Source organism: Protopterus annectens, chromosome 5.part0, assembly GCF_019279795.1.
Source record: "Protopterus annectens isolate FY-2018-M chromosome 5.part0, PAN1.0, whole genome shotgun sequence".
Taxonomy (NCBI): Eukaryota; Metazoa; Chordata; order Ceratodontiformes; family Protopteridae; genus Protopterus; species Protopterus annectens.
Window position 1 is genome coordinate 1,346,630,174 of NC_056735.1, and position 72,089 is coordinate 1,346,702,262.

The following is a 72,089-nucleotide window of genomic DNA, read 5'->3' on the forward strand; positions in this document are numbered from 1 at the left end:
ACCATACAGGGATAACAAATGTAAATTAGCTGAGAGGCTGGGGTGCAAAGCCATACCCATACATGTGACATCAAGGCCAGCCACTTGTTTGGCTGTGGGGGGATGCCTATTTGTACAAGACGTATAGTGTGTGGGGCCCCTCTACCCCATTAGCAGTGCATGTGGACATATGTATTTGTTAATCTGCCATTGCTATCTACAAATGTATGGCCATATATACCTATACAGATTTATATATCTGCTAATATATATATATATATATATATATATATATATATATATATATATATATATATATATATAAAACTATGTCCGTATACACCTACATAGATATATATCTGTGTACACATATGTAATGTACTGTGTATATGTAGACACATATATGTGTCGATTTAGGCATATGCATGCATATATGTGCATATATATTGATAAATATGCATATAGTTTTAGAAATTTATATATATATATATATATATATATATATATATATATATATATATATATATATACATATTTAGATATGTTGTATCTGTTTATATATTAATATAGGTACACACACATACATCTAGATGTTGGTATACATTCTCTGTATTGTTGCATGACTGGAGTGGATGATATGTTTCTGCAAACATCAAATCTCTTTGTATCTGTCATGGCTTAGTGGTAAATCACTGTCTATGGTGTGCAGGGTCCTTGGTTTGAGCCTTGCAAGAGCTGTTTATTTTGTTGCTGGGCAGAACACGGCACATTGGATACACAGTGATTAAGGCACTTTAAAGCAGTTGTAAGCAGGTTCATGCGGGTTTGCACGGAGCTAAGCAATGCCGACACAGGTTAAGAAATTCAGCAGCTAACTGTGTATAAGAAACTGTAACCAGACTTTAGCAGTCCTTACCTCCGCACAAACCCATGTACAACTGCTTTAAAGTGTCTTAATCACTCTGCATCCATCGGCCCTTTTTCTGCCTAGCAACAAAATAAACAACCTCTGCTAGGCTCGAACCCAAGACCATGCACACCATAGCCCAAGTGATTTACCTCTAAGCCATCTCAGATATACATAACCCTGCTCTATTCACAAACATATCATCCAGCCTGTCATACAACAGTACAGAAAATGTATTCCAACATGTAGATGTATGTGTGTGTGAAAATATATTAATGTCTAAACAGATACAACATATTGAGATATATATATATATATATATACACACACACACACACACACACACACACACATATATGTAGGCAGATATATATATATATCTATATAGATATATACAGATATACATCTGTAGAGAAAGTGGGAACATAGCAGAAACAGATATGTCCACATGCTCCATTAATGGGGTTGACAGGCACAAACATATGCCATGCACGAATAGGTATCCCTCCCCCACAGCCAAACATGTCTGCCCTGCAATACACTACCAACTGTTGCAGATCCCATAATCAGGACCTTACATGGTGCGTGCTATAACAGCTTAATGCTGTAGTATGATATGGAACTCTGGTAGGGGTTCTATTCTCACACATGGGAGTTGTGGATGCTTTTGTGTCTGTTCCTATGCTTGTGTAGAGAGCAATGCATGTTTGGCTAGTCACACTCACTACAATTCCTTCGCTCTACTTTGGCAGTCCTGCTGATGTCATTCACTGTGAAATAAACCTTTGGGGAAAGAGTACTCCAGTAATCTCTGTGGTGCATTCTGTAATGGCATAGTGCTGTACTGTAATAACTAGTTAGATAGGGGTTCTAATCCCAGATGTGACAGGTGTGTGTGTCATAATGTGCTGATGTATGTAATTCATGTCCTGTGTGGAGGTGGTTGTGAGTGTGTAACAACTGGACCCAATGTTTTGTGTGTTTATAAAATTTCTTATATGGTGCCCCTAGCAGAAATCACAATATACGCCATGCAGGGATAACAGATGTGATATCAGTACATAGTCAGTCACGGTTTCGAAACCCGGGACTGGTAGGTGTGTGACACAAACATGCTCACCTTTTACTCCACCAACCCACCCTGACTTATCTTTGTCTCTGTCTGCCTCTCTCACTCCCTCTCCGGTGGATGTGGAGACTTACACCTGCTTTGCTTAGGCAGTGGCATGTGTATTGTCAGTGATGCTCATGATCAGCTGATGGCATCTGCACAGATTACAGCCCTCCTCTAGCTGATTGCATGTGGAACAGCTGTGTTAACATTCTCATAACCAGTTGCATGGAAACACACTCCAATATCTAGGAACATCTTGTTGGAGTTGGGCCTTTTCATTCCTTATGAGCAGGAACTAGATTTGTTGTTTGGCAAACAGCATCGCAGATGGATTGGGGACTTAGCTCTGACAACATACACTGTGAAAACAGGCTGACACACAGGAGAGGGATGTGCCTGTCCTGACTACAGGCTAAGTGCTGCTATACTGCAGTTGGGATACTATTGGTTTAACAGGGTGTGTGTGGATATGGCTGTCCTACATGTTTTAATACTTGTCATGTCATTGCTATGTTTATGAGGAATCCCCATATGTAGGGTCATCTGCAGACTGGGCAGTGTGTGGTGCTTTGTGTTCCTTGTGTTACCCACAGAGCACCTATCTCTCAACTGCAAAAGGTAGTGTGAGGATTGCAGTCAGTAGATGGTGACAGCTGGGAGAGCTAATGACGTCATATCCCCTCATAGGACATATGTTGCATCAAACTCTGTTATGATTAGGAAATGTATGAGGTCATCACAGCGACATGTCAATATTGGGCCTGTGTTTGTGCCTCCAGTTACAACCCTGTCAACCTTTGTACATATGTCATGCAGTAAGGAGTGCATATGTTCTGTGCACCATATTCAGTGACAGCATATCTGATAAGCCAGTGAGATAGACTGCTACACATGTTATGTATAGTAGGGGTTATATTTGAGGACATAGCCTGGGCATTCTGTGGTTGCGTGTACAGTACTGAGGTATGTGTAAGTCTGGTAATTGTCGACAGTGTGTGTATAGTGCATATGTACCTTGGCCTGTGTAGAGACTGTGGTAGATGTCATTGTTCTTGGTCCTGTTCTATCTGATGTTACATGCTGCTCCACTGTATGTCACCCTATCAGCTTACATGTTTGTAGGGGCAAACACACACATGTCCCAAACCACAGACAGCCATCGGACCACACTGTGTAGCAGCCCAGTATATGTAGGGTTCTTGTGTGAGTGGCTCATATGAGGATGGTGTATGTCAGATAGTCCATATACTGTGATAGTACGCTAACTTACCATATGTGGCTGTGGCTGTGTTCACATCAGATAGTCCATATTCTGTGATAGTATGCTACCTTATCATATGTGGCTGTGGCTGTATTCACATTGGTTGTGGTTATGCACTTTCACACAGGTGTCTGTTACTCTGTGATGTGACATGGCTGTACAGCCTGCTATCTATGCAGGTACATGTGTATTCCCACATAGGAGATGTAGCACAGTGTTGAGTCAGTCTGCCTATAGCCTGCACTGTGCTTTGTTACATGCCTAACAGCTTACTGTACTTATCCAGTGAGATGTCATGTCCAGATACTTACCAGATGTACTGCTGCCTGGCCACCATGACAGTCATGTATGTCAGACAAAGCAGTGGGATGCTGTGCAGATGTATGTCAGCAACTAGTGGATAGTATGTGGCCATGGCACCTCTGTACCAGTGGTTATTATGTGTCAGGACAGAGAGGGGCATATGAATGCATAACCTATGGGGTAAATATATACCGGTATGTACGTGTTATACCCATGTACATGGCTGATAACATCCGCATTGACAGGCCTAGTCCACATGTCTTGCATAAAGGGGTTCTGTGTATACCCCTGGACTGACCCGAGTGTGTCAGACTGTCCACATATATTGGGCCATATCGCAGCTGTAGTCCACAGGGGTGTTACTGTGCTAGCAGTGGTGCTGTACTATGATGACCATAGGATGTCTGTAAGTAGCCAATGGCGCACATGTTAACAGCAGATGTGGCCTCCTTCACACACCATTTCTGTGAAGACAATCCCTAATACAGTAGCAATAGTCTAACATACCTGCACTACATAAGTGACATCCCTATGCACTGAGAGGTTGGGACTATTGGGGCTGAGGTAGGCCTCCACACCATGTGCAGGACATATGTTGAACATATATGTATAAATAAGTATACATATATCCATGTAGATATGTACACATATACATATCTTGCTTACCGTATGACAACAGTTTTACACATATGTGCCTGTGTTCCAGCCTCTGTCCTCCACCTACACACCAGGCTTTGCACATATGACATGCTGTTGGGTTGTTATGTAGTGGGCTGTGTGTATGTCATGCTGTCATTCCTGCCATCACTTCACTGCTGTTGTGTCCCCCACACATACTGGGGGGTTGGGGCCATATATGTGTGGGTTTCACTTACACAATACATGTGTGCCCTAATGCACTCCAGAGGCCAGTGTATGTTACAGTGGTATATGGCCCAGTATTAGTGAGTGTAGAGGGGGTGCACCATGACTAACCTACACTGTTACAGCATGTGTGGGTATCTGGGATAGGCTGCATTAAGGTATCTGGATGTACTCTACCATACAATCCACCTTGGTTAAATGCAGGCCTACTGCCTCCTGCCATACGGGATGTTCTGTTTGTCAGTGTGATTGTGATGGTGTCAGGTATGCCTTGTTATGTAACAGAAGCATCCCATTCTGTCAACTGGGGTCTGTACCCCTAGGGATTGGGTACAGAGTGTAGATAGAGGCTGCTGACCTATACATCTGCATTACGTACTGGTAATTGTCTGGTATGCTGTGGCCATGTCAGTCATTACTAATGTACTATTTGGAGGCCTCGGCCTGGAAAGCAACATATGTCAACCTTTCTAGACTACTGTCTCAGTATAACTGCTTCACAGTTGCATTACACTGCTCATATAGATGTCAGTGTCTAAACAGCTACATGACATAGCATATACAACTGTCATAGTACACAAATAAAGCTTTCACATTCATTTATGCACACCTGTGTGTAGGGTTATACCCTTTGATATCTCTGTGGGTATATGTTGCAGGCTATGAATGTCATTCGTATGGGTGCCTCATACAGTTTTCAGTTGGTAAGGTGGTGACTGTAGGGATACTGGCTGCTCCATATTGTGTGCACGTACTACATATGTATATTACTGTACAAATCTCTGTGTGTTTCTGTGTAGTTACATATCTCTCTCTCTCTCTCTATATATATATATATATATATATATATATATATATATACCTGTATCTGCATATATGTGTGTGTGTATATGTATCCTAGGGATGGCCATGTCATGTCTGTTCCTGGTTATGGGATCTGCAACACTTGGTACTGTATTACAGGGGGGTTGTGCTTGGCTAGGAGGATATACCTATACAAACCAGACGTATATTGTGTGGGGCCTCTCAACCCCATTAACATTGCATGAGGACATATATGTTTTGTTATTTCCCATTATCTACAGATGTATGTCCGTATATACCTATGTGTGTATATCTAGCTATATATATATATATATATATATATATATATATATATATATATATATCCCTGTATTGTACTAGCAGGGGTTAATTTTTAAACAAAGACAACAAATGTATTGTATAGAAAAGCTCATTGGCTACAATGTGATTTGAATTACATTGATAAAGGCTTTGTACCGTTTTGTTAACTGACTCTGAAGAAGCCCTTATTGGGTGAAAGCGCTCAGTCAGTTCAGTTGCAATAGATGTTCTTATTATGTTTCTACTGCTTGTTCCATTAAAGCCATGGACTATACCGCCTGCAGGTAACCACCGTCATCCTGACTTCCAAAGCTATAACTCCCCTCTCACTCAGATGTCAGGATACTGGTGGTATAAGGCAGATGTTAGATAACACCATATTCAGGTTTTTCTTGACCTACCTTGGAGAAGAAGCTTGGCCAAGGCACCAGGGTATAGGTGGAGCCAAGAAAAAGAAGGGGGTTAGTTCCATGACCAGAAGGCCCAACCATAAAACCCCAATTTTTCTCATAAGTTCATAGGTGTTTACTAGACTAATGACCATAAGGGCCTTTTTAAGCCTAGCCATGAATCCCAAATCATTTCTGACAAGTTCTGATACCCTTGATAAGTGTAAACATGGGCCTGGGAGATGAGCCATTTACAGGTTACCTGCATCCATTAGAGATATAGATTCCAAACCAGGGATGAGTTTCTAGTTTCCCTTCCAGTTGTCCAGGTTGCATGATTTAAGTCTTTAGAATGGGTAATTCTGGTGCTACTTGTTTTGTGGATATGCAGGAGATCCATCAGAGGGGGTCTGACCATGCCCTGTATGCCAGGCATAGATCTCCCCTCAAAAGCTTGTAGGAGACAGAATACAGGGATAGGGCCCTGAGGCAGACTGCATAGGACATATTACTTCCTCCCTGTATTCTTTTAGTGAGGAGCCTCTGTGGACATTACAATTGTTGGATATGCCTGGTTAGGTACATACCAAAGGGGGCACTGTACTAAATGATAGGTCTGATGAATGCCGAATACAGTAGAACAATGACTTCCTTGGACTTAAATGCCATACCTTTGTATATAAGTTGCACAGCATATAATGATTTGCTCACCACTGTAGACACATGATGGTCAAAGGCTAGATTACTCTCTATGTGTGTCCCTAAGCCCCTGACTACTGGATCAACTCTAAGGGGTGTGTTGTTAATATTATAGTTACCAGAGATGGATGACTTCCCAAAGGATAACATTATGCATTTCTTGGCATTTAGTTTTAGTGCATGGCTCTGACACCAGTTGTTTGGCTGTGTCAGACCCCCCGGAGAACATTTGTGTCAGTGTGAGATTCAATGACAGCTCCTAAGTTGCAATCATCTACAAATTTAGTCAGCCAGAGACCACTGATGTTGGCTTTGACTTCTGAGAAGTAAATGCCAAAAGGATCAGTCCAAGGACGGATCCCTGATGGACTCTACTTGTGACTGGCCTCTTTGTAGAGGTGGACTCCCTAATTCTAATTTCTGAGTCTTGTCTGTGAGCCAGTTGGTTATCCACTGGGTGACATACAGGTTTGTACCTAACCTCTTGAGTTTGTCAACAATGCCTGAGTGGGGTATTGTGTCAAATGCCTTGGCCAGGTTAATATAGGCAGCGTAAACAATTTTGCCCCCATCCATTGTTTTTGTGACCTTCTTAAAAAAGTCCACCAGGTTGAGTAGGCATGATCTGCCCTTCACGAAACCAAACTGGATTGGGTCCAGTGTCTGGAGGTTTACTATATCTCTATTGATCATCTCCATAATAATTCTTTCCATGGCTTTACATACAAGACTAGTGAGACTTATGGGTCTGTAGTTGGCCCACCTTTGTGTAGAGGGATGCATTTTCTAGGGATTCTCTCTAGGAATTATTAAGTTCAAGGAGGATGAGGGTCTATAATGGAGATGAGAGAGATGATAAGGATCAAAGAAGTGAAGACCACCCAATCCAACACCAGGATACCCAAAATGGGTGAGATAGAGGGGGTGGCAGGTGAGCATGGACTGCAGAAGTGACTATAGTCAAATTCAATTACAGTAAGTTTCCAACACAACTGTAATATGTTCAATGCACTGCTCACTGTTGCAGTCATAATCAGTGAAAAGACTCCCATGCCACTGGGTCAGTGGGTGCCTGACCTTGAGGCTGTTCATTAAGAAAGCAGACCCTGTAGTATAGTAGTATGCAGTCCTGTGTTGTAATACTTTGAAAAGGTGTGGGCTGATGACCAAGCAGCCAGTTCCAAAACTGATTGGGAGATAATCCCCTGAAGAATATTGTGGTGGCTGCTGCAGATCTAGTTAAATTGGTTATTGCATGTCCTGGCACTGACTTTCAAAATGTAGAGTAACAAAAGTATTCAGTGTACAAGCTATTTAGAAAGAATCTGTCCACAGGCTTTCCGTCCCTTCGTTTTATAATGACACAGCTGACCTGTTTTTAATATCTCCTTAGTTTTGTCCAAACAGGTTCTCAATTGTCTATACACAACAAAAGCATGTTGTACTCTCTCCCTCTTGCTTTGAGGATTAGGGAAAAACAAAGGAGGTTGAATGGCTTAGTTCAAAGATAGTTACTACTTTAGCATGGATGAAACATTGTTGCAAAGGTTCATAGGTATATCCTAGGCTAATGACCATCAGGGCATTCTAAGCTTAGCCATGCAACCCAACACAATTTTATTCCCTGGTAACGTGTATCCTTGTATAAAATCAGGAATGGCTCCCTGCACATCAGTGCTTGAATTTCTAAGATCCTACTTGCAGATGTCACAGCCACCAAGAACATATCCAGGATAAGTACATGAAGGAGGCCAAAACAGCTAATTCAAAAAGGCCCATTGCTAGTGTCTGCAAAGTACAGTTAAGGTTACATGGTGGGGTAATGTCCCTCCTCTTGAGTTTTCTATGATGCAAGGCTTCTTTAAAATTGTTTTCATTGACAATTGAGCATACAAAGGAAGATGTAAATGTAGAAAGGTGAAGACAGCAATGGCATGAACCTTTAAATACGTATAGGATAGGCCCGTTTTGTAGAGGACTGGCAGGTAATTCAGGATCACTCACACTGTGGCTGCATATTGGTCCTGGCTCCTGTATAGGCTCCAGAGTTAGAATTGTTTCCATATTGCTAGGTACAATATCCCTGTGTTTGGTTTCTTAGCTTCCCTCATATTTGCCACATTCTCTGTAAACATGTGCCTAGAGATAGCTATCAGCTTTAATGTGCTCATGTTGGGATGAATCAAGGGCATTTTTTCCTGTGTCAAGAGATCCACACACTAAGGAATTTTTGGATCTGTCATTGCTAGGCTTAGCAGGAGGCAGAATGGTCTATTCCTGCCACACCCCATATGTTGGTCAGATACAGAAAGACTCCTCTGTTCTGCATCCATTTGTGTGTGTCTGCCAGCTACCTGCTTGGCTTTCAGCCTGTCTGCCAACACAGTGTCCTGTGATGAAATGTGGTTACCATTAGGATCAGCCCCAACCTTCATGGCAATCTGCCATGCCTGCATTGCCTATCTGAGTTTGATGCTAAACACTAGGCCCCCCTGCTTTTTTTTTTAAAGAACAAGCATTTTTATTAAATTAGCATTCATGACATAGGCAATCATACATTTATATAAATGAAAACAAACCATACTGACATATTTTCAGTTGCAAATATTATACACCACTTACACTCTATCCAGTCATTGTCAGTCAAACATTACAAAGCTCATTCAATTCTTGCCTTCCCTTAAAAATCATTCCTCCTCCAAAACATTATTCTGCATGTATTGGTCCTACAATTCCCATTTTCTATGTAATTTGCTCCTACCATTTTCTAAAGATTATACTGCCCATTGTTTTATCTTTGTTACTATATTTACTACTTCTTGTACAGTTGGTTTAGACTTTTCATTTCAATTTTCTAGTAAATGTTTTTTGGCAGCCACCAGAATTAAACTTAGCAAGGCCTTACTATGTCTAGGCAATTCTGATTCTGCATCACAGCTCAAAAAATCATTTCCTTAGTTACACCAATTTCCTCTCCAGGTATTTCTGATAGATTAGTCTGCCAACTCATTACACTCCCAAAAAACATGTTCCCAATTACCTCTTTTATCCCCATCATACCTCCAACATTTGCAATCTACCTGAGGAAAAATCCTTTGGAGTCCGCTTGGGATATTAATGAAAACACTTCCAAGCAAAGATCCTTAATCTTCTAGACTTTATTGCACGTTTTGGGAGACATACATATATCCCCCAATTGTTTCTTTGTGAATTGCTTATCCACTCTCTCTTCCCAATCCTTTCTAACTTCCTCTGACATATTCCTATAGTTATCATTCAATATTTTATATATCCTACTAATTATCTTTTTTTTTAACAGCAGCTTCTGTTCTAGACTCTACTAAAAACTCTACCCGTGCTGGTCTTTCACTTAGGATCCTCCTAATTCTTTCTCTTTGTTTATACTCTGATATCAACCTGAAAGGGAAGGCAATCCCTAGCCTGCAGTCTATTGGAAGGATCAGCTTATCCCACTTTACTCCTGCCCACTTCCCCTCCCAGATAAGATCCTTCAACTCTTTATTAATTGCTATCCACAACTTCAACTCTGGTTGATAGAAATATGCCTGACCTGTGTATAAAACTAAAGGGACTAAAAACATTTTCACTGGTTGCATCTTGCTATCCATATCCATAAAACAAAGCTTCTAATTTCTTAGTTTTTATATTATCTTTTGTTTAGTTTCTTCCCACATATCACTAGCTGCCATAACAGAATCCTTCTTAACCCATACTTCTAAGTACTTCATTTTATCATGTCCCCATAAATATGGATATTGCTGAATCAGTTCACCCTGCTACTTATTCTATGCCAGATAACAGTGCAGTCCATGAGAATTTGGAGGGTCCCCTGTACCTAGATCTGTTTGAAAGCTGTTTATGTTTAGGAGACTGCCATTACTTTTGCATTTTTTTCTTTCTCATGCTTTTGTCCCAAGTACCCAGGACTTCCAGAGATCTGCTTCTCTGGTTGGGTCTGAGGAGTATGAAGTGCGTTTTGGTCCCTTGGGCGATTATAAAATGTGGTCCTAATCTGAATCGTACCTGCATCTCCCACCATAAAAGTTTCCTCTTTATGAAGGTTAGAATGGGAATAAGGTTTTTGTTGACACATTGTGTTCCTGAAGTGGCACAACAATCTCTTAACCTGTAATCTTGCTAGTGGGACTACAACGACACATGATGCCATGTGCCCGAGAATGCTGAGGAATTCTCTTGCTGGGATACTGTTTTTCCCCAGAGCTGACTGAATGGCAAGGGGCAGAGGGAATACATCGTCTTCTGGGAGAAAGGATCTCCTCTTTTCTTGGTCCACTACATCTTACCATAAAATGGATCACTGTTGTAGTACTCCTTACTTCTGAAACAGGTTCCTTCTTCCTGGTGCATTACATGCTCACCATAGAGCACATCCCAGCATGCTGGTATAAGTGAGACACACTCCCTATGCCATCGTCAGGGATTTCTTTCCCCCAATTTAGCCAAATTCCAAGGAACAGACCAAAAGGAAGAGCACTAGGCAGATCCCTGGGAACTAGGTGGATCCCGTAAAGCTGAAGTGGATTACACTAATGATCTTCTCCTTAATAGCTAACTAAAGGAGTTGTATGAGGAAAGGCAATATTATCCTTGCAGGCAGAAAGTGAAAGGTGGAGTTGGGGAATGTACCACCCAGACTATATGTGTATATGGGTGCAAGACAATACTTCAACATTGATCTATTCTAACATCTACTGTTATAGTAAGTTACCTAGACAGTTGCACTACATTAGACTACTGTTGCAGTATTCCTTACTCACAGGACAACTCCCAAACCTTAAGCAGTCTGGGAGATAGAAAGACAGGTGCAGACATTGCTGAAAATGCCTTCCAAGGAAGCTTTGGCAAAACCAGTCCTGACAATAGAAAGAGTACTTAACTTTTAATAGTTAGTAAAAATGTGGATAGATAACCTTGTAGCATTTTCCAAGACAGATTGGGAGTCTATTCCCTGCATAAAAGCCACAGTCGGGACAGCAGCCTCAGTTTCTGTGGAATTTAACTGTGCTCGTCAGCTGTTTGCCTTTGCTCATGTAGCTGAATTGGACACAGAGAGAAAGAGACACTTACAGACTGCTTGCTTAAAAATTGGTTGGCACCTTTTCTTTTCTGCTAGAGAGATGAACAACTAGTCTATCTTCCTGAAATCTTTTGTGTTGTCCAGTTAAACTCTCAATTGCCTATGCAGGATCCCACCACACACACCTTTTATGAATGTGGAAATAAGGGTGGATGGCGAATCATCTGGCTGAGAATAAATTCTGATATTACCTTAGGCAAGAATGTAGGATTATTCATAACTCTCACTCTGTGGAAGACCAGAAGGGGTGGAATAAACAGAAGGGCCTGGAGTTATCACAGTGTCCTAGCTGAGGTAAATGCTGCCAGTAAAGCTATTGTGCAGGCAAGAACTTTAGTGGAGATTAGACTTTTGGCTTAAAGGGAACTTGATTCAGCCTTTCCAGTATGTAACTGAGATGCTAAGGAGTGGCAGTCTTTTTCTTCATGGCCTTATCTGAAGGACACCCCAATGAACTAACCAGGGGTAGGCTTCCTATGTTGGACCCAAAGGCAGGCAGAAATGGAAGACAGATAAATCTTGATAGAAGTATATGTCAGCCCTGACTTAAGTAGCTCACTGACGGGTTGCAGGACCAGGGGCACCCTCTACAAGGTAAGTACTAGCCCTTGCCCTAGCACCAAAAAACTCTTCCACTTGGGGACACAATATCTCCTTATGTTAGGTGTTCTAGCTTTTTAATAATGTTAAGCACATTCTAAGTGTACTAATACCTAAAGGGCATTAGAATTGTATCACCATGATGAGCACTGTAGGGTCCACAGACTGGGATGTACGAGTACCCTCTTGGCACTATGTCAGAAGGCCTATTTTGCAGGGTGGCAAGTGATACTGTCCTCCTGCCATTTCCCTGTTCAAAGAGAACCAGTGCTACCTGGACTAAAATGGAGTTATTAAAAGCATTCTGGGTCTGTCCTTTCTCACCTTTTGAATTACTCTGGGAATATGAAGAAAGGGAAGGAAAGCATAAACATACCACCCAGTCCATGTTATGGAAAAAGCATCTGTTGTTCATGCCTCTTTACAAGGAATCCTTTAAGGCATTTGTTTTCTACTAGTGCATACATGCCCATCTGGGAAAACAATCCATTTCTGCACAATATCTAGGAAGACCCCCTAGTGTAATACTCACTTGTCAGAGTCTGCCTTCATCCTGCTACTGTATTCAATTCTGGGAATATAAACCACTTTGCAATACTGCCAGTTACCAAACTGTCATAGCTAGTCTGCAAAGATAGCAAAATTTGGTTCCTTCCTCCCCACATGGTGATGTACCAAATTACAGTGGTATTATCTATCAGTGCTGGCTGAAGGCCCTTAACCCTGAATTAGTGCAAGCATCTCCTTGATGTTGATGGGTCACTTCCTCTATAAGGGTGACAAAGTCCTTTGTACCTTGAACTCCTGTGACAATGTTCCTCAAGCAAAATCTGGTGCATCTGTGCTGATGGTGTGCTTGGGGATCTTTTAAATGAAGGGTACTCCCTGATTTAAATTAGTCTGTTTGACTTACCATCAGAGCTGCTTTGTTATAAAAGGGAGAATGAGAATTTTCTGTTCAAGGGGATGTGAGCACTGCACCACACTGACTTAATATATCACAGGAGTTTCTATACATGCACTGTAGCATGGGGAGGCTGGAGGATGTTGGGGACCTAAAGCCCCAAACCCTGAGAAGTTCCCTGGCTTTGACCAGCTTTGGTGCTTGCTGAGCTCAAGTAGCATTTTAGGTAGCTTTTCACGTTTTCGCCAGCAAGGACTGCCATCTGGGGCAATGTGTTTAGCAGAGATCCCAGAAAAACTAGTCTGAGATGGCACCAGGAGAGACTTTTAGAGGTTGAGAGTGAATCACAAGGTTGAGAGTGAATCACAAGGTTGAGAGTGAATCACAAGCAGTGCAACTGGTCACTGGTGAATGTTAAGGCCTTGAACTCTTCCTCTGTAGAGTTTGCCTGGAACAGTCTGTCAGACAGGTATGAAAAAAATGGATTCTCTACAGTCTGCAGTAAGCAACAGCCAGTGATAGACACCTGATGAAAGCTCTTGGACCACTGGTAAGCCCAAAACCCAAAGTAAATTGAAAGTACCGACACCCCAGCAACAAATATGAGGCGAGGAGCAGTTGTGTTCCTTGTGGATGGGGATGTGTGAGTAGACATATTTCAGGTCAAGAGCAACCAAATGAGGCCTTGGGTGTAAAAGAGGTGGTAGAGCTTGCAGGATTAACATCTTCCAGTTGGGTACCTTCAGGAAGACATTGAGCCTTGATAAGTCTAAAATGGGCTTCAAGCTCTCTCTTCCTAGGATCAAAGAACACTCTGGAGTAAAATACATTACTCTGTTGAAGAATTGGTACCTCCTCTATTAGGCCCTTGAGATATAAGGTCTGAGATGATGAGTGGAATCAGCTCCTCCTGTTCTTGGTGACCTGATGAATCCCTGACATTGAGCTTGGCTGGCCACTGCAGCCTGTATCTTTCTTTGATTATTCTAAGACACAGTGAATATCTGCAGTGATGTTTTTATGCAGGAAAATATATAAGGAAAGTCATCCTCCTACTTTTGCAGTGTGGAAAAGGGAAGGCCAGGATGGGAATGGAGAGGAAGGGAGCACCATATAGTCATGATTGATCTCTATTACTGTTTGGCCCTTGCGGCCCACCAAGTTTTCCTTTATTGTCACTTTGCCATATATATATATTTTTTTTAACTGAGGCCTTTTCCTTTTTGTTTGCTTTAGTCTGTTTCCTGTAAAATGGTCCAGGTTTAGAGGGGAAGTTCCTTTCATATCTAGTCATGGGTGAATAAAAAAGGCTGCCTAACCCCTTGCATAATTTGCCCCTTTCATCCATTTTCTTAAAAAAATGTCTGAGACAGGGCCTCAAAAGAGCAATTCCCTGTTAAGTGGGGCATTAACTAGTTGTGCTAGTAAGAGCTGCAAAATTATCTAGGCATTTCTTCTTATAATAGAGCCAGTGACCACAGCTGTAGATGCTGCATCTGCAGCAGCATACCCACAACTTAATGGAATATCTGGCTACTTGGGTAGCTGACTGATTGAGCTCCAAAAGTTTAGACCTAAAACTCTGATAAAGATCTGTTTGGTCTCAGACAATGAAAGCTAGTGAGCACTGGTTCGGTCCTCATCACTTTTTCTTCCTATTTCTCAGAATGGTCCATATTCAGGGTCTCAGTTCACAAACAAACCAACACTTCCATCAACTCTCCAGAAACCTCCTTGTGAACTAGCATTGAGGAGATACTGCCCTCCCCTTCACTAATTACACACCAGATGCTGACAGCTTGGACTCACAGACAGGGCCCAGACTCAAATGGACTTGACCAACATCTCCATGGCTTTGGTATGGAAGAACATGACAGAATAGCAGCTTGTAGAGTGGCCATGCCAGAGGCCTCAGCAAAACTTAACTCTGAATTCAGGTGATAGCAGGAATGTCTCACAAGGCCCAGTGTCTACAGGCCTATGGAAACAGATGGCTCCAGTTGGACTATCCGCAGTTTACCAGTGTTTCTCCTTTTGTCATTTTTCTGCATGCTTGCAGTTCAGACGGACATTCCTGGAGGGTTTGGCCAACACAATACCAGTACAAAACCAGACATCCAGGCTCTTAGAAACAGCATACTCCCAGTGAGACTTATCTTTCCTCCTTATTTCCTCAGGGTCAAACTAGCAAAGTATGGACAGGCATCCATTCCAAGCCTAGGCAGAAAGTGCAACAAATATGGAATTTTTATGCAGGATCTGTTTTCTGCCTTGTATGCAGTTGTTCCTTTTAAAAAAAACATCACCATCAAACATTAGAAAGTATCAGAAACACTATGAATAAGGACAATGATTCCCTTGTGGAGGCAGGATGAATGGTGGATAACTGATGATTTGAATAACAGGCAGCTGTAACACTGAAAGAACAAAGCTTTAAGCTAACTCTCCACTTAAACCACCAACATCCTGACAACCGGGTGAGAGGTAGCCAGACAAAGCCACTGGAGGAAGTTCAGCTCGAAGACAAGCTAGATATGGCATATCTACAGGTAAGAGATCCCATTGATTCTGACTGTAACAATGAATTGTTCAATGCATATCTTGCACTAAGCACCAGAGCACTTATGGACCTAGTGAAAATATAGCCACTGGAGAGTGATCTACTGCAGGCAGAGTCAGAATAAGGAGAAGGCCTGCTGGAAGAAGAGAAGAAAGGTGGGGCACTATATGAACAGGTTACCACCCCAATGGTGTCAGTCAGGTAAATTACGTACCCACACATGAATTGTTTCAGTAATACATTTGTGGGGACATAACATGAAGTATATAGGTAACTGTATTATAAAGGATTCTGTTATGGGCGATAAGGATATGTGGGAAGAGACTATAAACAAAAGATTATACAAAACTGAGAAACTGAAAAGTTCTTGATTATGGATATGGATAGTAAGATACAAACAGTGAAAATATTTTAATCATTTTAATCTTACGTGCAAGTCAGGCATATTTTTTATCAGTCAGAGAAGTTGTGGATGATATTAATAAAGAGTTGAAGGAATTTATTTGGGAGGGGAAGAGTTAAATGGGACACATTAATCCTTCCCATAGAACAAAATAGTTTAGGATTCCCTGACTTGAAGGGATACTTCCGAGCTCATGAACATAACATAAGCAGACGATTATAAAGCAAAGTGGAAAGGGGTGATGATGAAACATAGGAAGTTTGAGAGATGAAGATGGAGTAAGATTTTTGGATGCACGTCCTTAAGGAGAACAACAATCAAACAGACTATTATTTTCATAAAGTGGCAGAAAGTATTCTAAGACCTAAGCTAACACAGGAATGGAGAAAAGGACATTTTACCAGTAGGACTGACTGCAAGATGGAGTATATAAATAAAGCAAGAGTAGGTTGGAATTTAGTGGAACTTATGGTTGTAACTAAAGAATTGATTATTTTGAGCTGGAATACACTACAGGATCAGAATTTTCTATCCTCTTATCCACTGAAAGGCCTTACTAAATGTAATACTATTGGCTGCCACAACTAAAAAAAGGAAATCAACATCTAAACCAAGTGTAACTGAAATACTGAATATTGTAAAGGAGATACAAAAACTGTAGGTGAGATTTAAAACCAGGAAGGAGCAAATTACTTATAAATAAATGGCATTTGTGTGAACAGTACATGTAGAATAATGTTCAGGAGGAAGAGTGAGGTTTAAGGGAATGCAGGACATGAGCAATTTATGTAATGTTAGTGTGAATTAAAGTAATTTAAAGCATGTATACTGCATAAAAACAATGGAAATGTTATAGTTTGTTTCTATTACTGTATGTATGCCTATGTTACCTTTAAAAAAAATCATGTTTAATAAAGATGTTAAAAAAAAAGATGCCCAATCAGGCACACAAAGGGATGGTGGGAGGGTAAACTGTCACAGTGAAAATACTTATCTACAATCATGGGAATTCCTAGTGCAGCTGTATTATGTTCCTCAAAATATTCACTATTGCAATGATCACCGTTAGGAAGACTTCCAAAGCATAAGGAACACAAGGTTGCTGACCTCAATTTGATTACGAAAACAGCCTTGAAGGGTGGTAGTGACAAAACCAGTTCTGGCCCTGGATGCAAAACCAAGAACGCAATGCCCGCTTTTGTGAGGTATTTCTGTGGCCTTTCCAGTTGCTGTAGATATCTAGTGAGGTACATACCAAAAGGGGCATTGTACTCTATAATGGGTGTAATGAGTGATGAATAGAGGGGAACAATGACCTCTTTTTTCCTGAATAAGAAACCTTTTGTGATAAGGTGTGCCACATGAAGGATTTCCTGACTACTGTGGCGATGTGATTATCAAAGGAGAGACTACTGTCCATCCATGTCCCAAGGTCTCTTATCACACGTTCGGTGTTAAGTAGACTACCACCTATGTGGTAGCTCATGGGTACAGAGTTTTTACCAAAGGGGATGACAATGCACTTTTTGGCATTGCGCTTGAGGCCATGGCTTTGACACTAGCCATCTGTCTCCATGAGGCCCTTTTGTAGGATGTCCACATCCTTAGGAGTTTCGATTATGGATCCTAGTTTGCAGTCATCTGTGAACTTCATTAGCCAAAGACCTTCTGTGTTAACCTGTACTTCAGAAAAGTAGATACTAAACAGGAGTGGACCCAGGACTGAACCCTGTGGTACTCCACTTGTCACTGGTCTGAAGTCGGATTTGGAATTGGCTACTTTCACAGTGTGGGTTCTGTCAGTGAGCCAGTTGGCAACCCATCTTGTGACATAGGGATTTATACATAGTTTAGTGAGTTTATCTATAATTCCAGAGTGGGGGATGGTGTCAAAAGCCTTGGTGAGATCTAGATAGGCTGTGTGAACCACCTTACCCTTGTCTACGGCTTTGGTGACTGCTTCAAAGAAGTCTATCAAGTTTAGGAGACATGATCTGCCTTTTACAAACCCAAACTGGGTGGGGTCCAGAGTTTGGAGATTACCAATGTCTTTGTGTATAAGATCCATGATGATACGTTCATTGGCCTTGCAGACCAGGCTTGTTAGGCTAATGGGGTGGTAGTTCCCGAGGTCGGTGGTGGCTCCCCCTTTGTGGAGTGGGATAACTGTCGCTGTGCAACATTCAGTGGACACAAAGCCTGACGTGAGGCTATGATTGAACATGGTGCTTAGGTGGGGTGCCAGTTCATTCTGCAGTTCATGTAGAACTCAGGCTGGGATGTTGTCAGGTCCCACGGATGTTGTGTTCTTGGCTTTAGAGAGTGTGTTTTTTTTACCTGTGCAGCTGTGATTACAGGAACTTTGCATTCTTCTGGTATAGAGATGGGCCCTTTAGGGGGTGAGGGGGGGGTAAAGTTAGCACTAACCTATCTGCCAGGATGTTGGCAATATCAGTTGGTTCTGTAGATTTAGTGCCATTTTGCTGTAACTCAGAGTAGATCTGAGTGTTGCCATTGAGATTCTTGACATAGCTATAGAATGCTTTGTGTTGTCTTTAGAATCAGTGGCGATTTTGTTTGCATAACTTGCTTTGGAGGATTTTGTGAGGAATCTCAGCTTCTTACTGAGGCTAACCAGGGAGTTCATGGGATTTTACTCTTTTTTGCAACAGTTTCTTTCTTCTGTTGTAGAGTTTGTTTATGGCAGGGGACCACCAGATTGGCTTCCTTTTTTCGGAGGATAGCTTTTTGGTTCTGTTAGGGATAGCATGATCCATGCACTCGTGTAAGTGCTTATAAAGTGCATTTGTGTAGGATTCAGCAGTCGTACCTCTATTGTCCATCTGCATGGGTGTTGTGAAGTTTGCCACTTCTGTCTTAAGAAGCGTGAAGTTGGCGCTGGAGAAATATTTTATGGTGGTTTCCCTAATGGGGGATGGGGGCCGGAATGTGCATGTCTAGGGTGATTAGCTTGTGGTCAGATCTGACCAATGAGAAATTGATCTCTGGTGTGAAACACCAGTTGCCCATGTTGGTAATGACCAGATCTAGGATATTGCTGCCCCTGGTGGGGGTGTGGATAAGCTGATCCAAGGCATTGGAATTTATGAATTCCAGAAAACGTTGAGCAAGAGAGTTTGTACATGAGTAGTTTTCCAAGTTAATGGTGGGGTAGTTGAAATCACCCATTATTAGGGTGTTGGGTTGTACCCTAATATTTTCCAGTGTATCAAGAAATGAGGAGTGGGAATCCTGGGGTATGGTGGGGGATCTGTAGCAAGTTACAATTTGGATTGCAGTCTTGCCCAGAGTTAGTTGCACTTGGATTATCTCAGATGCATTATGCTGACCAACTATCCTGGAGGTGTGGATATCCTTAATGAATATGGACACACCTCTGCCTTTAGTGTTTCGGTCTAGGTTAGGTGGCCGAAGGGTGTGGTATGAATTATAGCCTGGTAATGCAGGGGTGCTGTCTGGAGCCATGAACCAGGTCTCTGTCACTGCACAGATGTCAATGTTCTCCATTTTAAGGAGTGCCTCGAGTGAATGCATTTTGAGGTTTAGACTTCTAGCATTGAGTAGCATTACCCTCAGATTTTGCTTGCTTGTACCTGTTAAGGTGGTGAATTTGTCATTTGAACCTTGCCTAAAAAAAGGCACTATAGGGGTGGCAAGAGCCTTAGCCAGTATCTGGAATCCCAAGGGCAACGGGTGCAGGCCATCGCTGGCAAAGCATCGTGGTCTGTCGATCATGTCATCCCAGGCAGACAGATACTGGATCCCCTTAGAATGACACCAGCAGCTTAGCCAATTGGTGAAGTCAATCATTTTGTGAGCATGAAAAATAAATTACTTGCAATACATTACTGGAGCATAGTCAAAATCAAGTATAAGAAAACCAGAAGCACTCAACTCAAAACTACTTCTCCTTGCACTGCGAAGTTCTAATTATAATATATTCAGCTTTATTAAAAGTACCAAGCAACATGCTGAAAGTAGAAATCTATGTGATGCCCCCACTTGTAAAAGAAAATGTTTCTTATCCAAAAAAGACCTGCTGCCTGACAACCTTGGCGTTTCATGGGAAAACATGATAAAAGTAAAAATGAAAAGCAAACAAGAAACAAGCTCAAGATACATTGCTTAAAGGATACTGTACTGAGTTATGGACCACACACATGATTGGCATTCTGTTTAGTTCTGGGTAAAGAAGCCTGTGAGAGATGACTGGAAGTCTCCAACAAGTGTAATGAGCTTTTTTAAAATAATGGAATCCTGTCCTTTATGCAAAGAGCTTACATACATTATCTAGTCAAGTATTCTCTGCATGGCAACAACAGAAAGGCTTTCAATGTTGGCAATTCTTTTAACAGTTATGCTTATTAAAGCTTACCTTGCATCTTCTGATGTCAGACAAACACCTGTATGGTCATTAAAGCATTGCTACTTAAACACCAAACAACAGGCACTTTGAGTAATAAGCATATAAATCAACAGTACAAAAATATGACAGAAACCAGACCATTCTGCAAAATCAGGGGACAGATGAAAAGCCACTGTAGTATATGCAGTGTGTCCTCCCCATCCAAGGTAAGATGCAACTACTCCTTGCCTTTGCTTGGACACATCCAGAAGTCACTACATGGGGGTAAGGGTGCAACAAGCATGTCACAATTTGAAATCTCTCTGGCTGACTGTGATGGCCTGACACATTTGTCATACCTCTCAACTTAAGAGCAAGAAATCTGGACAAGAAGCCATACACAGAAGTGGGACAAGAGGCACAACAAAGAAGGACAATTTTTTAAATATTGCTCTAATAAACTTAGAAAGATAATAGAATAGGTCTTGCATTAGTATGAATTTTCTGAAGGGTATGATAAATCTGAAACTCAAATGTCTGTCATTTTTCTAACTTCAGTCTTTAGTTGATTTGTCACTAATTTGCCAAAAACACAATTTTATGAAAAAATGGACCAAAAATGTGATGCAAAAATATAAAATAGACACACAATACAGCTTCTACCTGTCAAAGAAGGGACACTTTAATATTAGTACACTGCTACCTTGAGCAGCCTGACAAAATAAAAAGAATCTACATGCATTTTCAAGTAATCTATAACTTTTGATTATTACAGTTATTTCTTAATTGTAAACCCTCCATATTTTCTTCAAAATTGCTATTTTGGAGAGGGATTATTATTAGGGGAAGAGCAACATTTTGAGCCAAAGAGGTTGGAGGACAGTTGAGAGATTTGGCTATGCCTAATTCTATATAAAAGCAATTTATTTGCATGTACTCTCTCAACCCTGTTATGCATATAAAATCTGAACAAGGCCAAATATGTGGGGGCAGCACATATAAACAGTACTAAAATTGCTCTTGTATATAAATTGAGACAATAGTTGATAGAAGCGAACTCTTGCTTTAACATGTACATTTTATGAAGGTTATGAAGTCTAGGAAACTTATTATTTAGTGACTTCCTGGCAAATCATTTAGGGAATTAAAACTACAAATTTTATGAACAACAATACCAAAATAAGAAGCAAAAATCTATTCATTCTTTGAAAATCTGGACAGTTGGGAGTATAGTTCAGCTGGGCGCTGTCTGGAGATTTGCCCTTCCCCTGACAAATAATGGTTGAACTGGAGCCTCTGCAGCCATTCCAATTAACCATTACTTGGGTATTCACTCCATTTACCATAAACACTAATGGTGCATACTGCTTTACTTCAATGATTGGACTTCATTTGAAGAGTTTTATTTTGTATTTTACAGCACAAACATTAAGTAATCATGTTAAACAAAAGCAATGCAGTCTCTAATGAAAACTTAGCATTAAAACGCTTCTCTGCCCTTGAAACTCCACATTCATTGAATTAGCATTGGAAACCCACATTCAAAGAAAATACATTTTGCCAGTGGCAGATAAAGATTAATTCTTGGGCTGTTTTAGAGAATCATAGGCCCCTTTGCATATGAAACATACATGTGCTCTTTGATACACCTTCCTCATTGTACTAAAATTATATTCCTTGTACAATACAGTACACACTGCCATTACAGAGGGTGTTTTAAATTTGTTTTGAACATTTTTCCAGTAAGCAATGAAACAAAACAGTATATAATTCCATAATGGCAAAAACTGCCCAGTTGAGAACATTTATCATAAAAAAGTCTACTCTAGACTTCCCACAGTCCACCATTATTAGTAAATATACACACACAATTCTACAGTCCACCATTATTAGTAAATATGCACAATTCCACGACAGTCCACCATTATTAGTAAATATGCACAATTCTAAAGTCCACCATTATCAGTAAATATGCACAATTCTACAGTGCACCTTCATCAGTAAATATGCACAATTCTACAGTCCATATTCAGTGAATTCAGTTCTTGCCATAGCTGTCAACCTTAGCACAAAACCTGGGCAGAAGAGAGCCAATAATGGGGAATACAGTCCCAAAAATAGGGACAAATTTAAAATACTCATCTTATAAACTTAGGAAATTGCTAGAAAAAAAGGGTGTGCTACTATGTATTCTGAAAAGAACATGAAGTTTGGAAATTCAAATGCCGGCCAATCTTCTACTCGCGGACAGAACAAAATAATTTTCAGCAGAGACGTTAGGGATTAATACACAGACACGCTTTTGTAAAATGGCAGGGCATCAGGAGCAAATCCACAAACACAGGCAGGAGATGCAGACTCCAAACAGAAGCCACCCCAACCAAGAATCAAACCAGAAAACCCATAGCTGTGAGGCAACAATACTACCACCGCAGACCATCAATTATGCGTAAGGGAATTAAACATTCAGAAACCTGAAGTCTGAAATTCAAATGCCTGTCAATTTTACTGCGGACAGAACAAAACCAATTTTCAGCAGGGATTAAAACTGCAGACACGTCTTTGTAAAATGGCAGGGCACCAGAGCAAATCCACACAAACACATGGAGGAGATGCAGACTCCACACAGAAGCCACCCCAACCAAGAATCAAACCAGAAAACCTATAGCTGTGAGGCAACAATACTACCACTGCACCATCAAATCTGCAAGGAATTAAACATTCAGAAACCTGAAGTCTGAAATTCAAATGCCTGTCAATTTTACTGCGGACAGAACAAAAACAATTTTCAGCAGAGATGCAGGGATTAATACTGCAGACACGTCTTTGCAAAATGGCAGGGCACCAGAGCAAATCCACACAAATACAGGGAGGAGATGCAGACTCCAAACAGAAGCCACCCCAACCAAGAATCAAACCAGAAAACCTGTAGTTGTGAGGTAACAATACTATCACTGCACCATCAAATCTGCAAGGAGTTAAACATTCAGAAACCTGAAGTCTGAAATTCAAATGCCTGTCAATTTTACTGCGGACAGAACAAAACAATTTTCAGCAGAGGCGAGGGATTAAAACTGCAGACACATCTTTGTAAAATGGCAGGGCACCAGAGCAAATCCACACAAACACAGGCAGGAGATGCAGACTCCAAACAGAAGCCACCCCAACCAAGAATCAAACCAGAAAACCTATAGCTGTGAGGCAACAATACTACCACCGCACCATCAATTATGCAAGGAATTAAACATTCAGAAACCTGAAGTCTGAAATTCAAATGCCTGTCAATTTTACTGCGGACAGAACAAAACCAATTTTCAGCAGGGATTAAAACTGCAGACACGTCTTTGTAAAATGGCAGGGCACCAGAGCAAATCCACACAAACACATGGAGGAGATGCAGACTCCACACAGAAGCCACCCCAACCAAGAATCAAACCAGAAAACCTATAGCTGTGAGGCAACAATACTACCACTGCCATCAAATCTGCAAGGAATTAAACATTCAGAAACCTGAAGTCTGAAATTCAAATGCCTGTCAATTTTACTGCGGACAGAACAAAAACAATTTTCAGCAGAGATGCAGGGATTAATACTGCAGACACGTCTTTGCAAAATGGCAGGGCACCAGAGCAAATCCACACAAATACAGGAGGAGATGCAGACAGAAGCCACCCCAACCAAGAATCAAACCAGAAAACCTATAGTTGTGAGGTAACAATACTATCACTGCACCATCAATTATACAAGGAATTAAACATTCAGAAACCTGAAGTCTGAAATTCAAATGCCTGTCAATTTTACTGGACAGAACAAAACAATTTTCAGCAGAGGCGAGGGATTAAAACTGCAGACACATCTTTGTAAAATGGCAGGGCACCAGAGCAAATCCACACAAACACAGGCAGGAGATGCAGACTCAAACAGAAGCCACCCCAACCAAGAATCAAACCAGAAAACCTATAGCTGTGAGGCAACAATACTACCACCGCACCATCAATTATGCAAGGAATTAAACATTCAGAAACCTGAAGTCTGAAATTCAAATGCCTGTCAATTTTACTGCGGACAGAACAAAACCAATTTTCAGCAGGGATTAAAACTGCAGACACGTCTTTGTAAAATGGCAGGGCACCAGAGCAAATCCACACAAACACATGGAGGAGATGCAGACTCCACACAGAAGCCACCCCAACCAAGAATCAAACCAGAAAACCTATAGCTGTGAGGCAACAATACTACCACTGCACCATCAAATGCAAGGAATTAAACATTCAGAAACCCTTAAGTCTGAAATTGAAATGCCTATCAATTTTATTTAACATTTTTAATCAGGACAGTCTGACTTGGAACAAATAAACAAATTTTCAGCAGAGGCCCAGGAAGAAATAATGCAGACATGTCTTTGTAACATGGGAGGGCACAAAAGCAAACCCACACAAACACAGGGAGAAGATACAGACCCCACAAAGAAGGAACCCCAGCCAAGAATCAAACCCAAGAACCTGCAGCTGTGAGGCAACAATGCTACTACTACACCATCAAATATCAAGCATTGCAACATTTACAAACCACAGATATTATGAGGAACAGATCAGATCGAATATGAGGTAAAAATCTGAAATTTTTTACAAATGGTGGTGGGTAGGGAACTCAAGTCTTTAACACCTGCATACAGGGTACAGGGTTCAAGCCTGAGGCATTCCCTACCACACCACCATAAGCACCTGGGGCATTTTCTCACACACACACACACACACACACACACACACACACACACACACACACACACACACACACACACACACACACACACACACACACACTCCAGTAAAGCACAAGCACCATACACAAATAAAAAGCACAAACTCAATAAACACACACTCTCCAGTAAAGCACAAGCACCATACACAATTAAAAGGCACCTTACCTGAAAACGTCCATACATCCTTCCCGCGCAATACTGAAGACCCGCGAGATCCCAATGGGCCCGCCCGACCCCGACGAGATCCCTAAGGCTCTGTCCCGAGTCCCTGCTGCTCCTCTTGCAGTCCGGACGCGTCCCATAATCCTGGCGGGTCTGTGCACTGTAAAAGTGCACAGGCGCTCCTTGTGTCCCCCTATGGGGACGGCGGGCTACCTTGAGCATCGCATAGACCAATAAGCCGGGACTCGGTCTATGCATGCTTGAAATCAGCAATTTAAAAAAATATTTTTTTTTATTTTTCATTTCTTTTTCTTTCTTTTTTCATTTTTGAGGGGGCTGCAGTCCGGCAGCCCTATGCCACGAGCCGCCCCTGGATAGCATGATCCATGCACTCGTGTAAGTGCTTATAAAGTGCATTTGTGTAGGATTCAGCAGTCGTACCTCTATTGTCCATCTGCATGGGTGTTGTGAAGTTTGCCACTTCTGTCTTAAGAAGCGTGAAGTTGGCGCTGGAGAAATATTTTATGGTGGTTTCCCTAATGGGGGATGGGGGCCGGAATGTGCATGTCTAGGGTGATTAGCTTGTGGTCAGATCTGACCAATGAGGAATTGATCTCTGGTGTGAAACACCAGTTGCCCATGTTGGTAATGACCAGATCTAGGATATTGCTGCCCCTGGTGGGGGTGTGGATAAGCTGATCCAAGGCATTGGAATTTATGAATTCCAGAAAACGTTGAGCAAGAGAGTTTGTACATGAGTAGTTTTCCAAGTTAATGGTGGGGTAGTTGAAATCACCCATTATTAGGGTGTTGGGTTGTACCCTAATATTTTCCAGTGTATCAAGAAATGAGGAGTGGGAATCCTGGGGTATGGTGGGGGATCTGTAGCAAGTTACAATTTGGATTGCAGTCTTGCCCAGAGTTAGTTGCACTTGGATTATCTCAGATGCATTATGCTGACCAACTATCCTGGAGGTGTGGATATCCTTAATGAATATGGACACACCTCTGCCTTTAGTGTTTCGGTCTAGGTTAGGTGGCCGAAGGGTGTGGTATGAATTATAGCCTGGTAATGCAGGGGTGCTGTCTGGAGCCTTGAACCAGGTCTCTGTCACTGCACAGATGTCAATGTTCTCCATTTTAAGGAGTGCCTCGAGTGAATGCATTTTGAGGTTTAGACTTCTAGCATTGAGTAGCATTACCCTCAGATTTTGCTTGCTTGTACCTGTTAAGGTGGTGAATTTGTCATTTGAACCTTGCCTAAAAAAAGGCACTATAGGGGTGGCAAGAGCCTTAGCCAGTATCTGGAATCCCAAGACAGGGTGCAGGCCATCGCTGGCAAAGCATCGTGGTCTGTCGATCATGTCATCCCAGGCAGACAGATACTGGATCCCCTTAGAATGACACCAGCAGCTTAGCCAATTGTTGATGTCAATCATTTTGTTCTTGTACTGTGGTATCATTCATCTACATTTATGCTGAGTTCTTAACACAGCTGTACTATGTTCATTACGCTATTCATTGTTTCAGTCCTTCTATATGGAATGACTCCTACAGCATCCTCCCAGTGTGTTTGGCCCAGGCAGGATCATCTAGGAGAACAGACATTACAGGAAGGAAGCGATACAGTGCTTTGAAATCATGTTGACTAAAGGCCAAGTAGCTGCTTCTAAAATGAAATGAGTACTAATCCACCAGAGAGAAGCGCTGGTGGTGGTTATGGCTCTTGCTGAATATTGCTTTAACATGCCCTGGCATGGGATTTCCATAAGAGCAGCAGCAACGTTAGATACTGCATGCTAGCAATTTACATAATGTCTGCTGCCTGCCCTCTCTTCCCTGCCTTTGGCAAATTATATAAATAGCTACTCTGATTTTCTAAATACTCTTGTTTTGTGCAAGCAAAATCTTGGTTATCTATGCAAATCTAAGGCATGCAGAGCTCTTTCCACCTTCTTTTGTGATTCAGGAAAAAACACAGGAATGCATATGGCCTGATTCAGAGATCTCAGTCACTACCTTTGGTATAAAGGAGAGGTTGGTGTGAAGCAATATGCTATCCTCGTGGAAGACAAGAAGTGGCTCCTTGCACATCAGTGTCTATATTTCTGACATTCTTCAATATGTCACATACACACCAAAAAACAGTCTTCCAAGATAAGAATTTAAGATGGACAAAAGCAGCTTTTTCAGGAGGATTTAAGATAAACCTAACACATAACTGAGATTTCATGTTTGAACGATTTTCCTTTTAGGTGGTCTAAGATACAATAACCTTTTCATAAATTATTTCCTTCACAGTTATAAATAAAAATGTGGTCTGAAGGAAAGCAGTTTGAGAAAACAGAGGCATGTACCTTTAAGGAGGCATAAGATAAATGCATTTTAAGTAATGAGGTAATTCAGGACCAGTGATAGGGAGTGAGTTTGGGTACTGGACTCTTGGATTGGTGCCAAAGGAAGAATCTCTTCTATTTTTCTATGTATAATTTCTTTTTGCTTAGTTTCCTAGCCATTCCACATAATGTTTAGTATGTCATCTGATGGTCAAATCACCCAACCTGTCATCTTTACTTGGTCAGATTGGAGTGCACGAGGGACCCCTTTTTTCTGAATCAAGATGTCCTTACACTGAGGCAACATTTTTGGCTCTTACCTCGTTAGGCATAGAAGAAGGGAGATAGTACAGCTGCCTTAGTAAATTACCATGAATGCAAATGTTTGAGTATATTCACTGTTGCAGTCTTCATATTTAGGATATCCTGCCCACTTGTAGCCTGGCTGACAGGCATGACTTTCAGTGCTCCACCTCTACCCACTGGGCCTCAGTCAACAACATCCCACTACTACATAAATCCATACATGCTATACAAGAGGTGCATTCGCTGACACCATCTTCAGATATTTCTTGCATTTGCCAAGGCCAAATTAAAAGACCGATTCGCAAGAGATCTAGTGGACCAAATGGTGAAACTCTCTTGCACCCTAGGTCCACCCCAGAGGTCCCCAATCTCCTTTTCCAGTTAAGTAAAAGAGGAAAGGGTCTTGTAGGGAAGTAAGAGGTGAAGTGCAGGTAGTATGCATAAGGAATCACTTCAACACAGGTTTATCAAGACTGGAAGAATGGAAAATGGGGAAATATAGGCAGGAACCTGGACTCTAACAGTAAGTACAAACATCTACATTTATGTTAAGTTCCTTAAACAACCACACTATGTTCATCATGGTGTTCACTGTCACACTCCTAACTGTTAGAACTTGGAAAGGAAAGATTCCCAAAGAATACAATTAGAGTGTGGCTGGTATCAATCAGTTAGGAAAACAGACATTTCATGAAAGCAGAGAGAAATCCACCCCTTGCCCCTTGAGCTGATCCCTAACTTGTATTGACTGGCAAATGTGTGGACAAAATATCAGGTGCCTACCCTCCAGGCTAGCTTGCCCCAAAAGAGTTCCAGAGGTTTATACTTCAACTTCCAATGGCTGCATCTTGAACTTTTTGACAAACACAAGCTACACCTTCACAGTTTAAACAAATGTAAACATTCATATCTATAAAATGACAAGTATTACTAAAGAAGAATAAATGGCAAAGTGTTTCGTACAAAATAATCTTTACATGGTCACAATCAGAGTGTAGGTCTTAAATTGGATTTTATAATTCCCAATAAAACAATAAATACTCATTTGTGTAATGTTTTGTAAACATCTTACAATGTCTCAGCAATCACTCAAGTTACACAAATGTTGTCAGGAGCATTTTGTTCATACTGTTGTGGCAGATTTCAAATCAATCTAAGCAATTCTGTCTGTGTTATCTGATTACTGAAATACAAAACCTATGACAGTATAGATCAATTAACAGCATATAGTAGTGTTTTAGCTGTATTAGAGGCCAAATATCAATGCGGTTGGGCTACCATCATATAAGCTTATAGATTAACTCTTTCAATGGCTTGCACATAGCATGGTTTTAGAATTATTAATGTATGAATGAACAAGCAACACTAGATGCCTAGAGGCATCAACTAGGAATATTCTAGGGAAACATTGAAAGGCATCACTAGATTTTAATGAGCCATAGAAAGCTGTGATGTCTGCACTGGTTGTAGTGGTATAGGCTTGGACATTCCAAGCAATAGATTTGCCATGGCCTATGTAACAAACACTAGGAAATTCAGTGAGCAAGGCAACTGGTGCCTATTCCTTTCCCTTTGTGCCAAGGAGAATTACTTAGTCCTATGCTGATAAATTCTGAGTTGCCAATGCATACCAAGAGAATGAAGGGTACCACCCCCCCCCCCTTGTTCAGAGGGTTAGGAAAATACTGGCAAATGAATAACTTGCTTAAGGGATAACTCTATGACCACCTTTGCATAAAGGATGGATTGGTATGGAGGGGTATCCTGCCAAAAACAAAAAGGAGTTCTCTGCACATTAAAGGTTGAAGTTCTAAGAGTCTTCTAACAGAGGTGATAGCCACTAAAAACAGCATCTTCCAAGATAAAAACTGTAAGGATGAAGACATATTTGGTTTAAAAGGCCCAAGGGCTAGTTTTTCTAAAACTGAATAGAGATCCCATGTTGGAACAATCTCTTCTGGTGGTCTAAGATAATGGACCCCGTTTTAGGAATTGCATTACAGAAGGTTTGGAGTATAAAGGCAGGTCTATGCGCAGACAGGCTGAAACAACAGAAGCATGAACCTTAACAGAGAGAAGATAGGCCAGTTTTATAAAGGTCTTACATGTAGTCCAGAACCATTGGCAGTTGTGCCTTACTTGGGTCTTAGTCTCTAAACAGGCACTAAGGGAGAACATTTTCCATTTAGCTAATTAAGATTTCCTTTTCTTCATAGGTTTATACTAGGCTATCTGCCCTAAGGCATTTATAAGCCTAGCCCAAAGTTTTGTGGCTTATGCCGCCCCTTATATGAAAAAATACTGTGCCCATTAGTTTGTTGTGCCTCTGTCCAGCAGTGACACAGAGATGATTCCCGGGGCTTTTGTTTCTTACCCTCCCTTATAATGTTTATCATGTCCTCACAGTACATATGTCTAGTTGGGATTAATAATTTTATTTCCATCTGTTTACTGTGACAGACAACTCAGCAAACCCCTTTTCAGCAAAGGTCTAGGGAGAAAGGTTCCACATCACATACATACATTTTTAGTTTTTTTTTTCCTAAACATCCAGAGGATTTACAAATATACATTAATTAATCACATGCTACAAACTAATTAGCGCAACAAAAAGTAAAGAGAATATCATACTGGTGGATTGCAACAATCATATTTACAACAGCAAGTATGGAAGGTGAAGGAAGATACAAGAATATAGAGGAGGATGAAAGCAGCCATATTATAATAGGTGAAATCTGATTCAAGATGGAATGTGAAGGGATAGTGAGAGATTAAGTTAGCTACATAGCTTGCAGTTTGTACAGGAAAAAGTACATACTAGGTGTAAGTGAAAAACATCTGTGAGGAAGAAGTAAGGAGCGCTCATTAGGTCTGAGAGTGGGAAGGATAGCTGTGAGGGGAATTAATGTGGTTGCAGTGTGTGTCAAGTTGAGGTGTGGGTTTTATATAAGAACAGAGCTACTGTGAGGATTTGTGCTCCCACTCCCTGCAGCTGACCATCAGCTGCCACTGCCTCCTCTCCTCATTGACTAGATCTACCAGAGTGTCCTTTGCATCCACCAAGTTGTCTGGGTCACAGTAAGGGCTTCATCTCTCTGTGCCACGAGGTTGGTCTATATATCTAGATGATGGGGTTGGAAATGGCATTGATAAAGTAAAGTGCAGTATGGTGGCCATTATTTTTGTGATGGGAAGGGAGAAGGAAGATGCAATTTACATAAAAGTAAAAGGCATTGTATATAAAAATATATGCAGGTACACACAAATATATATGCATGGTCTACATTTAGTCCAAACAATTTCAAACACCCCAAAGTAAGAAAAAAAGATTTGCTATAAGCTAACTAAGAACCATAGCAGTACACAGTCAATGGCATGATGATGAGATACTGACATCTAGTGCTCAATCACAGAATAACCAGCACTGTCCTAATACTTTGGTGAACATTGAAATAGCAATCCATCGAATATGAAGTTGAACAAATACTCTGTACTATACTTATTTACTTATTCTAATACTAATCAAAGAATATATACTCCAAATATTTTACATACCTGTAAGTATAGACAAAAATCAATAGTGTAACATCAATGGTATCCTTACCGTGACAGGCTATGTAACAAAAGAAAAAAATGGTCAAAATCAGAATGAGCAACTACCACAGAAGCAAGAGCTCTCTGATTCAACTAAACAAGAAACTGAGAGGTCTAATAAAGCCCAACAAGGCCAATTACAAGGTCAGGATAGCCTCCCAGGCTAAGGACAATCAGAAGTTCTTCTTCAGCTATGTCCAGAATCTTAACGGTAATACTCAGCAGTGTGCAGAACTGGTGGTAAATGGTCACTGTTTCTCTGGCAAATCAGTGAGGACTGAACAAATATTCAAATTTCAGACTTCATATCATTCAGAAAATGCACGGTAATACTAAACATTTTATGTCTAGTGTACATATTTATCTCAGATGTTTTATATTTATCTTTCTGTAACTATTATGTTGAGACTTTGAGCTTGCTTGCAGACAAGCCATTTTCCTTTTAGCAGTGTGCATAAACTTCATGATTTTTTGTGTGTAAGTCTTATATTACCTGTAACTGTAACTCAGACCTGTAATCTTTGCATAACTGGAGATTTTCTCCCTAGGCCTCCGCTGAAAAAGGACCTGTGTCCAGTCGGACTTTCCCAGTAAACAAAGGTGCAACGGTTAGCGTTGTTGCCTCACAGCAAGAGGTTCTCCCTTCGATTCTCGGCTGGTCCAGTCGGACTTTCCCAGTAAACAAAGGTGCAGCGGTTAGCATTGTCGCCTCACAGCAAGAGGTCCTCCCTTCGATTCTCGGCTGGAGCACCTTCTGTGTAGAGTCTGCATGTCCTCCCCATGGTCGAGTGACATTAAAGACATGCAGTTAGGTGCGAGCGTGAATGGGAGTGCCTTCGTTGAAGGCTGAGTGTTGGGCTGGCAACTCGGCACCATAAAAATCCACTGCCAATCATGAGCAGACCGGAGTTCCACTGTGGCGACCCCTAACCGGGAAAAGTCAAAAGTCTATTCTAGCAATTTTCTAAGTTTATATGAGCAATATTTAAAATTTGTCCCTATTTCTGGGCCTTTGCCACTCAGCCCCCCCCCCATTATTTTTGGCCTTATCCAGATTTCTTGTGCTAAGAAGGTGAGAGGTATTCTGATGACTTATATTCTAAAAGTAGAGTTAGAAAGGAAAACACATCTTCTGGAAGACTCTCTGAAGGGTGGAGTCGAGCTGTGCCCCTCCCCCAATAAGACCAGGCCCTTTGTGAGAATGAGCTAGGACTTCCTTAGATTGGTTGAAAAGCTGCGTTCACTGAATTTAGGATAAAGTTCAGAACCTTGCATATCTCTTGCAAAGAACTTGCTTCAATGAGATAGTCACCAGATAAGGATAAACAAGAATGCCCTTTTCCTGCAGAAGGCTATTACTGGAGTCAAGGATTTGGTAATGACCATGGGTTCAACACTCAAGCAAAAGGGCAAGGAAGTGAACTTGTAGTACTCCTCCCTACTGCAAATATGAGGAACTTTCTATGGTGCTTATGAATGGTATATGAAGAAGTGCATCTTTTAGGTCTAGAGTGACCACAAGGGCTTAACATGCAGCAGAGAGGGAGAGAAGGCTTTGGAATGTTTTGGAATGACAAGTAACTTTAGATAACTCCAGTATGGGTGTCAGATTGCTTTCCTTTCTTCATAGGAGGTACAAGTATGGGTGTCAAATTGCTTTCCTTTCTTCATAGGAGGTACAGTCTAGAATAAAACTCTTGTTCTTTCCTGACAGTTTCTACAGTTATTTCCTCCCAACATATCTCTGAACACAGAAAGCACTAGACTGAACTGATCTTTCAGAACAGATTGAACTCCTGAGTTTTCTGAAATGTGTATCCCTGCTTGTAGAATGTTCAGTATCCACTGGTCCTAGTAATGTATTTTCAAGTATTCAACAAAAGTTAACTTTCAGCTCTATTAGACAGGAACAGGGCTAGGTTTGGGAAGGGGCAGCACAGTTAATTCATGGCTGTTCCCTTTGGATGTTATGACCCCCCCCTCCCAGACTTCTCATTTTTTTCTTGGCATTCTTTCCAGAACATTCCTGTTTATTTCCATGACTTCTTCTTGTCATGTTTATGATATAAAAGACAAAGTTTAGCTGGGTAACTCCTGATGAATTTAATGCCTCGACTTGAAAAAGCTTCACTGACTGCACATTTTTGCTTCCCTCCTCCAGCTTCTAGCAGACACCTTTATCAGGGGTTTCAAAGAGTAAGTCATTATTCCAAAGTACATTAAGGAGCTACATATTTTCATATGGTCTGGAAGGGGCTAAGTCCTCAACCAGGCATATTTCCAAATCACAAGCTCTATTGGTTACTGCCCCACAGTATGCACCCATGGCATCACATCCATATTGCTTGGAGTGCTTCACAACCTGAGCACAAACATCACAACATAAGCATCTCTTATTTTAGACCCTTATCTGATATCCTCAGTGCCTTAGTCCTCTTCTCCTTCAGCGGAAACTGCTGAAGGTTAAGCATGTGGGTCTGGTAGTTAAAGGCTCTGAGTGATGAGTAGCAAAGGTGTAAAACTTTTCCCCAAATCTGTTGAGTATTCTATTCACCCTGTCAATGGGAATAAGGTTCCTGGATGTAGCTGAAGCAGACCCCCTAAATGTAATGCAGAGAGATTTTCATTAAACAAATCCAAGCAAACTAGGTAATGCCTTTAGAGCAAGCTACCTTCAGTTAGCCCCTAACCACGGATACCTCAGAATAATCATAAGGAGCCCATATTCTAGCTCCTCAACCCTGTAAAAAACAGTCAGCTTTCCTAGAAGTAAGACAGAGAGAATCTGGTTCCATAGAGGCTCCAACAGCATCCACGGAATCCAAAACTGGAGGAACAACAAATGCCCTAGGCACAGGCAGGCTCATGAAACTTCTGTACCTAAGATGGCCCCTTGGGTACACCACTGACTCCCACTGGAGCTCCTGTATCTTAAGAAGAGTGCCCTGAAAAGTCAAATCCCCTAGTGGAGGTCCAGAGAGCACAGTGTAGCAAAAGGAACATGACCCACATAGGTAAGTTCAACTATTTCAGAGTCAGGGGTATTAGACCTCTTCACCACGGGATCCACTCTCTTTCCAGAAGGTGCTCCAAACACATCAAGGATTTCCACTGCTCATTGCCCAGACTTAAAAAAAAAAAGATATGAAATCCTGAGACAGCTGGAAAACTTGCTGGGAAGAACCCTGGGAAATGAGTGACCAAGGCACTGCCTGACCTACGCCAAGGCAAGCTGGTTGGCACCTGCTTGTTCTTTGATGCTTTATCTCTCATGGATTCAGATACAACTGCACTGGAAGCTTTGGGTTGCAGGCATGCTACCAAGGTCCCAATCTGCTCCACGGGAAATTTCTCATGAATACCAAGGGTACACAGCACTTCCCTTTGACAAGTAACATTCAAGCCTTTGACACAGACACCACCTTGATATTAGAAGGTGCACAGCAGAATCTTTGGTCCAGAAGGACATGTGAAAAGTCAACAGTGTGACAGTCTGCACAGCAGTCATGCCAGAGACTTCAACTAACCGCTTTTAAAGATGGGGCATCAAAAGCACCCCCACTGCATCTGAATTTGCTAAACCTAGAAGGCAGGAGATATTCAGCAGAATGTTTTCAAGTTTCTGGATGTTTCCTCCCATGTTTTTATTAGGAAGAAAGTTCAAGGAAGCTTTAAAGGCTAGGAATCAGGTGCATGCCCCTTTTCCACTGAATTTAAAGAGATATCAAGCTCTTGTCCTCCTTTTGGGATAAAACTTGCACGATGCAGAGTCACATATACATTATGATCAAGGTCAAGGAAGCACAAAGGATGTGGAAGTCTTTATGACAAATTTTCTTTCTACACAAATACTTTGACAGAAGATCTGGAATCAGAATCAGTATCAGACATTGGAACTACACCATTATTACACCTCAGGAATAGCCCAAAAAAATCCCTTATGGGATATCTGCCTAACTTTTGAAAGTGGACTGGCTGACAATGTTAACAGTATTTACAGCTAGCTAAAATTAAAGAAAAAAGGATCAGAAGATGGCATAGGCCAACACCTCTCTTATACTACTGATAGCCTTACCTGACAGAGAATCAGTCAAGGTCTTCTGGAGGAAGGTACAGCTTTGGATATAGAGCTGCTGAGTCAAGATACATGACAGCTGGAAATCACAAGAAAGATTACAACAGTGCATAGTTCCATGAATACTCATAGGTACATCCACATGCTTGGCACATAGGTGCCACCTTTGCCACCAGGGGGAGGATCTGCTATATTTAGCTAGAAAGGATTTTCTGGTACTTGGCCTCCTAGTCATCTCCATGACACTTAGCACGTCATGGTGCCTGAAGGAAAGCAAAGTCATAACCTCAAGCTGCTAGACGCAAAGTGGACAGATTGGGGTGAATAAGTACTCCCCCCTTGCACTGCATCAGGGGGGTGACATACTGTGGCAGCTGTAAAGTTTTCTCCCTTGCAAACCAGAGGAGATGGGAGAAGCAATGCTGCCTTGGCCAGAAGGCTGCAATCAGTATCATCTCTGGCTTCTCCTTTTCGTTCTGAATTACATTGGAGAGTAAGGAAACTGACATACATAAATAGATTTATCTCATTTAGACAGAAAACATTTCCTTAACAGGCTTGTTTGGTGGCTTATCTGGAGTAGAATATGTCTTTGGTCAGAGAAGCAAAAAGGTCTAGCTCTGGCACACCCCACCTCTTCATCGGGTCTAGAAAGGTTTCCAAGTGTGGCATACATTACTGTGGGTCTGCTGCAGTTTTGCTTACTAGATCTGCCCTGGAGTTCTCTTGTGAGGGATATAAAGGTGGTTGCCAGTATCAGTTTGAAATGCAGTGTCTGCTTCCACATATACTGGATAATCTGCAGATATGTCAAGTGTTCATGCCCCCCATTTAGGTACTACACCATTGTAATTATTTACGGACCCCTGGGCACTCATACTCTTTTGAAATATTTCAGTGCACATAGCATTTCTTTCAGATTAGTGTGTACTTTGAGATCTAGTGTAGTAGAGCCTTATACCTGATCTGAGGCATATATGGTCAGGGACTGACAGGAGTAGTTATTTCAAATGCATTCCCAGTTAGTCTATATTTGATCAACTAGTCTAATTCTCTTCTGATATAGGTTCATACTAGGCTATCTGCCCTAGGGCATTTATAAGCCTAGCCAGAGTGTGTTTGGCTTTCGCCACCCATTTTAAATGAATTTTGCTATGCCCTTTTTCGAGGTTAGTATACTGTGCCTCTGTCTAACAGTGACACAGAAGTGATACCCGGGGTAAACCTACGATCTCCCATCCACTCATCAAGATTCCTCATGAAGAGAGTCAATGAGGGACTCTGCCTAACCTGGACTGGGATTTTATTCCAGAGTGAAGGGAGCCTCTGGGTTATGAATCTGTCCCTCCAGCATGTCCTACTTATTTCAGTGCTGAGGTTCAAGTCTCTCGAGCACATAGCTCGATGGGATTTGGATTTTCTGAGGTGCAGCATGTCCATTAATTCCGGGTTGGACATGGCTTTATACGTCAGGCACAGATCGCCTCTGAGCAGGCGGTATGCCACTGAGTAGAGCTGGAGTTTCTTTAACCGGGCAGCATATGGCATCTGTTTGAGCCCTTTGATCCTCTTGGTGAGGTACTTTTGTGGTCTTTCCAGTTGCTGCAGGTGTCTGGTAAGGTACATCCCAAAAGGGGCATTGTACTCAATTATGGGCCTGATGAGGGATGAGTAAATAGCACAATGACCTCCCCTGATCTAGATGTGAATCCCTTCATGATTAGGTGGGCTATATAAAATGTTTTTCTAACCACTTTGGCCATGTGGTTTTCAAATGAGAGATTGCTATCAACTTGGGTCCCCAGGTCCCTAATTACTTCTTCCATACTTAATGGATTACCACCTATGTGGTAATTTGTGGGCACTTTGTTTTTGCCAAAGGGGATGACTATACACTTTTTGGCGTTTAGCTTGAGGCCATGGCTCTAGCACCAGTTGTCTGTTTCTATGAGGCCCTTTTGTAGGATGCTTGTGTCAGCTGGAGAGTTGATTATGGCGCCTAGTTTGCAGTCATCTGCGAACTTGGTCAGCCACAGTCCTTCCGTGATGGCCTGTACCTACGAGAAATATATACCGAACAAGAGAGGTCCCAGGACTGAGCCTTGTGGGACACCACTTGTAACTGGTTTGGAGACTGACATGGCTCCAGCAATTCTAACCATGTGAGTTCTGTCCTTGAGCCAGTTTGCAACCCATCTAATGACGTAGGCATTTATATTTAAGCTGGTGAGCTTATCTATAATGCCCGAGTGGGGTATTGTATCGAAGGCTTTTGCGAGGTCCAGGTAGGCTGTGTGGACCACCTTCCCCTCGTCAATAGCCTTGGTGACTGTTTCAAAGAAATTGACCAGGTTTAAGAGGCAGGATCTGCCCTTAACAAAGCCGAACTGGGTAGGATCCAGTGTCTGTAGGCCCCCAATATCTTTATTTATGAGGTCCATGATGATCCTTTCCATAGCTTTGCAGACCAAGCTAGTCAGGCTTATGGGGCGATAGTTTCCAGGATTCGTTGAGGCAACACCTTTGTGGAGAGGGACCACTGTTGCTGTACGCCACTCTTTGGGTACATATCCTGTAGTAAGGCTGAGATTGAACAGTAGTTTTATGTTTGGGTTTAGCTCTTCTTGGAGTTCATGTAGGACGCAGCCCGGGACACCGTCTGGTCCCATTGATGCTGTGTTTTTTGCTTTGGAGAGGGCGGCTCTTACCTGAACATCTGAGATGTCAGGGGGGCAGCACTCTGCTGGGATAGATATTTGCCCTTTTGGTGGGGGGGGGGGGAGAAGTTTGCGCTGAACCTGTCAGCTAGGATGTTGGCAATGTCTGTAGGTTTGGTGTATTTTTGTAATTTTGGACTAATTCTGAGCATATCTGGGATTCCCACCCAGGTTCCTAACATAACTAAAGAAAGCCTTGTGATTATCCTTAGTGTCCTGTGCAATTTTTCTCTCGAAGGATAACACTGCTATTAATAGTTCCAGAGATTTTAATTGCTGATCTCAGATGTTTCTTAGGAACACTGTAATTTCTTCATGCATAGTTTGGCTAGGAGGATCACAAGGATGGTCACAGCTATCTGACCTAGAATGGTGAGGATTCACTGGGCAGTCCATCTGGCTTTGTCTGCATTATTTTGAAATAGGTCTGTCAGTGCTTCCATCCCCCTCTGCCCTTGCTTGTTGAAAAAAAAGATCTTCCAGTTTGTTGTCGAACAGAGACCCCCCCCCCCCAAGGAATACTGTTCTTTGAGATGGAAACAGACCTGAATCTTGCAGGAACCCTAAACTGTTTAGGCACTACAAGGTATAACTGACAGCCCTCTATCTACCATAAGAACTGAATTGAGTATGGATGAGGCAGTTGTTCAGGAAATGGAAAACACTGATGCCCCTTAGTTTTACAGTGTGCTATCACTGGGGTCAGGCATTAGGTAAATACCCAAATGCAGTAGCTAGACAAAAGGGAAAGGAAATAAACTGAAAATGTAATCCTCCGTCAAATGACTCAGGTATTGCTCATGTGACTAGGGGTGGTTTAGGGTAGGACATTGGTAGCAGTGCTTGCACTGTCAATGCTGAGAACTTTCAAAATTTGTTCAGCCTTGACAAGGTTAGAATGTCTCCATCTTTCTTGGTATCAGAAGCAGTCTGATGTAAAACACTTCTTTTTCCTGTCCATGTGGCACCTTTCATAGGGTTCCTATCACATTGTTGAAAACTGACAATGTCGAACGGCTAAAATATCGAAAGTGTCGTTCATCAAAACTGTTCTTGTGGGATCACGGTACAGTGAGGATCAGTAAATTTGCCCTTTCCTCACTGTAGTGCAATCTTGGAGTTGGCATATATAATTAGCTGGGGGTGTGGGGGATGCAGCCCCCCACAAGAACAGTTTTGATGAACGGCACTTTCGATATTTTAGCCATTCAACATTGTCAGTTTTCGACAATGTGATATAGACCCCTTTCATATAGTCTCTTGGTTTAGCACATCTTTCAGGATTTATCAGGTGCTTCAGTCTCTTGGGACTCCTGAAATTACCATCTTTTGTGGCTTGGACATGAATGGAATTTTGCATCCCTTTGAGAGTTCTGCAGTCATAGGTCTATGAAAATGGAGTGCCACTGCTGATAGCAAGTGGCTGACCACTTTTCCATTCTGGTGCTTGGATAGGGATGGTGAGGGGGCTGGGGGAGTTGGTACAGATATAGCTACTTTCTACGGATTGGAAAGCACATGGGCTACACTCCATCCCTTCTATTCTCCCTACCATTTTGTTTGTTTGTAGGCCTTTCTACTGTTAGCTTGCCTGTATTTGTCTTGCAGTAGAAGGTCCCTTGTGTGAAGGGGAAAGTCCTACGACTCTTTGGAAATGAAGAATGGAATATGTGTTTGACATGGCTTTTCTCTTGTACTCTGAAAATTTCAGCACATTATATGGAATAACCTATATGGACTGACCTTATTGTAGAAGTCCTGGATGCTGCATTCATAACATTATACCTACATTTGATAATGTTTCTCCACTTGCAATAAGAACCAGGCTTGCTGGAACAGTAAAGCCCCTAGCTTAATCTCCCTTTCACCAGCTGCTCATCAGTTGCTTGACCACATTCCTGATATTTCAAAATATGCTTTTAGCAATATAAAGTTCTAAAATCCAGGGTTGCTGACACATACACCTTTTACCATATATATCAGCAATATTGCTCCTCACCATTTAAGAGCTTGTTTTGTGGTCTGGAACCATTTTAACTTTCTTAGTAGATTCACAAAACATTGTGTGTGTGTCATACAGTGGAATTTTTGCACTGAAACCCAAGGTTCCTGGTCTCTATAAAAAAAGTCAGGTGTCTTTGGGGTAAGAGTTTGGGAGTCTGGATATAGGCAGGTAACACTAAAGACATACAAGAAGAATGTCCTGGGTGGGTGGAATAGCTACTGATTTGGAAACAAATAATGTTCCATGGCCTTCTTGGAGGAGTTGACACCTCAACAGGAAATACCCTCTCATATACAAGTGAGTATCTCCAAAGGGCAGGTCCTCTGGTGGTGAATCAGTGGCCAAGATGCTCTCATTATGCATCACAGGACAAGGGAGGGGCTAATGTAAGACTGACCATCTTCCTCAGGATCAGAGGAGTCTGCATCTCCCACATGAGAGATCTTGTGAAGGAGATAGAGGACAATGAGGTTGGTGACCCACCAAGTGACAGCTTAAGCTTGATTGAGGACCAGTCCTCTGAATAGATCTTAAGCTTGAATGCAGCTGCTCGGAATTTGGGAGCCCTAGTGGTACATATCTGGGCACTGATTTCCTAGTCACATGGATGTCCTTGATTACCAAAACTATTCCCATTCACCATGTTTAATAAAGTATACACAAATACTTTTAGTGGTTAAGGATGTATCTGCTGCCATTAAGCACCACTGTTTCCTTGGTTGAGTGATACATGCTAGAAGCAATATGGCAGTCTGAGTGTGAAACAACAGAAGACACAACTATAGCAGAAACCAGGGACAGAAACTGATCAAGTGCCTCCATGATGCTGATGCCATCAGACCTAGGATTGCTAAGTGAGGTCTCAGTCCCTGTATCTTTCCTGGCCATTCACTTTTTTTTTTTGTGAACATTTACCTGACTACTGAAGGACATCACACTCTAATACTAAAGAGAGTTACTGATTATGACAAACTTTAAAGAACATACGGCACTATAGTAAGCACACTTGCTATGCTTAGTGGCAGTCATACTCAATACTTCTGCATGGAACAAGCTACAGACATTTACATTTTTTTAAAAACTACCACATATTTGAATAAAAAAGAGGGCAGGAAAAAAGGGTACTGACCTACTACTAATCATGGCCTGAACCTGACAGACCAATGTGCACACTTTCTTAGCAAATGCCGTGCACTACACAAAGCAAACATGAATGTTGAAGATGGCAAGACATATGTAACACCTTTTTACCAAGTAAAACAGGATGTTTGAAATAAGATGAAAGGTGATGCCAGTAGTCGGGGGGGGGGGGGTTGTTGTTCAGGTCTGAATATCTGGATAAATATCAGACATTAGCCTGCAAAAGCCTTCCAAAAGATGAAAAATGTCTGTTTAAGAAATGAGCTACAGAAAGCAGTTGTTAAGATCTATGCACTTGTTGGAAACAAGCTGATAAGTTTTAGTAAGATCTCGCCCATTTACTGAATCCAATATGACTGTAGTTGTTTGTGAGGAGGTGGGATGCAGACTGTGTGTTACTGCTGGAAATAAAGCGTTATGTTAGAATGGACAGCACTGTCTTGCACTTTGTTCTTAGATATCTAATGTTCTGATTTGCACCATGTTTATTCTGTGGAAGGAGTTATAACCTGTTACTACTGGAAACTAAACCACTCGAAAAGTAGCGAAACACAAAACCAAGTAACAATCCTTGTTGGGGTCCTAGAAATACCACAGCTCGAACAGAAGAGTTGAATAAAAAACTTTTATTCCTTACAGAACAACAAGATCAAATTGAGTTGAAACATTAAAATCTACCCTGGTTAAGCGCTTTCATCTGCAGGAAATGCAGATTTCATCAGAACCATGAATATAGTGTTAGTCAACCTTTTATAATTAATTTTGGCACCAAAATTCAAAAAACTGTTCCTAACAAGATGGTTAATTAAATGATTGATTAAAAAGCTACAAACTATATCCTGCCTAAAAAACTATGTATATTATAAATGTAAATATGAACAATATTAAATAATACAATAATTTTATGAAGAAATGCTTTCAAAAAATAATAATAATAATAAAAGTTCCCTAAATTCATTCCATTAATAAAAATGGTTTAATGCTAATATGGTCATTTAATCCAGGACTCATAGTGGCATCACAAAACATTTGCCACTTACTTTCCAATAGTCCCAAAAAGACTTTCCAATTGCCCACACAACCTTTGGAATCAATATGATCAATAATACTGAAGACAAAAGTGTGTTCCTGCCCTCTATCTAAAACATGCTTACTGAGGGCATTATTACAATCCTGTTTCTTAATCTTGTATGAATGCTCATAAATCCTGGTTTTTAATTTTCTCTCAGTCTTCCCAATGTAATATGCGTTGCAAACAGTGCACACTGCAATATATACTACCCTAGATGTGTTACAATTGCTTGTCAAATTGACCAGCCTAGTCCTGCTGGTATTCTTCAAATTTATAGTTTTATTTTCATTAATAAACTTACACTGATTGCACGTCCCACACTTTGTTGTTCCTTTTTTATTGTTGATGTCCCTGTCCCTTACTTTTTTAACAGCTTTTTTACTCTCCAACATGTTTTTAATGTTTACGGATGTCTTGTAAACACATTTCGGGATGGTCCCCACTATTTTCCCTACATCTTCTGATACAGTTAATATATTCCAATGTTTAATTAAAATTTCTTTGACAACACTTGTATATGGACTATACATAATTACACAAATGTTATTATTACTAAGGTTAGCTTTCTTATTGCTAATGAAAGGTTTCCCCAGTAAAGGTGGATACTTCTGTCCCCATTCATTTTTTACAAATGTAATTATGGGGAACAACAAAGAATCTGGGTATCCTCTTTTTTTGAACATGTTAAAGATGTTTTCTAGTTCTTTCTCCATAATGGTTTTATTGGATGACATACGTGTCACCAGTATATCACCAGTATTTTATTTATGTCAGTGTGTGGTTTTGTGAATTTTTGTGGCATTAAAACGAAGGATTAATTTGCAGCCTGTTATTCCTTACGAATGCTTTGTGGAACATTTAAGTGACAGTTGGAGGACAGCCCTTTATGGTACAGCGACGGAGGTTTTTTCCTTTACTATAACCGTGTGACGGAGTGGTGTGCTTAGTGGTTCTTAATCAAGCCATCCTTCGAGGAGGCTTTATCTTCCTCTCCTTCTCCTTCTAAAAAGAAGAAAGCGTCGGCTCCGACCAGTCAGTCGGAACCGACTGCAAAAAAATCTAAGCAGACTTCTCCATCGGCTTCACGGACTTCGGAGCCGAGGGCAGAACGGTCTGCCTCGATGCCTCCAGCCTCGACCCCTCTGGTTTCGGAGCCGAGGACTGGAGCATCGAGAGGCGGGTCACCCTCATCGGCTCCACTGATATTGGAGCCGATAAGGGTTACCGGCTCAGACTCTTCCCCTTCGGAGCCGAAGTCCTTATCGGCATCAAGGGAAATTACCTTGAGATCTCCCTCGGAGCCGATAGTGGTGGAGTCCATTCGGAGCAGGTCCCCGAGCCCTTCGGAGCCGATGGAGAAATCGGTTCGGGCCAGATCGGTATCCTCTAGATCATCCAAGATGTCTGATTCGGACATCGACAGGGTGCTCCTTAGACTCTTCCAGTCTCCGGTGTTCCAAAAGCTAGTTTCGGCTCCAGCCCATTCGCCGGAGCCGATGGTCCACTCCCTACTGTGGTTCCTCCTCCAACAGCTTCGGCACCGTTGGAGCCGGCACTGATGGAACCGGTGGAGGTTTTAGGGTCGGGCCCGACCCTTGCTCCAACTCCGGCTCTTGGGTCGGAGTTCAGTACACGGACTTCTTCCTTCGGCCCTGGGGGGGAGGCTTCGGGATTGATGCTTTCGGTCCCAAGTCTCCTTCTTGGTGCGTCGGCGGCGGGAGTGCTGTCCACTGTCGTGGCCACGGAGGTGGGACCCTCCCAGGATTCTGGTGGTCCCGCCTTCAGGGCTATGAGGAGTGCATTAGCCAAATCTTCCTTGGCTACCTCTACAGTTTCCCCAGCGCCTTCCCTGCATACGGAGACTGGGTCTTTGGCAGTCCCCCTGTCCTTAGACAGCGGAGCCCCCGGGCCTCAGGTTACCCCCGCTGGGGTTTCTCCCCCTCCTGGAGGTCCTTCTGAAGCCTCTTCAGAAGAACCCCCCAGGAAGAGATCGTGCAAGAGGAAGCACGTTGACTCCCCTGATGAGTCTCTTACATCAGACACTGATCTCGATGATGCAGAGGGGTCCCCTAAGTCGTCCTCGGATGATGTCTCCTTTGCAGACATCCTGGAAGCCCTAAAACAATGAGGCGGCTGGCAGTCCAAACCTCCCTCTGCTGATGAGTCAGTGTTCCTGAAGGCCTTCGGGGCTCAGCCCTCCACCTCCTGGGTGTCTCCGCCCTTCGATGAGCTCTTGGATTTGATCTGTCGAAGGGCGTGGGAACACCCAGACTCTGTGGAACCGGTGCCTGCTCGTCCGAATAAGTTCCTCTCGGCACCCCCTGAAAAAGAGCTTCTAACTAAAGGTGTGGCTGTAGATGCTTTGGTGGTGGCATCTGCTACCCAGCAAGACATAGCAGAGGCTTTGATGTCCGTCCATCCTCCTAATAAGGAGTCTAGGAGCATGGATCGGTACGGCAAGCGCACCCTCAGTTCAGCGGCCTTTACATTGAGGTCCTTGAACTACCTTACGCACTTTACCAGATTTCAGAGGTATCTGATTAAAGAGTTATCTGATACACTCTTGGGTAACCTGCCTGAGGAGCTGGCCCAGACGGTTGGCTCTCAGCTGGCTACAATGACGTCCATCTCGAACTCGTCCATGAGGCTCATTTGTTATGCGGCCGAAGGGGCGAGTAGAGCGGCGGGTATAGGCATTGCTCTATGGAGACAAGCCTGGCTCCGCCTGTGTCATTTCGCGGAGGCCTTCAAGTCTTCCTTTGCCGACGCCCCCTTTGATGGGTCCTCCCTGTTTGGACCCAAGGTAAAGGACACACTAACCCGCTGTGAACAGGAGGGTAAGACTCTGACTGCCGTAGGGGCACGATTTTCCACTCCCTTTCGGCCTTATCCCAAGGCTAAAAGAGGAGGGAAGATGTGGTTCCGTAGATCTCAAAAGCCTTACCCCTCTCAGCAGGAGGATTCCCCTTCCAGAGGCAGAGGAGGGGGAAATTCTTCCGGAAGACGCCATCCCAGAGGCGGCAGAGGCCCTCGCAACACTGGAGACTGCGAGTCCTTTCGTGGCTCTTCAGCCTTTCATAGTCCCTGAGGGATTGCCCGGCTATGCTGCTCCAGAGCCAGTCGGGGGTCGTTTCTCGAAGCACCTAAAAGCCTGGGAAGGTATCACTCAGGACCGATGGGTGCTTCGAATTATCGCCAGAGGTTACTCCATCCCATTCTCTCATCCCCCCTTTCAGTCCAAAAAAATCCCGGACCTGCCACCCAGTCAGCGGGATACTGCAGCCTCAGATGTTTTAAAGCTGCTGCAAAAAGGAGTCATCCAACCGGTCCCCGCAGACCAGATCGGATTAGGGACTTACTCAAGATTCTTTTTGGTGCCAAAAAAGACCGGGGACTTGAGGCCCATTTTGGACCTCAGCATCCTAAACCGTTCAGTCAGAAAGTCCAAGTTCCGAATGGTCACCCTACAAACCATTCTCCCATTGCTGGAGAAGGGTGTTTGGATGTGCTCCATAGATCTCAAGGACGCTTATTATCATATCATGGTACATCAAGCTTCCAGGAGACATTTGCGCTTCAGCCTAGGAGGCAGTCATTTTCAGTTCCGTGCGCTGCCCTTTGGTCTCACCACAGCCCCCAGGGTGTTCACCAAGTGTTTGGCAGTCGTGACTGCTCACCTGAGAAGTGTAGGATTCCAGGTGTTTCCATATCTAGACGACTGGCTCCTAACTGCCACCTCCAGACATCTACTACTGCAGAGCCTCCAAGCCACTATATCACTGGGCAGTTCCCTTGGAATCACCTTCAATTAGCCAAAGTCTGTGTTGCTGCCATCTCAACGCATAAGATTCATAGGGGTAGAGATAGACTCAAACCGAATGCGGGTCTATCTACCGACAGACAGAATACAAACTATACAGACTCAAGTTCGAGCCTTACTTCCCAGGCCCAAAGCTCCAGCCAGGATGGTCCTGCAGCTATTGGGATCCATGTCCGCCACGGTTCTTCTAGTCCCCTTGGCAAAGTTGCACATGAGAATTCTCCAGTGGCTTCTTTCAGCTCAGTGGTCCTTTCAAGAACTCCCCCTCAGTCACCTCGTATGGATCACGGAATCTTGCAAACGGGACCTTCGCTGGTGGCTAGTGCCCTCCAACTTGGATCAGGGCGACCCTTTGTTCTACCTTCTCCGGCCACTTTGACCACGGACGCCTCCCAGACAGGGTGGGGGGGGGGCATTCCCTGGGCAGGTCAGTCCAAGGCAAATGGCACCCGGAAGAGACTTTACTTCATATCAACATCTTAGAAATGAGGGCAGTACTTCTGTCCCTTCAAGCCCTTCACGATTATCTCCCTCAGGGCGTAATTGCTGTTCACTCAGACAACATGTCAGTTGTCTGGTACCTGAACAAACAGGGAGGGACCAGATCCTATCCTCTTTGCAGAGAAGCCATGAGAGTTTGGGAATGGGCAGTCTCGACCAAATGCTTCCTAGTGGCTACTCACATACCAGGCAAGTCCAATGTGATAGCCGACAGATTGAGCAGAACCATCCTCTCTCCTCACGAATGGTCACTGAATATGACAGTTGCAAGTCAGATTTTCAGCAAATGGGGAGTTCCGTGTTGCGACCTCTTCGACTCCTCTGAATGCAAAGTGCAAAGAATTCTTCTCCCTAACCCCGGCTCGGGGAAGAGCCCCATGGCCGCACTAGTCCGTCCTTGGCCCACCGGCTTGCTTTATGCCTTCCCTCCAGTTCCTCTCCTTCCCAAGGTGATTCAAAAGGCATCTCTCTTGGGGAGCAAAATGATCTTAATTGCTCCTTACTGGCCTCGTCAAGTGTGGTTCCCCTATCTTCGGAAACATGCTCTGGAAGGTCCATGGTTCCTGGATCAGATCCCAGACCTACTGGTTCATCAGTCGGGACTATTCCACCAGTCCCTACACACCTTAAAATTGACGGCTTGGCTCCTCCTCTTCCAACAATAGTCAGGAGTCATACATTGGATCCAGATGTTGTGCACATATTATCTTCGGCCCATAAGTCTGCTACAAAGAAACTGTATTCTAGCAAATGGAAAAGATTTGCTATTTGGGCTCAACTCCGGGGCCTGGACCCCATTTCTGTTCCCGTGGCAGAAGTACTACAATTTTTGACTTCTCTTTTCAATCAAGGCTCTTCAGTTTCTACCATCAAGGTACAATTGGCAGCAATTTCTAATTTTCACGAATCCATAGACCCACCTTTAATGAGCAACAGATTGTGTAAGACCTTCTTGAAAGGTGCTACTCTATTAAGACCTCCGATTTCTCATCCTGCACCTCCATGGGATCTCGATATAGTGTTACGCGCCTTGACTTCTTTCCCCTTTGAACCGGCAGCTACATGTGATCTAAAGTTTCTATCACGGAAGACAGCCTTTCTGGTGGCGATTACTTCTGCCAGAAGAGTTTCAGAGCTTCAGGCTTTGTCAGTAAAACCCCCGTGCTTGGTTTTCACAAAGACAGAGTATCCCTCAGGCCAAATCCTTCCTTTGTCCCTAAAGTTTGTTCTAGTTTCTGCTTACAACAATCGTTAGAGCTTCCAGTTTTTCCCAAAATACTCTAACAAAGCGGAGTTCATATTCCACACACTAGATGTCCACAGACAGTTACGTTTTTATTTAAACAGGGCCAAACTAACAAGGAAAACAGATCAGTTGTTTGTATCCTTTGCAGACAATAAATTGGGCAAAGCTGTCACAAAGGTCACTATTGCCAAATGGATCAGGGACTGTATTACTCAAGCTTATTTTTATTCTAACAAAGAGCTTACCACCTCTGTCAAAGCTCATTCTACAAGGGCTATGGCTACTTCGATAGCATTTCATTCTAAGCTTGCCATTAGTGACATTTGTGCTGCGGCTACATGGTCTTCCCCGCACACTTTTATTTCCCACTACAAATTGGATGTGGCATCTAGAGGACGAGCTTCATTTGGTTCCACAGTGCTCAGGAGTGTTTTCCAATGAGCCACCCGGGATTTAGGTGCTAGGGACGCTGTCTCATCAGTACAGAATGTAGGCGAGATAGGATCACATAACATCTTTTAGTTATGTACTCACCATAACTTTAGATGTTTGGGATCCATCTCGGCCATTCTAATAACCACCCTCCTTCCCCCTTCCTTGGAGATCAGAGGATATCAGAAGGTCCGAATTCTGTTGTTTCATCTTGAAACATCTAACAATGTTATATAAACAAGTTGTGCATGTGTGCATGAATGCGGACAAACAAGATCTGGGGGATTAGTGGTGGTGCATCCTGGGATAAAGATAGCTCAGCCAATAAGAGGCCTCGCTCTATAGCATAAGCGTGCCGAGTCGGAGCCGAGGGATCGGCTCCGAGCCCATCAGTACAGAATGTAGGCGAGATGGATCCCAAACATCTAAAGTTATGGTGAGTACATAACTAAAAGTTAAGCGCTTCCATCAAACACAGTTGACTTCATCAGAACAAAGGCCTTTTCTTAAAAAGCAGTTTAAATAGGTTTAAAAGAACCATAATTGATTAAAAACAGCCAATAAAAAACATTAAATTAGCATAAATTGAATATTAATAATTAAAATAATCCGAGTAGGAAAACCATTAGGTCAATATTATTCACTGTCATATTAGTAAAACAATAAAACAAATGAAGGGACTTAGACTTGTCCTGCTTTTTCTTTTAATACTGGCAGGATAGTCAAGTAATCATTCAACCCTAGATGTACATTTGCAGCCAACCTTAACTGCCACAACAGCTCTTTTTTACACAATACATTTTGCCAATCCCCCCCCCCCTGAATCTACTTGCACAATATCCAGAATGGCAAACTTAAATGCAGAAAAACCTTCACACTGTAAACTATGTCTAAACAGGGCATTAGTTTCTCTTTTATTTTTTACATCATATATATGTTCATATATTCTGGATTTAAGAAGCCTCTCAGTCTTTCCAACATAAAATGAAATGCGGGTATTACATTTCACAAGATATACTAGTTTGCTAGAAAAACAGTTTCCTTTCCTGAAAAACAAAGTATTACCATTTTCATTAGCCAAGGCAATAGAGGTACCCTGGAGAATGTAATGGCAATAAGAACATCTACCACAGGGTGTGGTACCATTTAGGTTGTTGTTGGCTCCACCATTACGAATTTTCCTTTCTAAAACCAACTTTAAATTAGGTCCTATTTTAGTAGAAAAAGTGTTTTTTTCTCCCAAAACTTGGTGCACTTCATTGTTGGTTTTGAAAATACTCCAGTTTTTATTAAGAATATTCTTAACCCCATTGTATAGGGGACTATATTGAATCACACAGGCTTGTTGGAAATCAATATTTGTCCCACCATCTACATCTATACCTGCCTGGGGTGGGGGGTTTGTTAACCCCCTACCTAAAAGTAGTATATATTTTTACCCCATTCATCCAAAACTTCTCTCAGAATGGCATCAATAAATTCACCAGGATAGCCCCTATCTAAAAACATTTCCTTCAGATGTACAAATTCCTTTATTACATTCTCTTTTTGGGAAGTCATCCTGGCTATCCTAACAGCCTGACCTTTAATGATACCTTTCTTCTGAAACAGTGGGTGATGGCTGTTATAATGTAAATAGCTATTGCAGAAGGCTTTCTTACGATATACTAGAGAAATAAAACCTTCTTTTCCTTTTACTATCTTTGTATCCAGATCATTTATTTCCTCATCATGACACTCAAAAAGTAAATCTTAAAAAAGTGGTGGTACTGTTCAAATACTCAATGAAAGCAGGTATAGATTCTTTTTTACCTCTACATAAAATAAAAATATCATCCAAAAACCTGTTATAGGAGAGAATCTCTGAGAAATATTCACTTTTGAAAACATATTCCCTTTCCCCAACCCAATAAAACAAGGTTAGCATAAACGGAGGCACAAGCGGCCCCCATAGCTACACCTTTTACCTGCTGAAAATATTGCCCCTCAAAAAATATAATTATTTTCAAGAATAAGGGCCATGATTTTATACAATAAAATGGACTGGAGACTAACTACCAGGGTGCTTATTTTTTGGTTTATTTGTCTTTGGGTATTCCTAACTGGGGACAGTGGGGTATAAATGGCTAGGCTTAAAAAGGATCCAAGGCCATTAGCCTATTAACCTTCTATGATCCTACAGTCTGCTTCTTCTTCTTTTGACTTTTCCTGGTTAGAGGTCGCCACAGCAGATCACCTGTCTGCTCATGACTGGCAGTGGAGTTTTACAGTGTCAAGTTGCCGGCCCAGCGCCCAACCTTCACAGAAGGCACACACATGCACACACTCAAGCCTAGGGCCAATTTAGAGTGTCCAATCCACCTACAGCATGTCTTTGGTATGTGGGAGGAAACCGGAGCACCGGAGGAAACCCATGAGACAACAGGGAGGACATGCAGACTCCACACAGAAGGCACCTCAGCTGAGGATAGAACCAGAGAACCTCTTGCTGTGAGGTGGCAAAGCTAACCACTGTGGCTACCCCCCTATGATCCTATAGTATACAGCCTATATTTCTAACAAGAAAAAGTGCTTGCTTACCCTCATCTTTAACATATACAAAAGTCACTGAAAAAACTCCCCACACAAATTTTAAATGCCCAAATGTACACTGTACAAAAACTACTTGCCAATATAACAGAGTTTGCATCATAAAATGTTTTATGTAAATATCGGTGAAAACAAAAACTGTTTTACTTACAGTTACTTTTTTCGCTTTAGTGTCCTTCTAAACATTAGGTGACATAAAATGAGGTATATGATTTACAGTTAACAAAGTCAACAAAACCCCAGTCTTTTTCAATCTCGTTTTCTTGCAAAGCTTTATTTTACAAATGTGAACGATGTCTTATAGTCTCCCATTTATTCACTAACTTCAGTGTTGCTGGACTTCTTGATCATCTCCATCTCCCAGACTGTGGTTCAAGTCAAACATATTGATTCTTCTACTCAACTCCTGTGCTTTTTAAAGCCTCCCAAGAATTTCCCTCTGGAATACTCTAAAAATGTTACACTGGCAAAGTCGTTCCATGAAATTTATTGTCAAAAAAATGAGAAGCACAATCCCCTCCTGGTTTTTGGTTCGCTGTTTGTTAAACATTTTTTTTTCTTTCTTAGTCTGTTCTGCATCCAAAAAAGTCAAAGTAACAAAGGAGTGTACATGTTCATTTCTTATTGCCATGCAATACAGCAGCTTGAATTTCACATCTGCCTCTCAAACTTTTGATTCCTAGAACAGATTTGCATCTCTTCTGCCTGGTGTACAGAAAATAATCATGTTCAACAAACATTCAGCTGCCTCTAAATTTTAATACTTTTCCTTTCTACTACAGTTTTGTCAGGATTGACTATTTCAGCTGGTATGATTGTATATTTAACAATTAAGGTCTTGGCTGCTGTCTCATGACTAGGTTTGAAGCATACACTTGATGTGTCCTTTCAATTAACAAATCCTACATAAATTAATAATGTCTGTTTCTTCCAGTTTCTCTAGTATAGTAGAAAATCCTGGGTTTTCTCTATGTACTCTGTCTTCTTGCTTAAATATTGTTTGAAACAGCCTTTAGGATCATAGGAAGTTACTATCTAATGACCCTGGGGCCCTTACAAGCTTAATCAAGTTCTACCCTTATGTCCACGATCAGCACTGCTGCCCCTGTCCAAGAGGGACATAGGTGGAACCCCCGGGGTGAATTTACAGCTACCCACCCAATCATCCAGAATGCATTTGAAGAGGGCCAATGACGTGCTCTGTTTGACATGAAGTGCGAGTCTGGTCCAAAGGTGTGGTAACCTCTGGTAGAAAAATCTGTCCCTCCAGCAGGTTCTATTAATGTCCATACCAGGTTAAAATCTTTACAGCAAGTAACCCATGTACCATTTGCCTTACAGAGATGCAGCATTTCCAATAAAGCAGTGTCAGAGATTGCTTTGTATGCAAAGCAGAGATCACCTCTAAGTAGTCTGTATGAAACAGAATAAACTTACAGTGATTTCAGATGATCCACATAGGACAGATACTGAAGACCTTGAATATTCCTTGTGAGGAACCTCTGTGGACTCTCCAATTGCTGCAGGTGCTTGGAAAGGTACATACCAAAAGGGGCATTGTACTCAATTATTGGCCTGATAAGGGAAGAGTACAGAGAGGCTATAACTTTTTTTTTTCTGGAGGCAATGCCCTTACTTATGAGATAAACAATATAGAATGCTCTTCCTACCCCTATGGAGACATGATAGTCAAAGGTAAGGTTGCTGTCAGCCTGTGTGCCCAGGTCTGTCACCACTGAGTGTATACTTAAGGTGCTGCTATTGATGTGGTAGTTAGCAGGAACCTTGCCATTACCTAAAGGGATGATAAAAAGAAGTTATGTCTTACCATAACATTCCATCTGTATTGTTGATCCTCGTTCAGTCATTATGTGTGGGTATTGGTTCCGACCTCGGAACTGAGCCGGCCATCTTCCAAGCTTATGTCAGCTACAAATGCTCAAGCTAAAACTCTTCCCCAGAATTCCCCTCTCCCAGTTACCTCAGATTGAGTTTGCAAGTCAAAAGAAGGTAGAGGCTACCTCTGGTCAAATGACCTAACAGAACCAGATGGTGATATCCATTAGAAACCACAGGAGGGTGAAGGAGGGAGGGTCATAATGACTGAATGAGGATCAAAAATACAGATGGAACGTTATGGTAAGACATAACTTCTTTATCTGATATTGTTAATCCTTGTTCATTCCTTACATGTGGGACAGAGTCCCCAGCTACCTTTATTCCTGGGAGGCTCTCATGGAAGGACATTCCTGAGCACCATAGAACCAAAAGATGCTCTTCCCCTGGAGGCCAAATCCAATTTGTAATGATTGATGACGGTATGAGGAGTAGCCCAAGTTGCAACTGCACAAATGTCATGTAAAGAGGCTCTGGCATGGAAGGCAGCAGAAGTTGCCACCGACCTTGTAGAATGAGCCTTTATAGTAGTAGGTAATGGAATATTACGTTGTCTATAAATGAAGGTCACGCAGTCTTTTAACCATTTAGCCAATGTGACCTTAGCAACAGCACATCCTAATCTAGGTCCAGAATAGACCAAAAATAACTGGTCTGATTTACGAGAAGCCTTAGTCCTGTTCAAGTAGAAGCGAATTTGCCTGTGAATATCTAGGGTATGTACGCAATACTCTCCTCTGTTTAAATGACTGGGGAAGAAAACTGGCAATTCAATTGTTTGATTAATGGACATTTCAGAGATCACTTTTGGCAGAAAGGAAGGATTAGTTCTCAATGACACTCTATCTCTATGAAAAATCAAATAAGGACTATTACTCTTGACACATAAGGCTTGAAGCGCAGAGATATGTCTGGCAGAAGTAAAGGTGACCAAAAACAAGGTTTTCCACGACAAATATTTGAAGTCACAAGAAGAAGCTGGTTTGAAAGGTGGCATTGTCAAAGCTTGTAGGACTAATGACAGGTCCCATGGTTAAGTAGGTTTTCTAAAAGGAGGTCTTAGATGATTCATGCCTTTTATGAAGGTCTTGCATAACTTGTGTGACATAAGAGAAGAGTCTTGGACACCATCATGAAAAGTAGATATTGCAGCCAAATGAACTCTAATGGTAGAGGCAGATAGACCGGACTGAAACAGGGTAGACAGATATTCCAGTACTATCAACACTGGTGCTGAAAAAGGATCTACTTGTTTTTCTTTCAGCCAAAAAGTAAATCTTTCCACTTGCTAAGATATGTAATTCTGGTGGAAGACTTATGAGATGCAATAAGAATGTCACGTACTGACAAAGAAAGATCATTCTGCCTGGCAATCAAAGGAATTGGAGGAGCCAAGCTGTGAGCTTCAGGCTGTTCAGGATGGGGTGAATCAGACTCTGTGGATGGGAGATCAGCCTCGGGGCTGGATGGAGAATCCATGGTTGATCTAGCAGGTGAGGCCAAAGGAAGGGAAACCAAATCTAACGAGGCCAATATGGTGCTATGAGGATTACTTTGTTCTTCAACTGACGGGCTTTCTTCAGAAACTGGGGAATGAGGGGGAGAGGTGGAAATGCATAAAGCAGACCCAAGGGCCAATTGTGGACTAGAGCGTCCCAGGGTGACTGTCCCAGAGGGGGAATCAGGGCGAAATAGTTGCTGCATTTATAGTTGGTCAGGGATGCAAAGAGGTCACAGCAAGGAAGACCCCAGTGGTTTAAAATCTCCACCGCTATCAAAGGATTCAGGGACCACTTGTGAGGTTGTAGAATACACCTGCTGAGTCTGTCTGCTATCACGATGGAACTCCTGGGAATGGCACTGCTAGAAGAAAGCGGTTGGCAGCCAGCATCCATTGCCATATCCTCATGGCCTCCTGACAGTGTGGGTAAGATTTGGTTCCACCTTGTTTGTTGATATACCAGACCACCGCCATGTTGTCTGATTGTATCGCAATAGTCCCAGATGGCAGCAGGGGGTGGAATGCTTGCAACGCCAGAAGCACTGCCCTTAGCTCCAGAATATTTATATGCAGATGGGCCTCCATTTCGGACCAAGTACCTTGGACTGTCTGTCCCTGAAATACCCCCCACCCCATCAGGGAGGTGTCCGTGGTCACTGTAGCCTTGGGCTGTTGGGGAGGAGAAGGGACGAGACCATTGTGATGGATTGTGCGCCATCCACCAATTTAAATCTTGTTTGCACCTGTGAGTTACCCGAATCTTGGCTGAAAGAGGGTACTGAAATGGATACCATTGTGTGAGCAGTAGCCATTATAGAAGCCTCATGTGAAACCTGGCCAGGGGGACAATTGTAATGGAGGCTGCCATGGAACCCAACAACTAGAGAACAGAATGAGCTGTGGATTTCTCCCTTGAAAGGATTGGAATCAGTTGCTGCTTTATCCTTAAAATTCTGTGCTCTGGAATGGATGCCATGCAATTCTTTGTATTCAAGATGACCCCTATGAATTCTGTGGACTGAGAAGGGGTGAGATTGGATTTTTGCCAGTTTATGGTTATGCCTAGCCTTTCTGCAGTGAGGAGAGAGTATGCCAGGGCTTCTTCCAATAGATGTCTGGTGGGGACGGAGATGAGCCAGTCATCTAGGTATGGAAACACCTGGAATCCTTGTAGTCGCAAGTGAGCTGTGATGACTGCCATGCACTTTGTGAACACACTGGGGGCTTTAGAGAGTCCGAAGGGCAATACTCTGAACTGGTAATGACTGGCTCCCATACGAAGTGAGGGAATCTTCTTGAAGGTCTGTCCACTTTTATGTGGTATTACCCATCTTGAAAATTTGTCGAGCGCATCCAATCATAGTTTCCAAAAGCGGAAGGATAGACTGTATTGTGACCATCCGGAATTTCTGCACTTTTACAAACTTGTTCAATATACTTAGATCCAAAATTGGTCTCCAGTCCCCGGTTTTCTTTGGAACCAAATATAGTCTTGAGTAGAATCCGCATCCTATCTGGTCTGGAGTGTCTATTTGGATGACTCTTTCTTAGCAGCTTTGAAATCTCTAACGCTGCTTCTTTCCTTTGACTGGGTGGAACGTCGTGTAAACTTGTTGAGGGAGCGGGACAAAGACCGAAGGGGATATGATAACCTCTGGTTATTATCCTTTGTACCCAAGAATCGGTGGTAATGGTTAGCCAGGCAGAAGGGTACAAAGAGAAACAGCCCCCAACCACTTCCAGAGGAAAGCAGTTGGGCCGCTCTTCAGGAGCGCTGGTAGGATGGCCAGGAGAAGAATCCCTGGAACCCTGGTTACACAGGCCCCCTCTGCCTCGAAAGGGGCATCTTCCCTGAGAGTTTCCCCCTCTGCCTCTAGGGGAGAACTCGGCCTGTGCATCACGGAAAGAACCTTGAAACTTTTTGTGCCATATCTTCCCACTCTTCTGGTTTCTGGAGAAAGCTCGTTGAGGGGAAGAATAATGGACACCATAGCAGAAAGGGTCTTACCGTCCTGTACACATCTGGCCAATGTGCTTTTAACCTTGGGTCCAAACAACGACGAGGCTTTGATGGGAACATTGAGAAAGGAAGCCTTGAAGGGTTCCGTGAAATTACACAAGCGCATCCAGGCATGTCATCTCAAAACAATGCCTGAACCCACCGCTCTAGCTGCTCCTCCAGATGCGTGAGATATCAGGTGCATATCGCTTCAATGGTAGCTAGCTGAGAGGCCACTTTTTCATGGACCTCAGGAGATTTAAGTAGCCCCTTCAATATTAATTTATTTTTTCTTTCAATTAACGTCCTTTTAGAGAAATTCTTACAAATCCCGCAAGGCAGGTCAACTGTTAAATGAGGCACACCCAAGCAATAGACACACAGGGAATGTGCATCTGAAGTAGGTAATTTATGGCCACAATCCAAACCTCTTTTAAACCCTGGGCTACCTTTTTTATCTGTCATGTTAGTTAAGGAAAGAAAGAAAAAAACAGAAAAATACCAGCAATGGTGCAAGAAATACCTGAAAGTAAGACGGAAAAGGGGGTTACCAATGATGGTAAAAAAGGATTACCTCATGGTAAAAAGAGAGGAAAGGAGTCGAAAAGGGGTAGTTGCTAAATGCGATAAAAGTAAGAGATAACCATCGAATAACTTTTTTGTGAAAAAAAAAAGTTGTCTTAGAACTTAGTATGAAGAAAAATACTGTGCTTAGCTCGAGAAGTAGCTTGACATGACTGAATGGCGACGCAGCAAACAAAATCTGAGGTAACGGGGAGAGGGGAATTCTGGGTAAGAGTTTTAGCTTGAGAGTTTGTAGCTGACGTGAGCTTGGAAGATGGCCGGCTCGGTTCCGAGGTCAGAACCGATACCCACACATAAGGAATGAACGAGGATTAACAATATCAGATTACATTTTTTGCATTAAGTCTAAGGCCATGACTTTGGCACCAATCATTAGTTGGTGTAAGACCCTCTTTTAAGATGTTGACATCATTTGGAGATTCTATGACTGCTCCCAGTTTGCATTAATCAGCAAACATTGCCAGCCACAGACCTTTACTTTTTGCTTGTACTTCAGAGAAATAGATTCCAAACAGTAGAGGTCCCAGGACTGATCCCTGTGGAACACCACTGGTTACAGGTCTGCTGTTGGAGGTGGATTCCCCCTATTTTGACTATATGGGTTCTATCAGTGAGCCAGTTAGTGACCCATCTAATGATATAAGGGCTGATACCTAGCTGGGTGAGTTTGTCAATGATGCCTGAGTGGGGGATAGTGTCAAACACCTTGGCTAAGTCTAGGTAGGCTACATGAACAGATTTCCCCTTGGCCAGGGCCTTGATAACTGTCTCGGAGAAGTACATCAGGTTTAACAGGCATGAACTCTCTTTGACAGATCCAAACTGAGTATGGTCAAGTGTTTGGAGATTACCTATATCTTTGTTTGTAAGTTCCATGAGGATTTGCTCCATGGCCTTGTAGATAAGGCTTGTCAGGCTAATAGGTCTATAGCTCCCGGGGTCAGTGGAAGCACCACCTTTGTGCAAGGAAATAATGGTGGCTGTTTTCCATTCATCTGGGATGAAGCTGGTGCTTAGACTATGATTGAAAAGAGTACCCAATGGTGTTGCTAATTTTGTTGGAGCAAAGCTGTGTTTTTGGCCTTACAGAGGGCGTTTGCAACTTGCTCTTTAGAGATACAAGATAGGGGACAGTTAGTAGGGATGACATTGGGTAGGTGTGGCAGGGACAGGGGAGTGAAATTTCACAGAACCTGTCTGCCAACAGGTTAGCTATGTCCACAGGCTCAGTAGTATCATTAACTATCAGTTTTCCACATATCTGGACCTTTCCTTTTATATTACGGCTGTAACTAAAGAATATTTTATGGTTGTCTTTAGTTGAGGAAGCTAATTTGGATTCACAGTTTGCTTTGGAGGACTTTGCAAGAAGTCTTATTTACTTATTTAAGCTGAGGAAGGAGCGTTTCCAGTTTAGGACTCATTCCCTCTTACATTTAGATAGCAACTTCTTCCTCTTATTGTAAAGCCTGTTAATGGCAGTTGTCCACCAAAGAGGTTTGCTCTTCCTGGAGGAGCTTGTTTTTCTCCTATCAGGTACAGCCAAGTCAATGCAGTTATACAGGTGTTTGTATAAAGCATTGGTGTAGAACTCAGCATAGTTGCCAGTTCCATCTGGGGGGGTGCAGTGAAGCTATTTATACCATCCCGTAAGAGGCTATAATCTTTTTTTTAGAAGTTTTTTAGTTTAGTTGCTGCTGGGGGGGGGGGCATCAGGTGTGATAGTTACTTTAAATAAGACTGATTTGTGGTCAGGTCTCACTGGGGAAGATCTCACAGTGTGGGTGCTACAGTGGTACCCCCATATTGGTAAGCACCAGATAAAGGATGTTGGCATCCCTTGTGGGGTTGTCAACCAGCTGGTCCAGGGCATTCTTCTTGAGAATCATCATATTCAGCCAGCCTTTTCTTCATTTTTATCCTCTGATTTTTGCAGTTTTACCAGTTCATCTGAATAGCTGACTTAACGTGTCTTTTTTCCCAGCCTTTTGTTACTTGAGTTGCTGTATTCTTGCAATGTTACATTTAGTTTAATTATCTCAGAGTACATTTTATTTTTTTTACTTTTCTTGTACCAAAACTGAAGCTTGAACTGTTGCTGAACAGCTGCAGAATTCTTCCCAGCCAGTGTATTCGCTTCATCTTTTCTATCTGATTTTCTTCCAGGTTTTCCAAGTCTCTCTGCTAGTGTCTAGTCAGTGTACTTGTGTGCCAGTAACTGAATTTTAACAAAACTGGCAATTTCACTGGCTCTTATTTCTGTTTCTGATTTCATACTGGGAGAGGTGAAATTAAGCTGCTGATCAGTGTACAGCCATCTGCAAATCCCTGCTACAGAGCTTAACTATTTTTTCAAGATTCCATAGTCCTGTGAAAATATCTGTACACATCTAATGACTAAAAAAAATCATTTCCCCTTTGTTTTGAGGGCAAAGGAAAAATGGGTAGCTGAATTCAAGGAAAATTCTGCCACAATTTTGGGGGTGAAAGTTTAGTTCTCAGACTCTAGAAAGACTACCTTACACATTAGTGCTTGGGTCTCTATTACTCTTCTGACTAAGGTGACAGTAACAAGCACAGCAGTTTTCCAAGTTAGGAAATTCATGTTGATTGCTTAAAGGGGGCTTAGATAAGTTTTTCAAGGATAAAATTCTGGGGTCTTGGGGTGCTACTCTCTTTCTAGATGGCCTAGATATATTACTCTTGTAAGAAACTACTGTTCTCAGATAGGTTTGTGGCTGCTTTGCTAGGGTCTCAAGGAAGTGGACTTAACAAGGTGCATGACAAGCCCATACAGAACAAACAAGTGAATCTTAAGAGATGTTTTAAAAACTTGCACTGTTAAGCCCACATATGTGATGAAGGATGAAGGACACCAGAAGTAGTGCTGGTGTGTCACCTTCTTAGCCGAAAACCTCTTCTGTTCTGATATACAGAATTTCCTAGTGACAGGCTTTCTTGCCTCCTTAATAAAATTCAGCATATCATCAGTGTACTGCTTGGTAGCACATATTGAAAGTCTTATGTTTTCATATTTGATGACATGCCAGCAAAGCAGTCTGCGCTAGTACAAGCACTGAAGGATGAAATGTATGCAGTGGACATTTTATTTTTTGGAAAGAGCTACTACATCATGATTACATCTTGCCTGGCAAAAGGAAATGACTACAGACACTCCTTTGTTACTTTGTCCTAGCTTGACCAGTCATCTCTGATTTGTCTTACAGTGCAAGTATTTGTAAACACACCATAGAGTAGACTGGGCTTATGATACTGTAAAAGGCTCTGTATTCTTGCTTTTAGATAAGAGCTTGTATCATCTTGTTTCCTGTAGCAGCAATATAATTAAGGGTTCAACACAGAAAATATCTGTAATAAACTGTCAATATGTCTGAATGTTTCAAAATGTTGTTCTCACTTGAGCACAAGAAATATCCACACTGGTATCTGAAAGGCATCAGGAATAAATCCATCTGTGAGTTGCAGTATCTCCACAATGGGGTATAAAGTGCTAAGGGCAGAACCTAATGCTTCTCCACAAACATTTCCTTCAGAAGGTAGAACCAGCTCTGGCTAGGCCAAAAGGGTGCTATCAATAGCATTTGTGATCTGTCCTGCATAAATTTCTGCATTTCCCTAGGAATGTAACGGGGTCAGAAGGAAAGTGTAGAAAAGCGGACCTATTTGTGAAACCATCCAACCCCTGGACCTTGAAGTCCTGTGGTAATGTCCTCCTCACCCATGTCAGGTCTCATGAAAAAGGAACCACCAGTTTCAGTCTGCTTTCTCACCATTCTGGATCCCAGGAAGTGCAAGGAAGAATGAGAATTTGATGTTCCAGTGACTGACATAATTGGCTCCATATGAACTCAAGTTATCACTGGAGCTTCCTGACATATAGTTTGAAATGAGTGATCATTGGCACAACTCGGAGCCCTCATACTCACTGTAGCCCACTTCTGCATTACTAGCAGGAAGAATTGTTTGTGTAGTTAACTTTGGTGGAAGAAAGGCTTTGTAGGATTGTGTCCAAAAGTGATGCCACAGGAAGGTCACACACTGCTGGAAAGTAAGGTGTTGAACTTTTAGAGATAGTAAATCCCACACACTGGAGAAGAGTCACAACCCAAGAAAAGTACAATTGTGTACACTTACCATAAATGTAAATGTTCGAGTGTATTCACTGTTGCAGTCATTACATTTGGGTAATCTGCTGGCAGGTTGCCCTCAGTCGGCCTGATTAACAAAGTCTTGGGTCCTGCATCGGTTGCTGTCCCTTCTTCCATGACATCAGGTCATCAGGGGTATAAAACATGCAGCCGGTGCCATTTTATCAGTTTTTCTTGCCCCAGATGTCAGGTGCCCCCCAAATGGGGAGCAAAAAATATTTATATATATATATATATATATATATATATAGAATAAAAACACAAAACATGTACCTCCAAACAAAAGCAAATACACCAAAAAGGCTTTTAAAGATAGTCACAGAAATGAGAGGTATAGTTAGAGAAAAAACAGGGGGCTGGAGGGAGAGTAACCAGGACTGCAACAATGAATACACTCGAACATCTACATTTATGGTAAGTGTACACAACTGCACTATGTTCTTTGTGTTTCACTGTTGCAGTCATTACATTTGGGTAGAATCCCAAAGCTATGGTTGGGAGGATGGGTTTATACAGCATTAGGAGCAGCTATAAGGCCCTGCAGGACAGCAGTGGGAAAGCCTGCTCTGGATTTGGAGAAAAGAGGTAAATGGTAATGTTTGGTGAACGTATGAACTGAGCTCCAGGTAGCAGCTTCTAGAATGTCTCTGGTAGGAACCCCGCTGAGAAAGGCTGCAGAAGTAGATGCAGCCCTGGTGGAATGAGATCTGATCCCCATGGGGATAGGTTTACCATGGTGCATATTGCAGAAAGGAATACAATGGCTTATCCATTTGGAAACAGTCTGCTTTGAAATAGCCTTTCCTTTGCCCCTGCAGCAAATGCCACCAGTAATTGTTCAGATTTTCTTAGAGATTTTGTCCTGTTTAAGTAGAATCTTAGTTGTCTGTGTACATCCAGTGAGTGCAGAATCTGCTCACCCTTGTTCTGTGGATTTGGGAAGAAAGTTGGCAAATGAATGGTCTGATTAAGGGCCACACTAGATACAACTTTAGGCATAAAAGGATGGATTAGTCCCGAGAGCCACCCTGTCCAGGTAAAAAATAATGAAAGGCTCCACTGCCATAAGAGCCTGTAGTTCTGAAATCCTTCTAGCTGAAGTGACTGCTAAAAGAAAAGCTGTTTTCCAAGAGAGAAAGTTTAGGTCCACAGTAGCAGCTGGCTCAAAAGGAGGTAGAGTGAGTTTTTCCAAAACAAAATTGAGGTACCATGCAGGAGTTGGTGCTCTCCTGGGAGGTCTTACATTTCTGGCCCCTCTGACGTACTGCTTTAGCAGAGGATGAGAAAAGAGGGGAGGCTCTGTGTTGTAATGAGCTGAAATGGCAGAGGCATGGATTTTAATGTAAGGAAAAGATAGGCCTTTGGGAAGCATCTCAGTTAAGTATTGCAGAATCTGAGGAATATTGGGCATTGCTGTGCTTATTCCTTGTGCTTGGTTCCAGGCACAGAATCTTTTCCATTTGTCAGCATAAGATTTTCTAGTACTAGGCCTTCTAGCCTCCAAAATGACATCCATCACAGGTTTGCTGAGAGATGTAACTGGTGAAATTAGTTAATTAGCCATGCTGCAAGGTTCAGAGTTTGGAGCTGAGTGTGCAGAATTTGATAGTTCTGCTGAGACAGTAGATAAGGTGTCTGAGGCAGGTACCACGGAGGAAGGTGCAACATATTGCGTAGAAGCAGGTACCAGTGTTGGCGAGGCCAGTCTGGAGCAATCAGAATCATTTTTGGTTTTCCCGTCTGACTTTTAGTAAGACCTTGGAGAGCAGAGGCAGAGGGGGAAAGGCATAGACTGATAGGTTTTTCCAGCTGAAGGATAGAGCATCCACTTTCCAAGCTTTTTTTTGTGATGAATTCTTGTGCAGAATTTGTCCAACTGATAGTTTTGGGGTGAGGCAAAAAGATCCATGTCTGGGCTCCTCCATTTGCGTGTCAACATGCTGAAGATTTGTGGATCCAGTTTCCATTCGTGTGGGTCCATAAGATTTCTGCTTAGTTCATCTGACAGACAATTTTGCTTTCCTGGCAGGAATTGAGCTTGTAGATGTATTTGATAAGTTAAAGCAGTGTTCCACAATGGCATGGCTAGTCTGCAAAGGGGGTAGGAATGGGTACCCCCCTGATTGTTTATGTACCACATGACTGTGGTGTTGTCTGTCTTTATCAGTAGTTGTCCTGGATGAAGATAGTCATTGAAGGCTGTCAAAGCATTTTGACATCTAACATCTCTTTCTTATGGATATGTAGGTGCATTTGATTTGGGCTGTACTGGCCCTGAATGCATCTCCTTGCCAGATGCGCCCCCTCCCAAAGCATAATCTGATGAGCCTGTAGTCAGGGTTTGGGTAGCAGGGGGTGGAATGAATGACAGTCCCTTGTTTTGGTGGCAGGCCTCTGCCCACCATAGGAACTCTAGTTCCAGGCAAGGAATGATAGGAATCATTGTTTCCAGGCTGTGACAATGTTGACTCCATAAGCTTTTTAGGTACCATTGAAGATTCCTCATATGCAGTCTTGCATATGGAATTAGAAGAATGCAGGAGGCCATGAACCCCAAGGCCTGCAGAATTTGTCTTGCAGATAGCTGGGTTTTTGTGGCCACCTGTTTGAAGTAAGTCATCAATTGAATTTGTTTTTCTAGTGTAAGGTAAGTCATCTGGGCAGTTGTATTTAAGCTTGCACCCAGGAATGTAATTATTTGAGAGGGTACCAGTTGTGATTTCTTTTCATTTATGGTGTACCCTAGACAAGTTAGAAGCCTTTTTACAAATGCCAGATGTTTTAGAAGAGTATCCTTGTTTTCTGCCTGAATTAGACAATAGTCCAGGTATGGATAAATTTGAATATTTCTTTGCCTGCAAAATGCAATTACTGGTGCCAGGCACTTTGTGAAGACCCTGGGTGCAGTAGATAAGCCAAAGGGCAGTGCAGAGAACTGGTAATGCAAATAGTCTGCTTTGAAGCGGAGGTATCTTCTGCAAGATTCCCTGACTGGGATATGCCGGTAAGCCTCTTTTAAGTCTAGAGTTACCAACCAGGCATCCTTGCCTAGCATAGGTAGTAAATGTTGGAGAGTCAGCATCTTGAATTATGGAATGTCCAGAAATGTATTTAGAATGGATAAGTCCAGAATTGGACACCATGATTTGTCTTTTCTGGGTACCAGGAAAAGTCTTGAATAAAAACCTTGTCCCTTTTCCTTTTCTGGTACTGGTTGAATAGCCCCCATATTCATGAGGGACATAACTTGTTTCTGGGCCTCTGCCCACTGATTTGGAGGCAGATCTGGCCATCTGTTTGGGACTGGCAACGTGTGGAAATGAAATCTGTATCCCTGGGATACTATATTTAAAACCCATTTGTCCTGGGTAATCAGTTGCCAGTTTCATGCATGAAGTGCCAGTTTTCCCCCCAAAGGGGCTGCCAAAAGATAAGTGCTTGGTGATTGCATTGGAAAGTCATTGAGACTGTTTACCATAGGAAGGTGCCTTGTAACTTCCAGATTTGGAGGTGGAGGCACCCCATTGCTTTGTTCTATAAGTTCCTTGCAACTGAAACCTGGAGCCTTTGGAATGTCTGGGTTTGACCTGAGCAGCTCTAGTGGGTACTGGAAAGGACCAGTTCTTAGTAGGGCAGTGCCTACACTTGTAGGAAATCTTTTACAGTTTGCATAGATTTAGCTTTATCTTCCATCTTTTTCAACATTTCTTCAGCCCTATTACCAAATAGACTGTCCTGTTATAAAGGAGCATCCAACAATTTTGCTTTAACATGGTCAGGCAGATTTTGCTCCCTGAGCCAAGCATGCCTTCTTATCACATATCCAGTTACAGCAGCCCTACAAGAGGCCTCCAAGGAATCAAAACCACATTGCAAAGTATGTTTTCCAACGTGTTCAGCTGAATGCAATAAATCCTGCAATTCTTTATTTTCCACACAGTCAGAAATGAACATCATTTTCTGTTTAAGTAAACCCATGACATGCTGTTGATATTTAAGCATATGAAATTGACAGTTTAAGGCCCGGATTGCCAAGGTTGCAAACGTGTAAACCTTCTTACCCCATCTATCCAGCACCCTGGAATCTCTATCAGAAGGGGTAGGATTTTTACTAGTAGAAGCCTTAATGCCCTTGTGATCCTGAGAAATGGTTCCAGGGTCAGCAGTAGGGTTTTTAAAGAGGAATTTGTGGGAGTCAGGAGCCCTGTAATATCTGTCTGGCTTACTAGGAGCTGGAGGCAGGGAATCAGGAGTAATACTGGACTCTGAGAAATCATCATCAATAATGTCTAGAACAGGAGGTATAGCCAAAGGCCTATGCTGAGGAAGAAAAATGAATTCCCTAAGTCTCTTTTTAGATTCTGAGAAATCCTGACTCTCTCAGTGAAAGTGTTCCCTTAAGGTATGCAAAGTTTCTCCAAAAGAAAAATCCTCTGGAGGAGAAGCAGAAGGGATGGAATCTTCTGCATCAGAGTCCTCATAAGTGGTAATAGATAATTCCTGATCAGAGGAGGAATCAGAAGAAATAGAAATCTGATTTGAAGATTCATAGTCAGTGCCTTGCCTAGGCCTCTTAGCAGGAGGGGATGGGTACCCCTGATCAAGGTAATTAAATCCTCAGCCATTTTGATCATTTGTTTTTTAGGCATTGGGGCCTGTACACGTGGCCCAAGCATCAGTTTTTTAGACATAGAAGTAGTTTTTGGCCTTAGTTTTGAAGATGGCGTCGGTTTAATATACAAATCTTTAGGTCTGAAAACACCCTCAGAAGCTGGTGCCTGCTCAGCGGCTCTGGACCCATTTAAGGTAGAGACATCCGTGGGTTCAATACTTATCTCGTGGCATACCGGACTCCGAATGGGTCTCAGTCGAGGCCTGCGAATCAAAAGTAGCGGGTATCAGGGGCTGCGAAAGCACCTCACTGAGTACCGGCGAACCGGCAACTGGCTTAGGAGAAGTTTCATTGGTTTTGGACCTCGACGGTCTGTCTTTGCATTTTTTAGGTATTCTGGTAGTTTGATTGCTAACCGACGACATTTCTGGATAGTTAAATCTCGAGCCTAAATATTTAGAAGCAAAAATATACAGACATTTAATAGTGCGTTGATTAAATTTAACACAGAACCGACAGCAAGGTACATTGTGGTCAGGGCCTAGGCAAGGAATACAGTAAAAATGAAAATCCTTATGAGGTATTTGCTTCTCACAAGTAATATTAACTTTTACTGACATCGGTAAGGAGCAAGAAAAAGTTTCCCCAATGGGGTACTTAGCTTTTAGTTGAAGACTTCGGTTCCGAAACTCGAAAATGAAAATTTCAGGAGTCGGCCGACCAGCACTTGCAAACTGCTTCTGCTTTGGGCACCGCGTGGCAAGAAAGACTGATGTAATGGCGTTGCCTGCATGTTTTATACCTCTGACATCATGGAAGAAGGGACAGCAACTGATGCAGGACCCAAGACTTTGTTAATCAGGCCGACTGAGGGCAACCTGCCAGCAGATTACCCAAATGTAATGACTGCAATAGTGAAACACGAAGAACATCTTCCTACTCACTTCCTCCTCCTGAGTTACTGCCTGTACCAGGCAGGCATCCAGAAAAGGGAATACATGACTATCCTTGACACTGTAAAAAGCAATCAGTGATGCAAGGGACTTGGTAAATACCCTAGGAGCAGTGGCCAAATAAAAGGGGAATAAGATAAACTGATAATGTAGGTCCTCTGCCTTGAATTTGAGAAGGTTCCTGTGGATAGGAATGTGAGGGTAGGCATTTTTTTAGAATGAGGGTGACCATAAAGTCTACAGTTGGGATGGGATGGCTCTTTTATCCCTTTTGCCACATCTTGGAGAATGGGGCATATGAGATTATACTTATGTCTTCTCGCACTGTAGTCTGTACCCTTTTGCATAATGTGGTGGATTCACTTGTCTCTTACGATACTACCTCAGACTAGATGACAACAAGACAGCCTTCCAGTAATTCTGCTTTGGGTGGGTGTTGGGGGTGTAGGATACAGAGGGGCTCTACATAGTTGCCCTAGTTACTTTCTACAGGATCAATGCCAATGTGACTCCAGTGCACCCCTTTCTCCCTGTTACTTCTAAAATTTGCTGCTTTTACCCTTTGCTGATTTTCTATACCTGCACCAGAAAGTCTCTGGCTTGTAAAAGTTCTGTTACACTATGGAAAATGTGGGTAAAAAGTTGTTTTAAGTCTTGAATAATCTTTCCCCTTTCCTCCATTTTGTTAAACATTTCACTAGTATGGGTTCCGAAGGGCAGCCTCCTTGTCTAGAGAGGCATTACCAAGCTGCATTTTAACATGCTCCAGCAAGGGTTGAAGCCAGGCATGCTTCAATTACAGGCACTGTGTTTGCTGCCCTGGATGTGACATCTACAGCATTATAGCCATATTTGAGTGCTTTCCTACATGACCAAGTGAGGACCCATAGTTTTGTCCCTTGGATAGCATCAGACACCTCCCCAATTATCTTCTAGATAGTCAAGAATGCCCATCTGGCAATTAATAGCTCTAAAAGTCAAAATGGCAGCCATACAGACTTTCTTCTCAAATCTGTCCATTGTCTTTATTTTATCATTTGAGGTTATTCAAAGGGCAGAAATTAAACAATATTTCTCCACAGCTACTATGGATGGGTCCACTACAGGATTCATGTACATGCATTTGTAGAAATCTTGTCCTGTACAACCTATTGGGCTTTTTCAAGCCAGGGGGTTGACAAGTTCTTGGGAGGCTGCCACAAAGGCATGAAGAACATCCAGGACTGGAAGAATGTCCACAGGTTTAGGAGAATCCAAGTATATCAGGCCAAGTTAGCTTTTGAGCTTGTGATGCTTCTCATTTCTCCTATTTGAAGAATTCCTTTATCCTGAAAAGTATTTCCCCAAATGAGACTTCCCCATGGGAGATTCAGAGAAGATGGTGTTCTCTGTATCACAGCCCACTGAGAAAACACAACTGTGATGAATAAAACAAGGGTGACCTACTCACTTTTCTGTTAGTTCTCTCTCCTTGCAGAACAGTGCTCCAAACACTGATGGCTCAGCACTTGGACGCAGGGGAATAAAGACCCACCAGATGTCTGATGAGTAGATGCTGGCCAGAAGACAGAGAAATGTGCTAACATTTGGACCTTACTGTGAGATATGTCCATCTTGAAAGTCAGAATCCAAAGAGGAAGATCATATTTCCAAGCCATGTCCCACATCCTCCTCTTTCACTAAAAGAGATGGGATCCCATTGTCCCCTTCACAAATCACAAGCTCTTGCCTTACAATGGTACAGTTAGATGTGAAATTGTCCTAAGACATAGCAGCTTTCAAAGGGGAACACCAGAGGCCTGTGTATGGGGGAAGTGTTTGACACTGGAACTACAAAACCACCTCACTGCTGATGGCAAGGATTTGGATGCCCGGCTGTGGTTTTCCAATCCCACTTCTGAGTATTCAGCTTTTTAAGGACATATCAGAATATGAAGATCTAGCAAGTGCCATCTCAGACCAGATAAATCCCTGAAGTGTCTTCTGATCCAAGTATTTCTGCATAGTGTGCTCCCTACTTCCAGTACTTACTGTAATAAACTTTACACACAAGGCAGTCTTGGACATAGTGGTCTGGTCCTAAGAAAAGAATGTAGTGGCTGTGGTAATCCCCGTGGGCAGAGCCTAACATGGATGGGGCAATGGGGGTGGCTTCAACAGACACAAGCTTTTACAGTGGGCTTGCCTGGCAGCTCCCGATAGGGTTTAAGTGCATTACTGGCAATGAGTGATACTGTTTTCTAAATAAATGCCAGTGCTGCAGTCACACATGCGGTTAAAAACTCAGCATGTTGATATTAATCAGCCTGCTACATTTACTGAACATTGTTTTGACCTCCTAAACTTAGGGAAGACTTCTTCTCGGTTCTCAGCTTTTGGGGGTGCCAGTCTGGGAAACTGCCCAAAGTGACAGTAGACCTAGCTATGCCTGTGCTTATGGGGAATCTCCTGACCAAAGATGCATCTGCCCTCTTTTGCAAAGACAAAGACATCTCAAAATAATACTACAAGCAGTAGCTTCCATAAAATAAACTAGATCAAACAGTATTTTTTCAACAATGTTCTTGTCTGACTTCAAAAAGCATGCTGCAAAGTCAGTAATTTTTCCTAATGTTATGGAATAAGGAAACTGCATCAAACTCCTGCAAGAAAGTAAAGATGGCAAAAGTGGGTGCCTGGTTTATACTGTGAAACTCCCCATGTCCCGGGGGAGGGCAGTTGGCTGGACGTATGGGAATGTCTACAGCCATGTTCCGGTAAAGATTACAATAACCTAATAAAGAAATTATTTCACAGATTCCATTATTTTATATTTAAAAAAAAAAAGACAATGGCATCTTTCATTTAATACAAAAAAACCTGATATATATATATATATATATATATATATATACATATATCGATATCTATATATACGTCTACAATAAAGCTTGGGCTCATTTATTTAAGAATGAGAGTAAAATGTGGGCAAAAATCACAAAAGCAAGCTGTACATTTTTGCTCCAGCACTTAAATGTAATGACTTTAGAGAGTAATGCCTGCTAATGCAAAATGACATTTTTGATATTTCATGCAACATAAAACCCAAACAGACACAGAAAGAGGATGGGCCCAATGCAGAAAGAAGCAATTATTAATATTACCGATATTTGCATTTTATTAACAGCACAAGAAAGCATAACATAGCATCATTGTAGTAGACAGTGTAGGCAATCACCAATACAGTCTTTCATGTTCCAGAGAGCTTGCACTTTTATTCCCCTTGACACTGCTCCCCAAAGTCCAAAATGTCTGTTGTGGCTGCTTCGGAGGTGATTTCCCTTTTTACAACTCCAAGCACTAGAATTTGAAAAGACAGTGGGTGTTGATGCTGGGACAAAGGTGACTTCAGATACCACCATACCTTTCTCATGTGGAGTCTTGGAAAAGGAATCTTGAGAATCATGGATGCCATGACCCAGAATCCTGATGTATTTCCTCACTGAGACAGAAGTCTGAGTTGAAAACCCCTGGAAAACATCTATATTTATATCCATTTTTTTCCTATAGAAAAAAAAACTATTTGTACTGAGGTGTCTAGCAGGCACCCAGAAACACAATTTTGTGAGATGTAGTCAAAAAAGATTTATGAATGTTTTCTTGGAATCCCAGCTATGTAGGAGCTCTCCTACCCAAGTGACAGACTACTGACAGTTTGAAAGGGGCTGCCAAAACAAGCAAGTTGTCTAAATGTGGAAATTGTGGGTAGCCTGTAGCCTGCAATGGGCTATGACAGGAGAAAGACATTTGCGAATACTCCTGGAGCAGTGGATAGCCCAAAAGGCAAGGGAAAGAACTGATAATGTGATCAAAGCACAACAACAAAAATAAATAAATAAGAAATGCTTGAAATTTAGATGAAGAGAAATGTGATGAAATGGATCTTTTAAATCTACGATTACTAGAAAACCGAAATAAGGAAGAAGGGGTAACAGACTGTGAAGTGAATGCATCTTGAATGCGGGTATTAACACAAACTCATACAAGAAAGATCGATCCAGAACTGGTCACCAGCAGTCCTGCCCCCACCCCCAGTTATAAAAACATTGAGTAAAATATTTCTAGTGGAGAGGAGGAGCAGGTTTTATTGTTCTGAACAGGAGGGAAGAGAAATGTTTGGTCTAGCAAATGATGACTTCCCTGGGAAGGAGGAATTGCTTCCCACTACCATCTGCATCCTAATTTTTTGTCTGAAAATCTTTTGCCAAAGTGAAATGGAGATTCAAACTTTCTGGAAGGGGTAAGGGACTGCCAGTATGGGGGGACAAGGTCCCTTACATAGTCATTCTGCCCTGTTTGACTGTCCTTTGTTCTGGGATTCCTTTCTTTTTGGAATATTCCAGCCATTCCTTTTTAAATGTCTGCTTACCAACATTCTGCAGACTGTTCTATTTTGTTTCTTGCCAAAATTAGATGAAGGGTCAAAAAATCCCTTGGAGAATTTAGAGGAGGAAGGCTGAAAAACCTGAGATTCCCTGAAGCAGAATACATCCCTCATCACACTTTTTGACATCCTCTGCAGAAGGAGGACCAAAACTAAATCTCTGTCCAAAGAAGAATTCAAAATGTCATTTTTATCATCTTCTGGAATGGTCTGCGAATGCAGTCAGGTAAACCTCCTGAAAACAGTACTAGTTGCAACAACTCTGGAAGCAGTATCAACAAATTCATAAACACATTTCAAACAATGAGTAGTGACCTGAGAAATAAAGAGATCTAAAGCAGATTGTTCCTTCTAAAAGGAACTGCAGCCAAAATATGCCTCATACTTTCGCTTTAAGAAACTTCAACATAAGAGCCTGACAGTTTACATTTTAAAAAAAAATCAAAGTTTCAGAAGCATATAACGTATCAATAATTTTACTAACCTTTTCATAAAAAATATTAGAATTAAAATGCTTGGCAATAGCTAGCTTAACTACAGCTACAGCTGCTGAGTCAGGTCTGGGATAAGTTTATAAAAACAAAGTTTCAAGAATCAAGTG